The following is a 72,089-nucleotide window of genomic DNA, read 5'->3' on the forward strand; positions in this document are numbered from 1 at the left end:
TTAATTTTCGTAAGGGATAGAAACCGCGCACAACACTAACGTCATATCAGCGGCTTTCGCGCTCTTTTTTATTCAAACGTACACAAACGCTCCAGCGCTCTGTTAGTTTTAGCGAGTTAACTGGGTTCCTGCGCGGTCTGTCTGTTTACATTCATCCCGTCAGACCCCTCACTGCTGTTTGTTTTGGACCGGTTTTGGCCTCTTATTCAGCCTGTAGGATGTGACAAGTCCAGAGGTCAGTGTTGTCACGGAAACGGTGACAGCGCGCGCTGACGAGCCGGATGTCCAGCCGGTCTATGATCCGGTTCTGTCTTCCTGCTCCCGCGGACGGACGTCGAGCCCCGCGGCGCTGCTGACGGTCGGTTCCGCCGAGCCCGCGGTGATCTGGAGCGGCCTTGAGAGGGTTTCCACGGCTACCTCACGCGGAGCTTCGGTCCACTTCAGCGGAACAAAACAAACAGTGTCAGAGAGCCGTCAACCAACACAAAACCCACACACATACAACTCTTGAATAAATATAAACACACACTCTCTGAGGAGACTATAGTACTGTGGTTTCCCTAAAACATATAATTAAATACGGTTTTGGAATACTATACTACTGTAATGTAAATATGTTAAACACTCAGTACCATAACACCACAGTACTGTTTTCTATGTGTGTTTTATGATGCTGATTGTCATTCATGAATTCATATCTGTGACAAAATAAGCCATTTATGAGGGACACTGTGGGTTTCTAGTTTAGGAACAAAAGTGTTCTCAGAAGTGAGTTAAATGTGACAAAACCTTCTTTTGTGGACATCTGGGGACCGCTTCATTTCGAAAAGATTCATAAATAATGTTTTTTGTTTATTAGTTTGTTTAAGACATGGTTTAAGGAAGCCCGTTTCTGCCACTGATTTAAAAAAATATATAAAAAAGTTAATTGCAACCTTTTTTCCCTCTGAATTGCATGACATAAACTTGCAATTCTGAGACAAAGTTGCAGTTCTAAAAAATAATTAAAAAACATCCCCTTCAAAGTTGTACCTTATAACTATATTATAAAGCTTATATTTCACAATAAAAAATAAAATAAAAAGTCAGAATTATGAGATTTAAACTAGTAATAGCAAGAATAAAATCCGATTTTTTTATCTCGAAATTGACTTTTTCTTCTCAGAATTGCAATTTTCGATCTCGAAATTCTGACTTTTAACGTAATTGTAAGTCAAGTCCGAATTGTGAGATATAAACTCGCAATTCTGAAAACTTGAATATTCGGAATATTCTTTTTTCCCCTCACAATTGGACTTTATAAGAGGAAAAAGTCAGAATTGTGAGAGAATTTTTTTTTTCCAGTGGCTGAAATGGGCTTCCATAATGGATAGTGTTTGAGTTAGTTTGTAGCTGTAATTAACATAATTAGTTATGTAGATTACACGTTTGTCAGCGTGTATTTTGATTTTGTGCTAAAAAGTTCGCCTGAGGGGATCACCATAGCAACAGAGGAAATGCTCAAGCGCTTTTGGAAATATTACTGAATGGCAGATATACCAATACAAAGTGAGTTAATGGTCTAGAGACAAAACTGTTCACAGAAGTGAGTTAAATGTAACAAAAAACTATTTTGTTGACATAATTTGGAAAATCAGTCAATGAATAATGTTTAGAAAAATATGTGTAGTGATTGAGTTTATAGTCAGAACTTTTTATAATTAGTTGATGTAACCTTCTAATTTGATTACAGGTTTATCATGTATTTTTTATTTTTTTTTTACTCTAGACAATAAAAAAAAAAATTGAAAATTGCGTTCACCTGAGTTTGCCATAGCAACAGTGCGCTAGTCGCGTTTTCGTTAATAATAGTAGATAGTAGTTAAAGCAGACAAAATACTTTATTTTAGATTTATATTTTACAAATATATCACAAAATTGTGTTTATTATTTATATATTACTATAATATTATCTAAACATTTAAAAAATATTTGTTTTTGACATTATGCACAATTTCACCACAAGGGGCGCTGTTGTGGACATTGTTCCTTCTATGACCAGTTTTCACGTTCAGCTCAGATAATCTTTCTGATCAAGTTTTGGAAACCTGAATATCATCTGGTTTAATCACCCCTTGTGTTCTAAGGGTTTTTTTTACCAGACAACAAACTTTAAAAGATTGTGCCCCAAGAATCAGCTGGAAACTACTACTACTTTTTTTCTTAAAGTGTAAAACACACTCTTGACCTCATTCTGTACGGTTCGTGACAGCACAGAGCGTTTAATCCACCCCAGATTACTTGTTACCCCATTCTTCCCACAGAACAGCTGAACTGCCCCTCCGTGTTACCCACATCTGCGCAAGGGTCCCGTCTCCACAACAACCGGCGGTCTGAGAGAATGTGAGTCTGTTTCTGGTCCGCCGCTGTTTGGAGTCTGAATGCCGAAGCTGGCGTGTGACAGTCACTTAGCAACCGCTCAGGGGCCGCTATTGATATTCAGCGCGGGGGCCGCGGCTCGGGAACAATACGGTCCTTATGGGCCCCCACGACTCCTCCTGAGAATCTACTGTAGGAGGAAAATCACTTCAGAACGGCCAAGAGACAGCAGTTCAACTGTGTGTCCAGTTCTTTCACACAGACAGGTCACATAAGTACAAATCCTTTGAGTGTTTGTGTGAGTCAAACAGAGAAGCAAAAAGTATTTTATTTTAAAAGTATTTTATTTTATTGGCTGCAACCAAGTACAAAAAAGAAATACAAAAGATCCGATGCTAACAATATGTTCAGCTATATCAGGTTCATTTTCGCTATTATAATCATTACTATCTAACGTGTTAAAGTTGCAAAGTTTTTTTCACTATTTTCCCATAGTTCATAGAGTCGTTTGTCTCCGCTGAGAGTTTGTAAACGTGCACAAGTCGTTTAATTCCAGCAGCGAATCAGACAGTCTTTTGATATGTGAGACAGACTCAATAAAAAAAAAAAAATTGTTTTTTCAAAACTTATAAAGATTGATCTGAAAAGATGATTTCTGCTTTTCCAAACCATTGGTTCATTGACTATTAAAAGATGAAAATTAATTAAGTGCATAAAAATACAACATGTTTTCAAGTTTGCCGCAACGGTCCATCCAGCAATACAAAGTTTATGGATAAACAAAATATTAGTTATTAATTCCAATGAAGTACAATAAACTTCTTCGTATCTCTGTAGTGTAGAAGTGATGGATCTATAAAGAAAATAGACTTAGAGACTGAAATACAGCAACTAATCGAGGATTGTTAAGTCGCTAAATGTGATAAAGTAAAAAACTAGACCTTTTGGACGTAGATAAAGAAATGGGAAATTGCATTTCTGCGTATAACTCTCCTCATCCAGCGTTGAATCATGGCATGATAATTCTATAGCTTATAATATTTAAATTTGATCATATTTTTAATTTGATAAAATGTAGTGATAACACATTTTTGTAATCTTTAAACAAAATAAAGTCAAATAGGTTTGGAACGTTTAATGGCAACGGAATTAGAATTTTTGTGTGAACTGTCCCTTTAAGAGTGTTAGCGATGGGCGATATTTCATTCACAGTTTTTATAAACTGATACGCATTCCAACATTCCGAGATCAACATGGCGTTCCGATGATCAGCTCGGGTGGACCATCCTTCACTTTATCGAAGAAAACTGCGGGCGACGTCCCCGACACGATCTTCAGCTTCTCCTCCTGGACGGAGACAGGTGAGGACAGGGACGAGGAGACGGCTGTGGCGTTGGTGGACGAAGACATGGACGACGACGAAGGATCCGGCAGACACTCATCACAACAGCAGCAGCAGCAGTCCATGAATGCCCGTCCGAGAGAGCGACACATACAGAGCAACAGGATGGGCGTCGCTGCCGCCCTCACGAACAACAGGAACTGGCCAATCAGAGCGAGCAGTGCCTTTGTGGCCACGCCCACCTCCACGCCTGCGTAGGCCAGAACGATGTTCCAGGCGTTTTCTGGCAAACTGCAAATGCCGTAAATGGATGCCAAGGCCACCACTGTACGAGTCAGCTGACGCTCCCGCCGCTGCTTCTTCAGAGACGAGGACGCGGAGGACGATGAAGATGACATGGAGGACGGACGCGCGGCTTTGCTCTTGGCGTTCTCGCTCGTGACGTGTCGTGTGAGCAGCTGACACGCGCCGGTGAACAACAGCGGCATACAGAAGAAACATCCGAAGGTCCACCACATCCTTGCCTGATGGTACGTCAGCACCAGCGAGTACAGTGTCTCGGGAAGCGTCACAGATGGCTGCTGAATGCACGAGTCCACCGGCAGACCCGTCCGTGGAGACACTTCCTGCTGCAGCTGCCACATCAACAGCTCCGGGGCGGCCAGAACCAGAGACCCCACCCAGATCACCGACAGCTTGGCCAGGATGGACTGACAGGGCTCGATCTGCTGCGGCCGCGGCTGAACGCTGGTCACCGCGTGGAAGCGGTCGATGCTGAGCGCACACAGAGTGAACGTGGTCACGCCGAGAGACGTCACCTGAAACACACATCAACAAACACACCTCAGCAACATACAGACTGACATGAAATCACATGACCAGCAAGAAACAATGGTAATACTACATTTTTTGGACCTATAGCACCATAAAAGTTTTTTTTCTTTTGGGATATGTACCATAGTTAACATGTATGTTTTGGACATTCACCATGAAGATACCTTGTTTTTTGGACATATGCAATGGTAAAACCATTTTTTATATGTGTTTACCATGTTTTTTTGGGATTTCTACTATGCTGACATGGTTTTTAGACATTTACCATGGTGATACCACTCCTTATTGGATGTCTACTATGGCGATACCATGTTTTTGAACATGTAAAATGATAAAACCACTTTTTTTAGGACATTTACCATGATCATACCATGTTTTATCATGGTTAACAGTTCTATGGTAATATCATGTTTTTTAGACATGTACAATGATCATAACACATATCTATTCTGGTGATATATTCATGTTTTTGGACATGTACCATGATAATACCATGATTTTGGATTTTATGTTTTTTGAACATAAACAATGATGATACTCTGTTTTTTTGTACACATATCATGGTAAAACCACATTTTTTTACATATACTATGGAAGTACCATGGTATTATTTGAAATGCATTGGAAAACCAAGTACCATGGTATATGAATATGCAGTTATTCAATGCTATGGTATATGTGTTATGCCATCATTAGTCAGTAAGTGTGATATAGGCTAAATAAGGGTTAATATTCCCGAGTGGCTGTGTATATTATACAGGCTGAATTAATTTGCATCTCATCTAATGTGTTAATTTACTGCCATATAATAAAATGTTTTAGCACACATAAGTGGGTCAACAGACATGCAAACACCCTCCATAGACAATCCTACCCTTGAAACACACTCTAAACACTCATTCAAAACGCTAATGAGCCCGATTAGTGCCGCTAATTACCCGGATATCTCATTTACATGACAATCGGGAGAGCTGGTGCTGTAAAGAGGAGGCTGGAAAATGAACTCAAGAAACGACGGTTAGTTACAGTTTTATGTTTTAAGGGTGAATAAAAGAGATAATTAATGTCTGCTCATTTAAAAAAAAAAGTACTGTGGTATTGACACGTTTTTTGGGACGTCGCACCATGGTAATCTGGTTTTTGATAGAAACTTTATTATTTCAATTAACAGATGGATTTTTTTTTGTTTTTTTGTTTGTTTGTTTAGATGCCCATGTAACATTCTTTAATGACATTCTCAAAGTGTTAGCACAAAAACATCTACCCAGCTAACAAAAATATGTTTTAAGAACGTTATGCTAACGTTCCTGTTAAGTTATAAAAACATAATTTCAGAATGTTCTCCATGAGCTCATAACGTCCGGTTTTTGGAAATTTTCTAAAAAGTTGTTGGCTATCCAAACGTTAAGGAAATATGCATAGTTTCACGACTTTACAACGCTCCATGGATAAAATAAAAATAAAAAACTATCAGATATCTGATCTCACTCTGAAGCCACTCTGCCTCATATAGATTTATTTATTCTGAAAATATTTGGTTAGAAGTTGGCCTGGCATATTTAAATGTTTCTTGAATGTTCTGATAACATTCTAACATTCTAAAGTAATGTTCTCATAATGTTTGCTAAGTGATACAATTGGATTTTTCACATCTCATTACATCTGCAAGACATGTTTTAGAGTGTTTGCTCATCTGTGATACATCTACAGGATGTTTCCTATCAGATGTCACACAGACGTTTAGAAGATGTCTTAGATGTTTAAGATGTAAAACTGATATCTTAGAGATGTCTATCAGATGTTTGTACACAGCAGATGAAGAGATCTTTAACAGACCTCTTGCAGACTGGAATCCTGAAGTATGTTTTTCTTAATAATACGGGAACATGAAAAGTTCTTGGAACATATTTTGTTTTGCCTGATAAAGATCTCTTCATTTGCTGTGTACAAACATCTGATAAACATCTCTAAGATATCAGTTTTACATCATAAACATCTTCTAAATGTCTGTTTGACATCTGACAGGAAACACCTGTAGACATCACAGAAGAGCAAACATTTTAGTCTTGCAGATGTAATGCAGACAGACATATCTGTGATGTACAAGATGTGTGTATATTTTACATATATGAACAGACTGCCTGATTGGTTGCCTAATTAATTGACTGATTGGTGCTTTGATTGATCACACACCTCCACGTATGGCACTATCCTGCAGGACAGATCTCCCATCAGTCTCCTCTTGGTCAGCTCGTTGAAGATGACCACCGGCAGACAGAAGAACAGGAGCATGAAGTCCCAGAAGGCCAGGCTGGCCAGCGCGCAGTTCCACGTGCTCTTCAGGTAATAGTTGTGCGTCACGATGCACATGAGCGCCAGGTTACCCACGACGCCCGCGGAGAACGCGATGAGCGCGAGCAGCATGACGGCGTACGCGCTGTACGACTCCTCCGTGAGCGGGTGCAGCGGGTTGTGGACGCGCAGGGAGCCGTTGAACACTCGCGGCGTGGTGAAGAACGCGTCGGGGTCGGTATGCGGTCGCGGGTGTCGGTGCGCGTTCCGCTCGCGCTGCTGCTGCTTGTGTTTGGACCCGCGCGGAACTCTCGGCGCGCGCGCATCTTCATCAGCTTCAGCATCGCGATTCAGCATCCGCGCTGCGGAGGGGTTCAGCTCCAGCGACGAGGCTGATGATGATGGTGATGATGATGAAGACTCCATCAGGCTCATCTTCATCTCCGCCGCGCGTTTATCCGCCTGAAGTGAGCCGACGAACACAATCAGAGCGAATAACGCGCTCCGCATCATCGCGACGCTCTCACGGATCCGGATGATGAGCGATGTGCTGTGGATGAGCGGAGCTCCAGTCTGATCATCTCAACAAGTCCTGCTCCTCTAGATACTCCTCAAACTCCTGAAGAGCGCCAGAAGAAACCCTGCCCCCTTGTGGACGAGAAACCACACTGAGAGGTGGAGAGTTTTTGGAGATGTTTCCAGAGGCCTCACTACTGGAGCACGTGCCCCAATATAAATCTCAAGTTTATTTACTTTATTTGTCAGTATATCCATTTAAATTGATGATTGCGGAAACAACAACTGGTCTATATGCAAAGTAGTAACCTAACTCACGCTTGTAAAAGCGACGCTGTTTACAGCTCAGTAAACAAGAAGTTCATTAAGAGACTTCTGTTGTAGACACCATATTACACGTTCTTGCTCCATTTTCCAACAGAACTCATTTCAAACACAGCAACAGCACTGTTCTGTGTCTCTGAGCAACATGACGGTGATTCGTTTTCATGTTTTAAATCATTTCAGATATCATCGTTAATAAAATACAAATACAATTATTTAAGCATTTGTAATTTCAGGTTAAATGCTGATGTCCTGCATTAAACCGTGTGTAAATACTTCTAAACACCTCTTCAGATGCAGCTTCTGTGTTTTAATTTCATTTCCTTGGAAAAAACTCAAATGTCTTTTTATTCCAATTCACTGATTAAATGTAAGAATTTGACTCAAAATATAAAATCAGTTTAAAGTGATTGGATAAGATTATTTGCTATCAGTGTGAATAAAAAAATAAAACTCCTGTTCAATGATTTTAGACAGTGATTTTACTGAAGGCTACCAGGATAATGATAACTGAGTTTATTACATTCATAAGCACAAACAAACCAACACCCAAAGTGCATAGAACTAGTCATTTATTTAGAATAACAAAAAGTAATTTCAGATATTCAAGGCTTTAAATGTACAAATCAACCTTGAAACACCTGGCTTCTGGAGAGTTTAAACAGGTATTGCTCAACACAATTCATCATGTGAGTGATGTGCTTGGGGTATTCCACACTGAATATGAAATATTGCCTCCATCACATCCATTTCTGCGCTCACAATGTTGACACCCTCCATATTGATGCTGGCTCTTTTTGCATGGAGGGGGTTTGAAGCTTCATGAAAAACTGTAGTTCGAGTTGGCTTTACTGATTCCTGAAGTTCAAAAAACTTGTGAAATAACTTAGAATCTTGCATACTTCCTTCCAAACAATTAGGGATGTGACGGACCATTTTTACCACAGTGGAACGTGCAACTCACAAACAATTATGACCACAGAAACTTCAAGATGAAAATTTACCCTGTAAATTTGAACAAATAACAACATCTAAATAGTAACATTATTATTTAGCTTTTTTTTCAATTATTAATATATAAAGACTGAAATATTACTGTAATTACTTAGTCAAATAAAATATTTATATAATTTATTTTACACTTCACTTTCAAACATTAATCATTAATTAGTATGTGAGCAGAGCAGCATCCAAAATCAAAGTACTTCTGCTGAGATTCTGAAGTATGCTCACAATGGACACTTTACTACTCCATGAGAACACAGGAGAGGATTTATGAGTGGCAGTGAAGCAATGCGACTGAGGTTTTAAAAAAATTATTTAAAAAAATAAATGCAAAATGGCACAGTTCACATTATTTTAATCTCCGATCTCGTGTGCAAGTGTTTTGTTTGCATGTATGTGATTTCAGCAGCACATTTAACTGTAATTGTAATTACACTGACTGGATCTACCTTTGAATCAAATTATTTTAATGCACAACTTTTAGCCAATCAGAATCAAATATTCAGACAAACCATGGTATAAATAGATTTATTAGAGTAACCATTCAACAAACCAAGCAACTAATGGTTGTGTTAAGGAAAAAAAGAACACTTTTTGTGTTTGTGTCAATTTGCTAAAGTAGACAGTAGTGTTCCTGTAGCTCAATTGGTATAGCATTGTGGGGTTGGGGGTTCGATTCCCCAGGAACACTTGATTCACACTTCAAAAAATTTATGTCCTGAATGCACTGTAAGTCGCTTTGGATAAAAGCGTTTGCTAAATGCATACATTTTAATTTAATTTAAACTGTTCAGAACTTGAAGAGCAGTCTCTAGATTAAGGGGTAACTAAACCCCTGGTCAGAGCCTGACTCCACCCACTGGCAATATTTGAAAAATGGGCAGAGCCAAGCGGAGATGGAGGGGGCGAACCGAGGGCGGGGCTGAGCGGGTGGGGCGTGAACCTGAGACCCGCAGTGAGATTGACTAGTGACGCAAGTAGCTTCGCAACGGAGGGTTCGTTTGAAGTAGAGGACTTTTTCTCCCCCACCTTCACCTGAAGTGGAGGATGTCGAGGTGTCTGTTCATATCAATTCGAGCAACTGGCTCAAGCTGCAGTCTTAACTCCAGCACCGCGTCGCTTTTCAGCGCGAGCTGTGTGGAGAAGCCCATTTCCACTTCCATTGCGTTGGAGAAGCAATCCCGTGTTAACTGATGGCGGTCATATAAGTACGATTTAAACCATGCTAATGCACTTCCACTGATGCCAACAAAGTGTTCAAGTCTATGCAAAAGAATGTTGTGGTCAATTGTGTCAAACGCAGCACTAAGATCCAATAAAACTAATAGAGAGATACACCCACGATCAGATGATAAGAGCAGATCATTTGTAACTCTAAGGAGAGCAGTCTCAGTACTATGATACGGCTAAATCCTGACTGGAAATCCTCACATATACCATTATTCTCTAAGAAGGAATATAATTGTGAGGATACCACCTTTTCTAGTATCTTGGGCAGAAAAGGGAGATTCGAGATTGGTCTATAATTAACAAGTTCTCTGGGGTCAAGTTGTGTTTTTTTTATCAGAGGCTTAATAACAGCCAGTTTGAAGGTTTTGGGTACATATCCTAATGACAATGAGGAATTAATAATAGTCAGAAGAGGACCTATGACTTCTGGAAGCACCTCTTTTAGGAGCTTAGATGGTATAGGGTCTAACATACATGTTGTTGGTTTAGATGATTTAACAAGTTTATACAATTCTTCCTCTCCTATAGTAGAGAATGAGTGGAACTGTTCCTCAGGGGGTCTATAGTGCACTGTCTGATGTGATACTGTAGCTGACGGCTGAATGGTTGCAATTTTATCTCTAATAGTATCAATTTTAGAAGTAAAGTAGTTCATAAAGTCATTACTGCTGTGGTGTTGGGAAATGTCAACACTTGTTGAGGCTTTATTTTTCATTAATTTAGCCACTGTATTGAATAAATACCTGGGGTTATGTTTGTTTTCTTCTAAAAGAGAAGAAAAGTAATCAGATCTAGCAGTTTTTAATGCTTTTCTATAGGATATGCTACTTTCCCGCCAAGCAATACGAAATACCTCTAGTTTTGTTTTCCTCCAGCTGCGCTCCATTTTTCGGGCTGCTCTCTTTAGGGTGCGAGTATGCTCATTATACCATGGTGTCAAACTGTTTTCCTTAACCTTCCTTAAGCGTAAAGGAGCAACTGTATTTAAAGTGCTAGAAAAGAGAGAGTCCATAGTTTCTGTTACATCATCAAGTTGTTCTGAGGTTTTGGATATGCGAAGGAATTCGGATACATCAGGAAGATAACTTAAAAAGCAGTCTTTTGTGGTAGAAGTGATGGTTCTTGGATACTTGTAACAAGAAGTAGAATTTACAATTTTGGCTATATGAAGTCTACACAGAACTAAATAATGATCTGAGATATCACTTGGCTGATTAATTTCAGCACTATCAACATCAATTCCATGTGACAGTATTAAATCTAGAGTATGATTTCGACAATGAGTAGGTCCTGAAACATGTTGTCTAACACCAATAGAGTTCAGAATGTCTATAAATGCTGATCCCAATACATCTTTTTCATTATCAACATGGATATTAAAATCACCAACTATTAAAACTTTATCTGCAGCCAGAACTAACTCGGATGTAAAATCACCAAACTCTTTAATAAAGTCTGTATGGTGCCCTGGACACTGGTTTATTCTGACTCAGAGGGAGTGTCAGTCACGTTAAAAAAGTTAACAGCTTAAATAATTTGTGGATTAATGCTTATTGGAGATGCGAACCGTTTCAAACGATTCAGTTCAATTTGGTGAACTGGTTCAACCATCTGTGATAAAGCAATGCAAAATACACACACATGTATTTATTTATCTTCTGCAGGTTACATGTCCTTTATGCTACCCATTTGTAAACTCTGGTTATACTTTACTATTTTCAAAAGATAATAAAGATAGCGATTTTCTTACCTCATTTTGCCAGTATGTTTGCAGGACCTCGCAGAACACATCTGACCCTTCTTGTGTTCACAGCTTTTGTTCTCCTTTGACATGTCACAACTCAAATTCGCTCAAAATAAAAAAAATTAACAGGCAAATATTAAATAATTCGGGACCGACTGAGTGGTCCGTTATAACGAGCAGCAGCTGAGCTCCGCCTCACTCACAGAAACAGACAATCGCGAATCATTTGAGTCGTTTCGGGAGTTCATAGCGGGATCGCGAATCATTTGAGTCAGTTCGCGAGTTCGTAGCAGGATCGCGAATCATTTGAGTCAGTTCGCGAGTTCGTAGCGGGATCGCGACTCATTTGAGTCAGTTCGCGAGTTCGTAGCGGGATCGCGAATCATTTGACTCAGTTCAAGAATCATTTGAGTCAGTTCGCGAGTTCATAGCGGGATCGCGAATCATTTGAGTCAGTTCGCGAGTTCGTAGCGGGATCGCGAATCATTTGAGTCATTTCGCGAGTTCGTAGCGGGATCGCGAATCATTTGAGTCAATTCGCGAGTTCATAGCGGGATCGCGAATCATTTGAGTCAGTTCGCGAGTTCATAGCGGGATCGCGAATCATTTGAGTCAGTTCGCGAGTTCATAGCGGGATCGCGAATCAATTGAGTCAGTTCGCGAGTTCATAGCGGGATCGCGAATCATTTGAGTCGGTTCGCGAGTTCGTAGCGGGATCGCGAATCATTTGAGTCAGTTCGCGAGTTCGTAGCGGGATCGCGAATCATTTGAGTCAATTCGCGAGTTCATAGCGGGATCGCGGATCATTTGACTCAGTTCGCGAGTTCATAGCGGGATCGCGAATCAATTGAGTCAGTTCGCGAGTTCGTAGCGGGTTCGCGAATCATTTGAGTCAGTTCGCGAGTTCGTAGCGGGATCGCGAATCATTTCACTCAGTTCGCGAGTTCGTAGCGGGATCGCGAATCATTTGAGTCAATTCGCGAGTTCATAGCGGGATCGCGAATCAATTGAGTCAGTTCGCGAGTTCATAGCAGGTTCGCGAATCATTTGAGTCAGTTTGTCCAGTGTTGGGCAGTAACATGTTATTAGTAAAAAATTAATAAATTTTGACTGAAGTGCAGCCTAACCTGCAGCAGCGACGCATTGTAGGATTGGTGGATGCCATGTATATGTACAGTACAGACCAAAATTTGGAAACATTACTATTTTTTTATGTGTTTGAAAGTAGTTTCTTCTGGTCAACAAGCCTCATTTATTTGATCAAAAATACAGAAGCAATTAAATATTGTGATGTATTATTACAATTTAAAATAATTGTTTTTAAATGTATTATACTTTAAATTGTCATTTATTTCTGTGATGCAAAGCTGAATTTTTAGGATCGTTATCACATGATCCTTTAGAATTTATTCTAATATGATGATTATCAAAGCTTAATATTTTTTCAGAACATGTGATACTTTTTTTAGGATACTTTGAATAAAAAGTACAAAAAAAAAAGCTATGTTTTTAAAATATAAATATTTTGTAATAACAATATATACTACTGATCAGTAATTTGGGGTCAGTAATTTTTTCTTTTTAAATAAAATAAATACTTTTATTCAGCAAGGATGTGTTAAATTGATAAAGTGATAGTAAAGAAAATATATTATTAGAATATATATTAGAATTTTAACTTTTTTATTTGGAATAAATGCAGTTCTTTTTAACCTTTTATTCAAATATATTAGACAGCAGAACTGTTTCCAACACTCATAATAAATCAGAATATTAGAATGATTTCTAAATGATCATGTGATCGACTGATGTTACATGTGACACTGAAGTAGTGATGGGAAGTTCGGATCATTTTACCGACTCGGACTTTTGAGTCTCGTTCAGCAAAATGGACAAATCTTTTTTTCGAGTCATTTCGTTCATTTTAGCAAAATGTTATTAAAATATTAAGTGCTACCTCCCCAACACATCTAGTACTTACGCAAACGTTGATCACACTACAAACAATACAAAACTAAAATGCTATTAAGATAAAGAAAAAAATATTGATTCTTTACCTGGGTCTTCAGTCTGTGATTAGCTCACCTCACCTCTTATCTGACAAGAAGTCTTCGGGTTTAAGTCATTCCTTAATCACGTGACAGACCCATACGCAAAACCAACGCGGTCTCGAGCCGGAAAGAGAATTGATTAGTTCATCTCATGAGTCTTTCGGGTCGAGTTTGACTCGTTCCTTAATCACGTGACAGACCCATGCGCTATTTCTGACATTTCTGTCACTGTGTTTTTGTTACTGTTTGTTGAGGATCTGTGGTGTTATTATTTTATAAATAAATAAATCCTGTTATAAATACAATTTTGATTAATTTGTCTTCTTGACTGTCTATCGGGAAATAAACACTAGGCTATATAATAATATAATAATCCAAGCTTACAATAAAAAAGTATTTATAGACTAGTTCGTTCATTTTTACTCCAATTTTGAGTTTGCTGGTATAATAATTGCTTTTCCTAGGCAGACTTGACATATTGGTGTAATATATGTATAAGAAGATTGCTCAAAAAAGGACATAATGACATACATTAAAAGCAAATAACATTTTGAATTTGAATTATTAATGTTAGTTTAAAACATTAAGGTTATGATAACTTCAGCTTTAACAGTTTTAACCCAGCTCAGAGTGAGGAGTTTCAGATCCTGGTGCGCTGCCAGTGCAGGGCCATGTTTTGGGAAGACTTTGACGAGAGGTTAAGTTTGAGGCTTCTGCTACCTCTTCTAAGACCTCAGATGCTATGATGGAGATGCCAACCTTGCAGAGCCACTCTTACCCCGCACATCAGACCCTCTGGCCTGGTGGAGGAGATGTTCACCAGTATACACAAGCCTTTCTGAAGTCACAAAGACAAGACTTTGCATTGTGGCCACATCCGTGCCATCTGAAATTTTTTTTTCTAAAACTGGGCAGATTATCTCAGACAGAAGAACTCACAGACTCAGCCCATCCAAGGTCAGGGAGCTTGCTTTTTTTTTTTTTTTATAATGCAAACATGCCTTAAAGCAAGTCCTAAAAATATAGCCACAGTGTGTTATTTATTTTAAAGCTTATTTATTTTTATTTATTTAGAAAAAGACTAGCTTGTTGTGCAATATTTTTGTTTTTGTGATTTTAAAGGTAATTTGTTATTGTTATAAGGCTCCGTAGCTTTAGTATCTCTTAATTTTCATTTATTTTTTATTCAAATGGTTTAAAATTATTTTGGGAATAGTTATCCTCTTTGATATAAAGTTTTTATTTTGGCACAAAAGTGTTATTTATTTTAAAACGCATTCATTTAAAATTATTATGTAAAAAAAGCAAAGCTTGTTGTGCAATATTTAGTTTTTCTTTTTTTTATATTGTACTTTTAAAGTTCATTTGTTAAGGTTATTAGACCCTGTGGCTTTATTATCTTTTATCTTTACATTTTTATTTTAATTTATTTTGGAATAGTTGTCCTCTTTGTTACAAAGCTTTTCTGGCACAAAAACAACAATTGAAAAGTATGTACAGTGTTTTTAATGTTTATAAAGTGTCATATGTTACAAAAGTATGGTTTACACAGATAATCTGATTTAATAACTGCACAACTAAACAAAAACAAACAAACAGACAGAAAAAAAGATCAACATTTTAAGCATAACCAACTCTTTATTTCCACATTCAGTGTTATGGAAAAGTACCACCATGACAGAAATTAAAAGCAACAATTTGAAACCAGAAATGCATCACGTTACTGTAAGAGTAAATAATACTAATAATAAATAAGTACTACGCACCCATTTTGTAAGGAAAGTTGTAAATGAACTAATTACTCTAGCCAATGTTGTCACATCGCGGGACAAAAGAACGAAAAACCCGAAGAACAGAAAGATGAACTATTCAATTCTCTGCATTATTTTACTGTCTATGGTTTTAGCGTATGGGTCTGTCACGTGATTAAGGAATGACTCGACCCGAAGACTCATGAGATGAACTAATCAATTCTCTTTCCGGCTCATGCTGCATTGGGTTTAATGTATTGGGCTGTCACGTGATTGAGGAACGAGTCAAAAACCCGATAGACCCGAACTATGAACTAATCAATTCTCTTTCCGGCTCAAGACTGCATTGACTGACAGGTGAATTACTACGACTAGAACAGAACCCATGGAATAATGCGCATGCGCGACTGAACGAATCACTCCCCGAGACGACTCGTTCTTCCCGAATCACACTAAAGATTCGTTCAAAATGAACGAATCGTTCAAGAACGACACATCACGCTGGAGTAATGATGCTGAAAATTCAGCTTTTTGTCACAGGAATCAATTAGGAATCAATTATTTTTTAAAGTATATTCAAATAAATTTTTTATTCAAATAAAAAACTATTATTTTAAGTTATAATAATATTTCACAATATTACTGTTTTTTCTGTATTTTTGATCAAATAAATGCAGGATTGATGAACAGAAGAAACTTCTTTCAAAAACATGAAAAATGGTAATGTTTCCAAACTTTTGGTCTGTACTGTATGTATGTATGTATGTACCCAGCCGGCATTTCAACCTTGATTCAACGTTGAAACAACATCAGGTACCATGCTTGAATCAACGTTGAATTACCTTTCGATTTTGCAAATTGGATTCACAGTTGAAATCGTGACGCTGTTTCACCGTCTTACCTGCATCACGGGTGAATTATGGTCGTTCTGCAGACCTTGGATTAACGCTGAATGAGGTGTTGATTTTGAATAGTTACTCAACGTTGATGACACGATGTTGTTTCACCGTCATACCTGGCACCATGTATAAATACACACTTGTATGTTCAATTAGATCCTAGTTTGCATTTAGATCAACACTACATGATAAAGGCTAACAATCAAATGACTGGCAGCAATGGCTTTACAATCAACTTCAATAAACTATCAAATGCTCACAACTGTAAAACAGTAGTTTTATTTTGGAAACATACTGTATAAAACAGATGAAAATAATCCCAAACTTTATGATGCAGAATATGCACGGATGTATTGATAAAAACATGTAGTAGAACAATCCAAATAGTCCAGGAAAAGATCCGTGAGAGTGATTGTGAACTTCTTTGGGATGGCACCACAAGGAGTCGTTCACTTGCAGAGCGCAAACTTCTGGAGGACACATAAGATTTAACCAGTGAGTTTAGGCATGTTCACAACGTTTCACAATAACTTTGATATTGTCAAAAATATTTAACTGAAAACTGAATGCAAAATAAATCACACAATATTTTCACTTTACAGTTCAGTAACAGTGGAGTTGGAAACAAAGTGGACAACACTATTCATTAAACATTTATTAAATGTATTCAGATGAAAGTTTACATTTCACAAATTATTCATAAGCAGTGTTTTCAGAGCCCCCAGTTACACTGTTTTAATCAGAACACTAACATTACAGTGTAGAAAAACAAGTCAAATCAAATTAAGTACATTTTTATTAAACGAAGTACAATCAAAACCTATCACAAAAGGTCAAAGCATCTCTAGCAGAAGTGACAGTGCAATGTAGCAGATGAACAATTTCTTACCAATGTTTCAAGAATAAACTGGATCCTCGATGACTCTACAAGGTGAAAGAAGAAATGGTTTACTGAAAAGTTCTTAAAAAGCAGGATTTCATTTTATACCATTTCTTTAAACCATTGGTTCTCAAACTTTCGATACCAAATACCACTTCAGAAAATATTTGTTATTAAATATTAAGTTCCACCATAATGACCAACATTAAATTTCAGCAGCGTAGTAGACCAAACTATTCAGCTACAGCTCTACCGTTAAAAAATGAGGCAGTTTTATTCTAATAAGAATATTTATTGTTGTCGGCCACTTTACCATGGTAAATACAGTTTGAACATTAACACTACACTGTGCTTACGTACAGGTAAATAAACTTAGTTTAAATTAAAATGTGTTATAATAAAAGTTGCATAACTTTACTGTACATTAACTGTACTTAAATGTACAAAAAAGGCCTTACTCAAAGATTAAATTAAAATGTATTAACATTAATATTTAATTTAGTGATGCACCTGCGTAACCACTAGAGAGGGTCTGACACTGAGAACCACTGCTTTAAACAATCCTCATTTTTAAATTCATTTTCATTAATTCATTAAAATTGTACCGATATTTGCACTTGCATGTTTCAGAAAACACTTTGAAACTATTATTAGAATAAAAACGTATATAACACACCTAATGCATGGGATTCATATCAGGAAAATGTGGGAAAATCTCTAAAAGACAGACATTAACGCATAACTTTCCAGCAAGACAGTAGGTGAGCATCTAACTTGATCATCTGTGATAAAGCAATGCAAAATACACACACGGGTATTTATTTATCTTCTGCAGGTTACATGTCCTTTATGCTACCCATTTGTAAACTCTGGTTATACTTTACTATTTTCAAAAGATAATAAAGATAGCGATTTTCTTACCTCATTTTGCCAGTATGTTTGCAGGACCTCGCAGAACACATCTGACCCTTCTTGTGTTCACAGCTTTTGTTCTCCTTTGACATGTCACGACTCAAATTCGCTCAAAAAAAAAAAAAAAATTAACAGGCAAATATTAAATAATTCGGGACCGACTGAGTGGTCAGTTATAACGAGCAGCAGCTGAGCTCCGCCTCACTCACAGAAACACGACAATCGCGAATCATTTGAGTCGGTTCGCGAGTTCATAGCGGGATCGCGAATCATTTGAGTCGGTTCGAGAGTTCATAGCGGGATCGCGAATCATTTGAGTCAGTTCGCGAGTTCATAGCGGGATCGCGAATCATTTGAGTCGGTTCGAGAGTTCATAGCGGGATCGCGAATCATATTTGACTCAGTTCGGGAGTTCATACCAATAGAGTCTGGCTGCAGACATGATGCACTCTCAGCCGCGCATGCGCACTTAACACACATGCACTGTCAGCCGCACGCATGCGCTTTGAGGACATGCACGCTCAGGCACACGCATTCAAAAGTAAATAAAAAGTTTTTCACGAGGTGAAATCCTATTTTAAAAAGGTGGAGATTAATTTTTTTTAAGAGTACCATTAAGTCTGGTGGCTAAGTCACGGCTCGGATTTATATAAAATTTAGACTTTGTTGAACAACTACACTAAAAATGTCCGATTGCTTTGCATATGTAACGTTACCTACATAGATGGTCCGCATATTGGCAAGATACATTATTAATGGAAATACATTATTAAAAACTTATTCCGACCTGAAATGAATTGCAATTACATAGTAATTAAACTGAAATCAAAAAGGGAAAAAAATGCCTATTTATATTTCTTAATTGTAGGAATGACAAATTTTATGTCATTGTAAAACTTTATATTGAATTATTAAATTACTGATTAACAAGCACCTGTTTATATTCCTTCATTGTAAAATGAAACATGTATATAACATTTAATAATGAATTATTAAATCATCAATTAACAAGTCTCTTAGTCACAGCCAATGATAATATTCTTTCCAAAACTGACACACCATAAAATAAGACACACACAGCAGTTGGTGATTGTTGACTTTAATAAATAATAAAACATAAAAACATGGTGTTGCATGTGGGTTTTTCACATTTACTGTAGTTGAATAATTTTACTACGTAAAATAAATGAAATGTTACGGACTATACAAATATAAAACGGTCTTTCAATTTTGTGTTCGACAAAAAATTTGCAGATGCATTTTGTCCACCACATTCTCTAAAAATGCATGCATGTCTTGCATAAATTCAAAAACAAATGTCAGTGGCTCTACAAGATCGTCCTTGCTGGACTCGTCACAGAACAATGGTTCCAAGGCCTCAGCAGCTTCATCCTCCATGCACAGTATACCAGGAAGCTGAACTGATCCGAGAAGATCCCTAGAGTTCTCTATGCACCACTGACTGGCAGTTTTAAGATCCGTCATGACACGCACCTAAGAAACGGCATTGCAAAAGAGGATAAATAAAAATATGCTGAACAATAATGGCTGTAACCCCTCTAACAATACCTACTTTTCGTGGAGACTGAACCACCTGCTTCTTTGATGCAAATTCAGGGGTGAAAAGATCAGTTTCATCTACCTGAAAAACACAAATTCTGAGTTTGAGCCATTACCTTTAGTACTACCTTTTTAAGGTAACTGGTAATTTTCCTGAGGGGCTGCTAAAAGATAACATATGTTACCTGTACGTGGAAAGGCTCTTCCTGTTATTGGTAAAAATACAGCACAGGTTTACCTGGTTTGTCATGATAACATGCCATTTTAACCTTATGATGATTCCCAAGTATTAGCTTTTACCCGAGAGATTTCTTCAAACCTCCTTTTTCGCAACCTAAATACAGGCTGCTGCTCACCTCTCAGGAAGGCTTTGGACTCCTCAGCATAGTGGGCAAACAATTTTCCATGTCTGGAAAATAGTGATTGAATATTACATAATTACTTTCTCATGAAAGCTTTAAATATTCAAATCCAAAAAAGAACTTACTATTCCAGTCTGAAGTTCTCCATTAACATGACGTACCACCATTTCCTCAGCTCTGCCATGTCCAGCTCCTCAAAACATAAAAAATGTAATGCTCTTTGGAAGTTACATTGTCTCAAAGTTACTGAAAACTATTCTAATACTTACAATTGTGTAGTCAAATGGGGCATCCAGCACTATGTACAATGCAGACTTTAAATGAAAAACAAGTCAGTATTTCGACAAAAACAATATAAATTAACCAAAAAAAAACATAATACAGATCTTACCATCAACATAAATATACCACAGTCGTTTCCATATGGTTGTCCTGGAAAACCCTTAATTATATTGAAAGGCGGGAATAAGCACAATTTCATAGATGGATAGATTACAGATAGATAGAAGGAAAGATTAGATAGACAGCCAACCAGTAAATCAAGGCCTGTTTTTTCAGTCCATTTTCCCGGTATAATCCTACATGCAATTTCCCTATCAAGAATGCAAAAGGACAAATACATGAATAACTGCAGTGACAAAATCTAAAGGTTGTTCAAGCGTATATATGCGCAAGGTTATTGGATATGAATAGATAATCAGAATAGTCTTAATATTCTCTCTCTCTATCACATACAAGCATACATACAGTACATGCATGAATGCATACATAAGTTTTGGTGTAAAAATAACCTTTCTGCATACAACATCTACAGCGGTGCGTCTCATATGGGGGGCCTGTTTAGATAGACAGGGCATCCATAATCTTTGAGAACGGTGTTATTTTGTTTCTCTGCCTTGGTAAGTCACCAACACAAAGTGATAAATCCAGAATTAAACAGAGACCCCCAGTATGAGAAACCTGCTCTAGAAATGCTCGCAAAAGAAACAAACTTTCAAGCTCCAGCAAACAAACAATGGAACTCTCATTTACAATCAACTTGCAGAAGAAAGACTGGTCAAAAGAAACGGACCAGCTCTAAACAGCAGAACCAACATCTAAAGCAGGGGAGAACAAACTCAATTCCTAGATGGCCACTGCCCTGCAGTGTTTTGCTTCAACCATAATTAAACAAATCACGTCCTTCAGGCTTATTTAAAAACTACATTGTTTGTGTGTTGGAGAAGGGTTGGAACTAAGATCTGCAGGGCTGAAGTCCTCCAGGAACTGAGTTGACAGTTCTCAGACCATAAGCAGAAGCTTACAAAATGACACACCAGAGATTACAAATAGAATTCTGTAACACCCAAGTCAGTCAGATGAATTTGGAAGGAGATGGTGCTGAGTGAATTATGACAATTGTTTTTTTGTTTTTGTTTTCGGTCATCTGTACCTTTTAAATAAATAAAGAGGGGTGCTGATGCAAAAGGTCTGAGAAACCTGCTTTATTATAGAAATAAAAACAGCTATGCAATACAAAAATATGAATAATAATAATAAAAGAACAGAGAAAGGTCATAAGAACGTGACCATCTAAAAACAACAGAACCGGTATTAAATTATTTTATCTAAAGACCTCAACAGCGATTTGTATGTCTGGGCACCGAATCCATGTGGTGTCTCAGCACATTTAGAATCTAGAGAGAGAATCACTCTCTGTGCTGGTTTCAAAACCTACAGAAATTATTTTTCAAATCACATTTTTTTACTGAAATGAACTATTAACATACTGCATTTACATTATAACTATGCTTTCATAAAATAATCAAAATGCTATAAGATGTTACTTTCTAAATCATAAGATTTTTTATTACGTACACACAGCTGGTAGTGTCCTGGTGTCCATATTGGAATCACCACCGCTTCTTTTAAGTGAGCATCATCCTAGAGCAGTAATGAAAGATTGTAAATCAAAACGTATGATTTGTGAGCATAACTAGTAATGGGAAAGTGCATACTTACAGGCAGACTTAACATTGGATCACAGCTCATTGGGGGTAGCCATGTTGGTACGGTATACAGGTCAACAATATGAATGTCCTTTCCCTGCAAAATATTGTGTAGAATCATCAGAAAAAATCTGCCTAATCATAATTTGAAAGTTAGGGACACCTTTGATAGATTAGAAAGTACCTTTGACTCTGCAATTCTGTCAGTCAGTTGAAAACAACCATTTCCAATCTAGAGAAACACATATTATATGTAAGAGATAATGCATAACTACTTGCAATTTAAATGCACAATGCGGAGGCAAAGAGCCACCTGACAAAGCATTAAAATTATTTGATGCACAGCTAGCCATGCAACACCTGCAAGCTTAATCAGAATAAAGCATTCAGACAGACGATGTAATTACATTTAGGAAACACTTGTATCAAAACATAATTTACATTTTATCAAATCTAAAACAACCAATATCTTATGGTAGACTCCATGTCTCTGTTTAAGCCCAAGGTCCAAAAATCAGCACGGGTCAGCCATGCCTTTGCTGTTCGAACAATCAGCTCATTCCCAGGCCTCTCGATGTCCAGTACGTAGTTGAGCTATTAAAATTGCAATATTTGAAAACCCAAGGTTAACCATACATTTATGCAGAACTGTTGTATTGTTGATCTTCTGAAACTGACCAGTTCTTTCTGAGCTGAATGGTATCTTAAAGACCATGAAGTTCTGCAGGCAGCAATGTTTTTGCAATTTGTGACTTCTTCGCATTGAGGTCCAAACACTTCTGCATATTTTAAGACAAACTAATTTAGCAAGAACTAGAAGGGGAAAAAAATAAAAATAAATAAATCTCACCAATGTTCTCAACTAAATGTTGTTTCAATGCTGACACAGGCTCAGGTCCTAAGCCCAAGCCAGAAGAAATTTGCTTGTCTGTGGAATGTGGGGCTGAGAAAGACAGAAGATGGAGAAAAAAAATAAAATTTAGATCTGCAAATTTATTAACAATAGCAGTGAATAGAACTAACAGATATACAAAATGGATACTGACTCAAAATTGCTTGTCCAAAGTCAGACAGGACAACATTTCCAATGCTGTGAGGTATATGACCACGCTGTAGCTGTCCCTGCAACAGCTTCTGGTTTGCTGATGCATTTTTGTGATGGATAATGTTTTGCATAACGAAAATGTGTGTCGAGGGAGCCATATTATTGAGAAAGTAGTTGTTTTTTCTCAAGTCTGCAAAAAATTGCTCAGCAATTTGGCTGTTCAGCCAACCCTGTAGTTCTGGCACCAGACTGATTTTTCTGAGAACATCCTGTGGGTCTCTTGTGTTGGATTCATGCAATTTGTCATATAAAACATAGTGTTCCGATGATCCAGTGATTGGATGTCCTTCCGAATTTAGATTAGTCTTCTCAATCAACCAAGGAAGAGATACATTGAGTTTTCCCTGTTTCGCTTTGTTAATATTCTCAGGTGTTGAGACTGCCAGCCTTCCTTCAAACGGTTGAAATGGAAGAGACGAAGGTACACGTAAATTGGCATGTGTGGCCAAGCCTCGAGCAAAGTCATATATAGTCACGTTAGGCATGTGTTGCCATGACAAAAGTAGGTCCACAAAATCCCTTGGACTCTCTGCCCTCAAATTAAATGTTAAACTGTAGACCACACCATGTGGGCAAAGGACAATGGACCACCCACCTGAAAAACACAAAAAATGTAAGAGAACAAGTGAAAACTTTTAACATACTAAACCAGTCTCTCTCACCTGATGCCCCCAGATTTTCCGAAAGATTTTGTTGTACGACTGCCTGTTTTGCATCTCTGATCTTAATCTCAATATCAGATCCATGCGAGATCCCTTGGAGTCCACATTACAGGCCTTACACAGCTTTCTGACAACGCCAACCTATTATGTAAATGGTTCATGATCAAACAAATTCTATTGGCTTAAATGGAAATTAAAAAAGTTCTTCAATATTTTAACCTTCTGTTTCATCAACTCATCCACAAGACGATCCTCGGACACACTGAGAACCTGTGCTTCAGGCGACGTAACTTTTGAGGAGACAACTTTCTCATACTCCGTGTTGAGTACTGTGTTACCAATCCTTGTATTTTTTCCAATCCATGGAGCCCACTGTTCATAACTCGGCTCCACAACAAATGGATTTTTTGTTCGGCCTGAGGGGAAACGATTAGGACTGTGCATAAAAAGTAAGCTTTTTTAACGCCATGAACAAAGAAACAACATTGTCAAAAGAAACTGTTGTTTTCCGATTTCAAATAAAATTGTAAGCTTGGCGAACAATTATGGGCAATTTTCTTATTCAATAGAGTTTCCTTATTCAAAGAGACAGGAGTTGCGGTTGCATGCCGAGAGGTGTTTCAAAGATGGTCGCAGAGTGGAATCACATGCCTTAAAGGGTTAGTTCACCCAAATATTAAAATTATGTCATTAATGACTCACCCTCGTGTCGTTCCAAACCCGTAAGACCTCCGTTCATCTTCTGAACACAGTTTAAGATATTTTAGATTTAGTCCGAGAGCTCTCAGTCCCTCCATTGAACTGAGGAGACCGTTGCTTCAGATGGTTTCTCTGATGCAAATAACTCTTTATTTGTCTGAAACAAGTGCCATTTGGCAATGTTTTTGTGAGGGCAGGACATCCGGGGCTTTGCACACGGGCAGTGCCAAGTTCTGGCAGTTGAATTATAAGTAACCATAACTCTCCCAAGACGACTGAAGTGATGGATCATGGGCTCATGTACAGACAGAGTAATCTGCTTTTGAGAGTCACCCAATGCAACGAACACCGAAAATGGAACATGTGTTGTCTGTGCTACTTTCTGTCTCTTCAGACAGACTGCCTTCTTGGCTTCTCCGAAGAATTTGAGCTTAATCATCTCATCAAGAACACTAGAATCCAAGAGCTCCTCAAACACTGCATCACAACAATAGTCCAGTGAACGGAGGTGTTCACATAGACTAAAAGTGTGTCCACTCCTGTAAGCAAGCTGCTGGTATTGCCAGCACTCTTGTAACACACACCTAACTTGATGATGTTTGCCCAAAGTCTCATTTGAACATGCACAGGTACAGAAAAACCATGGCCACTCCTCTGAACAGCTGACACTCCATTTGATCAGTCAACACACACACTAGACAGATGTGATTGCATTCTTATATCTTTTGAGTGGTCAGTGTGTTTCCTTTGAATGTGCATGTTCAAGTTCTTCTTCAGCATAATCACTGAAAAGTGTGGGCAACTAGTCCTTTTTTGATTATTAGAGGCAGTAAATGAAGACTGAGAAGGTGAGTATTTGCACTGAGTCGGTGCATTGGTGGATTTACACAGAGCCGATGCAGATCCTGGAACAGGTGAGGACGTGCACTGAGTCGGTGTCGGTGTGGATTTACACAGAGCCGATGCAGATCCTGGAACAGGTGAGGACGTGCACGGAGTCGGTGCAGGTGTGGATTTACACAGAGCCGATGCAGATCCTGGAACAGGTGAGGACGTGCACGGAGTCGGTGCCGGTGTGGATTTACACAGAGCCGATGCAGATCCTGGAACAGGTGAGGACGTACACGGAGTCGGTGCCGGTGTGGATTTACACAGAGCCGATGCAGATCCTGGAACAGGTGAGGACGTGCACGGAGTCGGTGTCGGTGTGGATTTACACAGAGCCGATTCAGATCCTGGATCAGGTGAGGACGTGCACGGAGTCGGTGTCGGTGTGGATTTACACAGAGCTGATGCAGATCCTGGATCAGGTGAGGACGTGCACGGAGTCGGTGTCGGTGTGGATTTACACAGAGCCGATTCAGATCCTGGATCAGGTGAGGACGTGCACGGAGTCGGTGTCGGTGTGGATTTACACAGAGCCGATGCAGATCCTGGAACAGGTGAGGACGTGCACGAAGCCAGAGCGGGTGCAGTTAGGTAGGATTGTGGAGATAGTATACTAACTGAAGACTTTGGAACCACTGGGCATGAAGGAGGTTGAGATTGTACATATGATGGCAAGCACTTCTGCAGGTGAGTCTCCATTGCATTTCTCCTAAGAACAGTTTTACTGCAAGTAGGGCAATGGAAATGGGCCTCTGTTCTGCAGGCCAAATGGCATCTGCATAATCTTTTATCTAGAATTTATAAACAATAAAAAATACAATTTAAACAGAACAGTTAGATCCGACAAAGATTAAATAGCCCAAACTTCTGTTAGTATATGAGACATATTTCATACTTTACTCTCATACATGCTATCAATCTTTCTCTCATTCGCAAGTATACTAGATCACACATTATCAAAGCTAATTTCACACATGCTCTATCAAACTCTCGCACACACTACCAAACTTATTCAGTCCGTGCATTATGTACAAATTTTATACTGAAAGTCCTTTCATTTTCTCAAAAAAAAAAAGAAAAAAAAGAATTCAGTTTCATTTTGTGTTTAGAAGTAAAATGAATACATACATTGAATATAAAAAACATAACGAAAAACACAATGATCAGATGATACACGGACTGAATGAGTTTGGTAGTGTGCATGTGAAAGCTTTGATTCTGTTTGAGAGACATTAATCATAGTGGTGCATGAAAGAGTGTTTGATAGTGTGTACAAGAGTAAGTTTGAAATGTTTTGAATGGTCTTCTCATACATATAGAACCTTTTTGAAGTGCTTCAAAAAGACAAATTGTAATAATTTTAAAATACACTAATCTTACCTTGGAATATGATCGCATTTTTTAAATGGACTTCCCAGTGAGCCTGGACTCTCTTTTTAATCATTGGCTTCAGTGTAGGGCACAAGGGGCAATGATACAATATGCAACAAGATGTGCACTTTGGTATCAGGTGCTTTACACCTGCCAAGACTACTGACTGATGCATCTGTAAGCATAAATTTACGAGACATAAGTTAAAATAATTCTGATGTGTATAATTTTCCTTTTGTCAATTCGTCAAAGAGTCGTATTCTATATGTCACTCATTTTAAAGAACCATCGGTAACAACATTAAAATTACTTGTTATTTTAAAGATTCCATTTTCATAATAAATAATGTAACGGAACACCTCACCCAAAGTCAGTAAAACACTTTTTCCCCCAACAAATTGAATTTAGATAGTAGCGGGATCGCGAATCATATTTGACTCCGTTCGGGAGTTCATATCGGGATCGCAAATCATTTGAGTCAGTTCGCGAGTTCATAGCGGGATCGCGAATCATTTGAGTCAGTTCGCGAGTTCATAGCGGGATCGCGAATCATTTGAGTCAGTTCGCGAGTTCATAGCGGGATCGCGAATCATTTGAGTCAGTTCGCGAGTTCATAGCGGGATCGCGAATCATTTGAGTCAGTTTGTCTAGTGTTGGGCAGTAACGTGTTATTAGTAAAATTAATTAATTTTGACTGAAGTGCAGCCTAACCTGCAGCAGCGACGCATTGTAGGATTGGTGGATGCCATATAAATGTATATGTACAGTACAGACCAAAAGTTTGGAAACATTACTATTTTTTAATGTGTTTGAAAGAAGTTTCTTCTGGTCATCAAGCCTCATTTATTTGATCAAAAATACAGAAAAAAAATGTAATATTGTGATATATTATTACAATTTAAAATAATTGTTTTTAAATTTATTATACTTTAAATTGTCATTTATTTCTGTGATGCAAAGCTGAATTTTTAGGATCGTTATCACATGATCCTTTAGAATTTATTCTAATATGATGATTGATTATCAAAGCTTAATATTTTTTCAGAACATGTGATACTTTTTGTAGGATACTTTTGAATAAAAAGTAAAAAAAAAAAAGCTATGTTTTTAAAATATAAATATTTTGTAATAACAATATATGCTACTGATCAGTAATTTGGGGTCAGTAATTTTTTCTTTTTAAATAAAATCAATACTTTTATTCAGCAAGGATGTGTTAAATTGATAAAGTGATAGTAAAGAAAATATATTATTAGAATATATATTAGAATTTTAACTTTTTTATTTTGAATAAAGTTCAGTTCTTTTTAACCTTTTATTCAAATATATTAGACAGCAGAACTGTTTCCAACACTCATAATAAATCAGAATATTAGAATGATTTCTAAATGATCATGTGATCGACTGATGTTACATGTGACACTGAAGTAGTGATGGGAAGTTCGGATCATTTTACCGACTCTGACTTTTGAGTCTCGTTCAGCAAAATGAACGAATCTTTTTTCGAGTCATTTCGTTCATTTTAGCAAAATGTTATTAAAATATTAAGTGCTACCTCCCCAACACATCTAGTACTTACGCAAACGTTGATCACACTACAAACAATACAAAACTAAAATGCTATAAGATAAAGAAAAAAATATTCATTCTTTACCTGGGTCTTCAGTCTGTGATTAGCTCACCTCACCTCTTATCTGACAAGAAGTCTTCGGGTTTAAGTCATTCCTTAATCACGTGACAGACCCATACGCAAAACCAACGCGGTCTCGAGCCGGAAAGAGAATTGATTAGTTCATCTCATGAGTCTTTCGGGTCGAGTTTGACTCGTTCCTTAATCACGTGACAGACCCATGCGCTATTTCTGACATTTCTGTCACTGTGTTTTTGTTACTGTTTGTTGAGGATCTGTGGTTTGTTATCATTTTATAAATAAAACCCTGTTATAAATAAAATTTTGATTTAATTTGTCTTCTTGACTGTCTATCGGTAAATAAACACTAGGCTATATAATAATATAATAATCCAAGCTTACAATAAAAAAGTATTTATAGACTAGTTCGTTCATTTTTACTCCAATTTTGAGTTTGCTGGTATAATAATTGCTTTTGTCGTGTCTTAGGGCTGATGATGAATTTCTTCAGTCAAATAAATAAGGCTAAGGAGACGGGGTTCCAGGTGTCAGAATCTAGACTTTATTGCTCAAAACAACAAAGCCGAGATGACGGCCGCCGCATCTGAATCTTCTGTCGGTCCATGCACTCATTTTATTCCTCTATCTCTATACCTTATTTGGTAGTTCCGGTTTTTAATTGGCATTGCCCGCCAAGTTTGCCACCCCTTATCGCTTAATGATGGAATTCGGCCAAATCAACAATTAAACAATCTCTCCCTATTGGTTGGCTATGGTCACGTGAGACATCCCTCCAAGTCTGTTTACCACTGATGTCAACACTTGGAAATCACCCAAAGTTCTCAGGGTTATTTTAGTTCACAGGTGCATTACAGAGGTCAGTTTAGTTCACAGATACAACTTAGTGGAATATTACCAGGATCTGCCAGTGGGAGGTCTTTTATGTCCAATCCTGTTCAACACTACTAGTACTGCCCTATGGGAGGGCTTTTATACACCTGACCCTTTTCCTGACAACCAGTATTTGGGAATAACTCAGCATATTGATCAGTATATTGCTTTCTGTCATAGTTATCCATAATATTATAAGATAATACCATATTAAGTAAATAACATAGAATAACATTTGTATTGAGTAATACCAAAGAATAACACAATAGTTTCAGAAAACACTTTGAAACTATTATTAGAAATAAAAAAATATATAACACACCTAATGCATGGGATTCATATCAGGAAAATGTGGAAAAATCTCTAAAAGACAGACATTAACGCATAACTTTCCAGCAAGACAGTAGGTGAGCATCTAACTTGATCATCTGTGATAAAGCAATGCAAAATACACACACGGGTATTTCTTTATCTTCTGCAGGTTATGTCCTTTATGCTACCCATTTGTAAACTCTGGTTATACTTTACTATTTTCAAAAGATAATAAAGATAGCGATTTTCTCACCTCATTTTGCCAGTATGTTTGCAGGACCTCGCAGAACACATCTGATCCTTCTTGTGTTCACAGCTTTTGTTCTCCTTTGACATGTCACGACTCAAATTCGCTCAAAAAAAAAAATGAACAGGCAAATATTAAATAATTCGGGACCGACTGAGTGGTCAGTTATAACGAGCAGCAGCTGAGCTCCGCCTCACTCACAGAAACACGACAATCGCGAATCATTTGAGTCGGTTCGGGAGTTCGCGGGATCGCGAATCATTTGAGTCAGTTCGGGAGTTCATAGCGGGATCGCGAATCATTTGAGTCGGTTCGCGAGTTCGTAGCGGGATCGCGAATCATTTGACTCGGTTCGCGAGTTCATAGCGGGATCGCGAATCATTTGAGTCGGTTCGAGAGTTCATAGCGGGATCGCGAATCATTTCACTCAGTTCGGGAGTTCATAGCGGGATCGCGAATCATTTGAGTCGGTTCGAGAGTTCATAGTGGGATCGCGAATCATTTGAGTCGGTTCGAGAGTTCATAGCGGGATCGCGAATCATATTTGACTCAGTTCGGGAGTTCATAGCGGGATCGCGAATCATTTGAGTCGGTTCGAGAGTTCATAGCGGGATGGCGAATCATATTTGACTCAGTTCGCGAGTTCATAGCGGGATCGCGAATCATTTGAGTCGGTTCGAGAGTTCATAGTGGGATCGCGAATCATTTGAGTCGGTTCGAGAGTTCATAGCGGGATCGCGAATCATATTTGACTCAGTTCGGGAGTTCATAGCGGGATCGCGAATCATTTGAGTCGGTTCGAGAGTTCATAGCGGGATGGCGAATCATATTTGACTCAGTTCGCGAGTTCATAGCGGGATCGCGAATCATTTGGGTCGGTTCGAGAGTTCATAGCGGGATCGCGAATCATATTTGACTCAGTTCGCAAGTTCATAGCGGGATCGCGAATCATTTGAGTCGGTTCGAGAGTTCATAGCGGGATCGCGAATCATGTGAGTCAGTTTGTCCAGTGTTGGGCAGTAATGTGTTATTAGTAAAAAAATTATTAATTTTGACTGAAGTGCAGCCTAACTTGCAGCAGCGAGGCGTTGTAGGATTGGTGGATGCCATATTTTTGTATATAGTACAGACCAAAAGTTTGGAAACATTACTATTTTTTAATGTGTTTGAAAGAAGTTTATTCTGGTCATCAAGCCTCATTTATTTGATCAAAAATACAGAAAAAATTTAATATTGTGAGGTATTATTACAATTTTAAATAATTTTTTTACATTTATTATACTTTAAATTGTTATTTATTTCTGTGATGCAAAGCTGAATTTTTAGGATCATTATCACACGATCCTTTAGAATTTATTGTAATATGATGATTGATTATCAAAGCTTAATATTTCAGAACATGTGATACTTTTTTTTTAGGATACTTTGAATAAAAAGTACAAAAAAAAGCTATGTTTTTAAAATATAAATATTTTGTAATAACAATATATACTACTGATCAGTAATTTGGGGTCAGTAATTTTTTCTTTTTAAATAAAATCAATACTTTTATTCAGCAAGGATGTGTTAAATTGATAAAGTGATAGTAAAGAAAATATATTATTAGAATATATATTAGAATTTTAACTTTTTATTTTGAATAAATGCAGTTCTTTTTAACCTTTTATTCAAATATATTAGACAGCAGAACTGTTTCCAACACTCATAATAAATCAGAATATTAGAATGATTTCTAAATGATCATGTGATAGACTGATGTTACATGTGACACTGAAGGCTGGAGTAATGATGCTGAAAATTCAGCTTTGCGTCACAGGAATAAATTATTTTTTAAAGTATATTCAAATAAAAAACTATTATTTTAAGTTATAATAATATTTCACAATATTACTGTTTTTTCTGTATTTTTGATCAAATAAATGCAGGATTGATGAACAGAAGAAACTTCTTTCAAAAACATTAAAAATGGTAATGTTTCCAAACTTTTGGTCTGTACTGTATGTATGTATGTATGTACCCAGCCGGCATTTCAACCTTGATTCAACGTTGAAACAACATCAGGTACCATGCTTGAATCAACGTTGAATTACCTCTCGATTTTGCAAATTGGATCAAAATTGAAATTGCGACGCTGTTTCACCGTCTTACCTGCATCACGGGTGAATTATGGTCGTTCTGCAGACCTTGGATTAACGCTGAATGAGGTGTTGATTTTGAAAAGTTACTCAACGTTGATGACACGATGTTGTTTCACCGTCGTACCTGGCACCATGTATAAATACACACTTGTATGTTCAATTAGATCCTAGTTTGCATTTAGATCAACAGTACATGATAAAGGCTAACAATCAAATGACTGGCAGCAATGGCTTTACAATCAACTTCAATAAACTATCACATGCTCAAAACTGTAAAACAGCAGTTTTATTTTGGAAACATACTGTATAAAACAGATGAAAATAATCCCAAACTTTATGATGCAGAATATGCATGGATGTATTGTTAAAAACATGTAGTAGAACAATCCAAATACAATAATATTTAAAGGTTTTTGTAAAATAATTTGGCATATAAATGGATAATTTCTGCGGCACTTGCAACAGAAACCCTTGTACCTTTATGACTGAAACCAGTTGATCTTTTATTTTGGAGGAAAACTCCAGTTTCTGTCAAAAAACATGTTTTAGTAATGTGTCTCATGACGAGAGATGTGTACATTTGTGCAGTGAAAATGTGTTGCACAGTTTGAGAAGGGAACCTTCAACCAGGACCGCTGTAAGGGAAGGGAAGAATTAGGACAATTCCAAGGGCCCAGCGTGAGAGAGGGCATGGGGAATGCAGAATGAGATTTCTACCAAAGGAGACTCTAAAATGTTAGAACCAACAGCCTCGTGCGTATAGTGTGGTCGTGCTTCGGGTGATCCTTGAAAGAGTCCCAGCGCTAGGTCCATTCTGACGCCGTCCCCTCCACTCTCTCCCACTTGTGTACTTTCTGTACCGTCCCGTAGAAACATTTACATTTAATCATTTAACAGACTTTGATATTGTCAAATATATTTAACTGAAAACTGAATGCAAAATAAATCACACAATATTTTCACTTTACAGTTCAGTAACAGTGGAGTTGGAAACAAAGTGGACAACACTATTCATTAAACATTTATTAAATGTATTCAGATGAAAGTTTACAATTCACAAATTATTCATAAGCAGTGTTTTCAGAGCAACCAATATTGTGATGTATTATTACCCAGACAGCACACATACGTTATGCCGATGTCGAGCCGACCTACAAAATTCCATCGGGACGATATCGCTCAGGGAGCGTTTGCTAATAGGCAAGATGTCTCGGCGACATCGGCCTCTGATCGGAAATGCTCTCCGGCCGATGCTGGGACGATACATCCCGCTTTATAATAAAACAATACACACCACTCTCAAGAACAGATGCAACTTTATTAATATTTTCATTTATTTCATATTACATGTACAAATACAATAACATTTACCAGATCAAAAGTGGATAATTCGGGATTATTTGTAGTCTTTTGAACATTAACCATGATTTTACTACAGCTTTTGCAGTAAACCCATAGTAAAAACAAAAAGAACCATTACTACAGTACTTGCATGGTTAAATGTTGTATGAGTATAGCACCTTTTGACAATACTTATTTCAAAGTAGGTTTACAGGAAATGCATGTTTCAAGGTTACAGTTTAAAAAGCCAGAGATGACTGAGACTCACTGGGAAGACCATCTAGTTCATAATAAAAAGTCATGTGTTCAGTGCTGTCAGCATCGCATGCTAACTTTATGCCAAGAACTTTTTAAAAAGAGTTACATAAACACAAAATAAAACCAGGCAAACAATACTAATTAAGCAATTAAAATGTTTTAAATTGCATGATAAAAGTGCAAAAATATTTTCTGATAAAATCTTACTAAACAAGCCTCTAGTTTTGTATTCAGTGAACATTAACATTATCTTTCAACATTTTTAAAGTGATGCTTACAAATAAAAGGGGACATGTAGGTCCACATAACTCAGAGAGTAAATATTGTTCATTTACAGATATAAGAGACGTTACAATAAAGCAGTTTGAAAATCATCAAATTTACCCTTATAGGCAAAATAAGGATAAGATCTTGTGTGTTCATGTACAGTTGTCGTCGTCTGTAGTCTTTGTGAGCGTTGGCGTCATCTGAAGTCTTCAAAAGTGAGTTTGGATTCAGTCTGGAGCTGCTGTAATCTCTAGAAACCTTGGGATTGACATCCTGAGATAGAGACAGGAAATAAAAAGGAGAAAGTTTAGAATAGCTGCTGCTGTTCATATTATTTCAGACAAAATATTATTTATTTAATCACATATAACTGGAGTGCATGGTTATTAGAGGTGTTGTGTGAATACTAAACTATGTATTTTAATTTAATTTAAACAACAACAAAAAAAGTGTGTCCGATCCCCAAATATTATTTGGAAGGCTATTTTCAAAGTAAAATACCAATAGGTTTTGCTTCCTTTAGTGGACTTTGATAAATTCTTGGTATTAGAATTTAGTGACCTCACTACAGGCCATGGACCATAGATACTGCTGCCTCAATTTGAGCTTATTTTGCTATATATATATATCTGATTTAATCACAAGTAGGTTTAATAAACACACATCCACTTCCAATTCACCAATCAATAAACAAAAATCGACACACTGCCACTAATGCTCTCAAAAATCAGTTTATTGATGAAGTGTTTCACGTGATCCCTGTAAATGTAATATTTGTGGAACAGGCATCTCTTTAGAATGGAATACACATTTCAGTAGGTGGAACATTATATTTGTAATTTATACTACCGTTAAAAGTTTGGGGTCAGTACGATTTTTTTTTTTACTTCTTGGAGAAAAATCTCTTCTGCTCACCAAGGCTGCCTTTATTTGATCAAAAGCAAGTAAAACAACTGTAATATTGTGAAATATTACAATTTAACACAACAGTTTTCTACGTGAATATATTGTGAAATGTAATTTATTTCTGTGATCTAAGCTAATTTTTAGGTAACACTTTAGAATAAGGTTCCATTAGTTAATGTTAGTTAACTACTTTCGTTAACATGAACTAAGCAAGAACAATCCTTCTACAGCATTTATAAGTCTTAGTTCATGTTAATTTCAACATTTACTAATGCATTATTTAACTCAAAAGTTGTGCTTGTTAACATTAGTTAATGCACTGTGAATTACCATGAACTAACAATGAATAACTGTATTTTCATTAACTAACATTAACGAAGGTGAATAAATACAGTAATAAATGTATTATTCATTGTTTGTTCATGTTAATTAATACATTAACTAACATTAACTAATGGAACCTTATTCTAAAGTGTTACCAATTTTTATTACTCCAGTCTTCAGTGTCACATGATCCTTCAGAAATCATTCTGATTTGCTGCTCAATAAACATTTTTAATTATTATCACTGTCTTATCAATTATCAAAAGTTAAAACAGACATTTCTGTTTCAAACACTGTACTGTTTTAAAACTTTATTCATCAGAGAATCCTGAAAAAGTGAAGGAACACAGCTGTTTTCAACACTGATAATAGTCAGAAATGTTTCTTCAGAAGCAAATCAGAATATAAGAATGATTTCTGAAGATCATGTGACACTGAAGACAGGAGTAATGATGCTCAAAATACAGCTTTACCATCACAGGAATGAATTACTTCTCTAAATATATTCAAATAGAAAACTTATTTTAAATTGTAGTGAACTGTATTCATTTCATATATTAAACTGTGGTTGCCATAAAAGACTTTCAAAAACACAAAAAAACATACCTTCCCAAACTTATGAAACAGTTGTGCATGTTCAAGATTGTCCTTACTGGTCCTGCAGTTTATAGCATCTTGGAGATATTGTCTGACAGCAGCGGTGGGCCGTCAGGGTGAGCAGGGCTCTGCTGGCCCTATAAAAAACAAAACTGTGTGAAAAAAGCTTTTAAAGACTATTTAGTTATCATTTACATTTGTGTAATGTTCACAAATTGCTTGTGATTAGTTTAGTTGAGGTGACCTGGAATATCCTACATTACAAAAAGTCTATGGCCAGCACTACAGCTTGTGCTCCCCTTTTGATGAAAGAAGTCACATCTGATTTGTTACAAGCATTAGTGACAGAATCATCAGCCAATCAAATTTTGACATTCAATGACAGCACACCCTCTGTGTCTAGAGACGTGCCCAGTGCTACCCCCAGCGTTAGACTGCCCTTTTAGTCAGGGATTTCCAAAGTACGAAAGTGAAATTCAATGAAAAGAAAATACAGCCTACAGACCTGGTTGCCAATCTACTAAAATGCTTTTTTTAAGGTGCTATTTTGCAGAAAAAAAGAGAATAACTGAGAAAGGAAGACCTACACCTAAACTGAAGGCCAGCAACATTTGTATGCACCATTTCAAAGATTGCAACTACGAGTGCTATGAGTGGCTAACAGTTAACACCAAGCACAAGTTATTTTGTTGGCCGTGATTACTTTTTAATCTGAGTCAAGGGACATGAAAAGAGTTCTTTATTATTTGATGAGTATTGTATCATGCACATTGTTATAACAGAGGTCGACCGATTCATTGGTTTTGCTGGTTAATCGGCACCGATAGTTGATTTGCAGAACTATCGGTTATCTGCAAAATCCATGGAGATATTTTTCCGTGTTGCGTTTGTTTTGCCATGTGACACTGTGCGCTGCACAGAGTGGGAAACTTCAAACGCGAGTTTAAATGCAGCCGCTCACATAGTTTTCTATTAAATAACATTATATTAATCTCAAATCATTGTAAATTTACATAATGACTTCACCCTAGGCTATAAATTATGTATTGTGCATTTTACAGCAAAACGTTGGTCTTTCTGTGGCTCTAATACAGTCTGTATGCTTCATATAGAAAGCTGTAATAAGATTGCGTGTTTTCTTTACGTTTGCTCTTTTTTTTTTTTAACACTGAACTTTAAACACATATGCCACATAGTTCATTCCTGAAGCAAACGTATGTCCGTTTGGTGATTAAATAAACAGTTTTAGACCGCTGCTTGAATTGAATGTGACGCATCCGGTGTGTGTGATAACTGTCACTTCTCAAAGACGCTGCACATGATTAGATAATCATGCACTGTTCTAAAATAGCAGCAAATAAAATGTGACTTGTCTGGTGTGTAGGGTTGGGTATCGTTTGAATTTTATTTTAATAAGATACTTTAATAAGATAAAAAATCCAATATAAAAAAATTAAGTCAAACATTTAGATGTCAAACATGTTTCTGTCTTTTTACAAAGCATTCTGTTGCAGCTGAATAACACGAGTAAAAATCAGCAGCTTACAAAACACTGCAAGAGGAATTTTGCCTGTGCTTAAAAAAAAAAATACCATAGCAAAAACAATTAATTAATAAAAATATTAAAGTGTTAAAGACAAGTAACCAGTCAATAGTAAGACATGAACAAACAAATCAATTAGCAATATCCTAAATACAACTAAACAAAATTTCAGGTACAGAAACTGTAATTAAAAGTTTAAAAACACTGCATAGTTTTCTTTTTATAAATAAAATAAAGATTAATCAATTAAAGTTATTAAATATATTCAGTCGAGATCAGTGAATGATTTTCTTTTGTTCTTTGATTAACATTAATGACAGACAGCGCGTTTATTAGGCTGTTGTCTCTTTAAACCAAAATACTGTACGTGTGTGTTTTCTTTCTCATCTGTTTACATTCATGTAAGACAAAAACGTTTGTGTTTATGATGATATACTGATGTAGTTTTCTGTATATTGGTCGACAAATATGAAAGAAGTCAGTTTCGGCTCGGAACAACCTTTTCTACAGTTGAAATACATGGAATGGTCCGAGAATGGACACAAACCCGGGAACCCACAGCGCGACCGCAGACCGCTGCTCTTGTTCAGTATCCATTTTGTTCAGTATTCATTTTAAAAACTATTGGTTTATAAATCGGTATCGGCCAGTGTGGTCCAAACTAGCTATCAGTATTGGTAAAATCCACTATCGGTCGATCTCTAGTTGATAATACTGTGGTGCTGTGTGGATGTCCAGACAAAAAAAAAGACCAAATCAATACCGGTGGCTACTGGTGATACATTGAGGTCTAATGAAGCGAAATGATCGGTATTTAGGAGAAAATGAACACTACTTACAACAGTATTACCTTTAATCCGTAGCCTGGGCAACCAGCTGTCAGCACGTTCACAACTGTCTATAGAAACTGTCTATAGAACGTGACTTCTCTGTCGCATGACAACAGATGCACGGGCGAGATACTGGAGCTGATGACGCTGTTTCCGGCGCAGCATCGTGATGTCTATCAGCCATCGGCGATGGACGGTGGCATCGTCAATCAGGCCAACCCTAACCAGGATGACATAATTAAACAATTGTACACAACTGTTGTACACAGTTTTTATAATTTATTAGCTAAACAAATGCACAGCTTCCACCAATAAAAAAAATAGTTCAAGCAAGAGTACAGCACCAACTACTGTTACCCGGATGAGCCTGTGTTATTACATTTTACAGGTTTTTATCCAGGGACAACATGCATCGGAATGTCGCAACTGACCAATCAGAATCAAGTACCCACAGAGCCATGTAATAAAAGTAATTAGCTAATGGTAAACTAATCATTTACAAAACATGACTATGTGTTCATAGATGATTAATAAGTGATGTTAATATTTTTATCTATGTTCTGTAGATTAAGTTATAAATAACTTACAAAGCTTTCTGCACCCACAATCTAAAGTGTAAACTACTCATCAGTTGTAAATGTAAACTTTCCGGTTACAGGTTGGTTGATTTTGTGTGTGTGTGTGTATATACATATACATATACATACACACACACACACACACACACACACAACTGGAAACCACAAAGTTTGTAAAACATTTACAACTGATGAGTAGTTTACACTTTATAGATTAGGGGGTGCAGAAAGCTTTGTAAATGATTTATACTGTTTATTGAGATAATAGTACAATGTTGACATTTCAATGATTTATAAGTGATTCATAATATATTAAATAGTAACTATTAAAAATTAAGGATCTGTTTAATTTTTTTCGTGATTTGTTTTTTAAGATTGCTTATGAAAGATGTGTAAATCATATCATATTACTTAATCATTAGTGAATGTATAGTCATGTCACTTGTAAATTATTTATAACTTAATCTACAGAACATAGATAAAAATATTAACATTTATTTCTATGAACACAGTCATGTTTTGTAAATAATTAGTTAATCATAATCTTATTACTTGTAAATGACTTTTAAAATGAATTTACAAAAAGTACACAAATTATTAGTATATCACTTATTAGGCGCTTATGAATGTTTTGTAAATGATTAGTTCATCATTAACTACTCACTTAAAAGTGACTTACAACTGAACTTTATTATAAATTGTTACCAAAAAGTCACCCACACCTGGGAAGACCTGAGGGAAAGTAAATTAACAGCAAATTTTCCCTTTAACCCACACTAATCTAGCCTACTGCTGAAGTTGTTGATCAGCCCCGTCATTGTTGTTGAGAGCCTGTGTGGGGCATAATATGTGCATTAAGGGGCGGTCACACTGCACTTTTCGTTCCACTGACTTCCATTCATACGCATGCGAATGCGTCAGACCGGAAACCCAGGCTCATGCGAAAATTTTCGCTGCATTCGAAAGTTCAAGTTTGGTGAACTTTGACCTGCGAATTCGCATCACGTGAAGTCGTGGGACCAGTAGATGAATGATACGTCACTGCGTGACCTCTCTGTACAGAAATTAAAAAATTAAGTGCTAATTTTAGCCGTAGCGCAGCATCCTATTTTATATAATACATATTTAAAAGATAATTAAAAAAGAAGCTGCATGGTTCGCAGTGTCAATGGAAACAGGAACAGATGGCACATTTGAATGAGGACACGTTCTATATTTTTTTGTTTAGTGTATTTATTTATAGAGAGAGAGAGAGACAGAGTGCAATATAATAAGACGCTTTCGACGCCATCGCCAAAGACACAGTAAAAGCACAGATTAACCCATGTTGTGATAAGGGGAAACCGTTATATCTTGCTCCTGCCCATATTCGCAGCGGCGTCCGAAATAATTTTGCACGTTCAAAGGCTAGTGTGACCGCACCTTTACACATACGGCTGCGTTAGCTGTAACAGAGATGTGTAAGATGTGTACAGGTATCTAACAGTTGTTTACTGAAGGCCCTGACTGAAACCCCACTGTACTCACTGTCTGACAGCAGGTTCACTCAGACTCTGATCGTCATCACTGAAGAGTCTAGGAACAAAACAAGCAATCTGACACAGAGTCAACAATATTTACTCTGCAGTTCCAGGTTCATTAGAAGGAAACAAGCTAGAGTAGAGGTGAAATGGGGATAAAAGACAGAATAATATATAACAATTATAATAATATGTAATATACATATTCTACTACTAAAAATATAATCTTAAAATAACACAATCTATATTTTTAGTTTTAGGTTGAGTGTGACTTACGTTATGATGTCAGGGACTTCTTAAAATTGGTGAAATGTATTCTGAAAAGGCATATTCATGTTTTTCATGAGCTTCTTCAGGTCACCTGTATTTCTAAGTCAGAATCTCCCTTCATAAATGTTGAAATCTTGGAGCTTCACTTCTGTTCTGTAGAGTTTCTTTCTGTCCTCCTGAAATCATAGAACAATTTGTATTAATATCTGTTTATCATGAAATATCGAAACTAATGTGAACTTGATTTCAGCCGATTACACTCTCACTGTAAGTGACGTCATCGATTCAGTAAATCAGCCTTTTCCAATAACATACTGAAAAATCACCAGCAAAACTTTCAAAGTGCCATCAAAATATCTCATACACACACGAAGATTTGATTTAAAGCCCAGAGTTTCATCAACAAGAGCTCAATCTATATAGTTAGCCTACCCGAAAACTGCTAAGATGCTAACGGACTTTTTCGAAGAAACTAAACCGTTTCTATAAAATAAATTTAATTGAAACATGTCAATAACAAGCAAGAAACGTGTCAGGAACATTTGTATGTAATATTTGTGTGATTTTAGCGACTAAACTTACCCAAAACAGTGTAAACTGCAGCGAGAGACGGAGATTACTGCTTGCCAGTAACGGTTTTTGTGTTGATGCCCCGTTTCCATGGCAACTCTGCTCCCCGCTCGCGCAGAACTCACCGCACACACAGCATTTACACAAACAAACATCTCGAGTTAAAACATTACATTTATAATGTACATTCTCATTCAATAATAAATTAAAAAATCATTTTGTAGTTCAGAAGCAACAGCAACAATAGCTCACCATATTATTTCACCGGATTATTTCTGAAAGCCTGTAAAAGAGTGAAAAACACGGTGAAAAAGCAGTCAGGACTTCTCTTTAATAACCCGCTTTTACATTTTCCCTCCGAGAAACTTCTGAAAACGCATTAAGGCGTAAACATTAATGTTAAAAAAAATCGCTACCGTGACCGTTGGCTCAAAAAGTTAACGGTAACATTATTTGAAAATGAGCCAGACTCTTCAGCTGCCCATAGACTGTATAAAACACACCGTGTGCCTTACTAGTACTTTTTCAGTGTCACAGAATTAACAAAGTAGTATTTTTTGTCTAATTGAGCTGAAGTGAAATCGTAACGTTACCTCAGAGCCACAGATGTCGCTGGGATTATCCTCTTCTCTCTCTCTGGGTGGCTAAAAGAGACGAATACTGGGCACGCGCACACAGAGAAGCGCGGCATCGGCCCGCGGTCGTGAACCAACTCAGGGCCGACGATTGATGAGCTGGAGAACAGAGCACTGACCAAATTATATCGGCCTCCGCCAGGCCGATGTTTTATAGATGTTTTAGGTATAGAGGCCGACGTTTCGATATTGGGCCGACGTCGGCCAGACGTACATGTGCTGTCTGGGTACAATTTAAAATAATTGTTTTTAAATGTATTATACTTTAAATTGTCATTTATTTCTGTGATGCAAAGTTGAATTTTTAGGATCATTATCACATGATCCTTTAGAATTTATTCTAATATGATGATTGATTATCAAAGCTTAATATTTTTTCAGAACATGTGATACTTTTTTTAGGATACTTTGAATAAAAAGTAAAAAAAAAAAAGCTGTGTTTTTAAAATATAAATATTTTGTAATAACAATATATACTACTGATCAGTAATTTGGGGTCAGTCATTAATATAGAATATTAGAATGATTTCTAAATGATCATGTGATAGACTGGATGATATATGTGACACTGAAGGCTGGAGTAATGATGCTTCTAGATGTCATTCCAGCAGCTGGACACAGTCCAGGAAAAGATCCGTGAGAGTGATTGTGAACTTCTTTGGGATGGCACCACAAGGAGTTGTTCACTTGCAGAGCGCAAACTTCTGGAGGACACATAAGATTTAACCAGTGAGTTTAGGCATGTTCACAACGTTTCACAATAACTTTGATATTGTCAAATATATTTAACTGAAAACTGAATGCAAAATAAATCACACAATATTTTCACTTTACAGTTCAGTAACAGTGGAGTTGGAAACAAAGTGGACAACACTATTCATTAAACATTTATTAAATGTATTCAGATGAAAGTTTACAATTCACAAATTATTCATAAGCAGTGTTTTCAGAGCCCCCAGTTACACTGTTTTAATCAGAACACTAACATTACAGTGTAGAAAAACAAGTCAAATCAAATGAAGTACATTTTTATTAAACGAAGTACAATCAAAACCTATCACAAAAGGTCAAAGCATCTCTAGCAGAAGTGACAGTGCAATGTAGCAGATGAACAATTTCTTACCAATGTTTCAAGAATAAACTGGATCCTCGATGACTCGATGATGACTCGATGATAATATTTAAATATTAATGTTAATACATTTTAATTTAAACTAAGTTTTCTTTTACCTGTAGGTAAGCACAGTGTAGTGTTAATGTTCAAACTGTATTTACTATGGTAAAGTGGCTGACAACAATAAATATTCTTATTAGAATAAAACTGCCTCATTTTTTAACGGTAGAGCTGTAGCTGAATAGTTTGGCCTACTACGCTGCTGAAATTTAATGTTGGTCATTATGGTGAAACTTAATATTTAATAACAAATATTTTCTGAAGTGGTACTTGGTATAGAAAGTTTGAGAACCAATGGTTTAAAGAAATGGTATAAAATGAAATCCTGCTTTTTAAGAACTTTTCAGTAAACCATTTCTTCTTTCCCCTTGTAGAGTCATCGAGGATCCAGTTTATTCTTGAAACATGGGTAAGAAATTGTTCATCTGCTACATTGCACTGTCACTTCTGCTAGAGATGCTTTGACCTTTTGTGATAGGTTTTGATTGTACTTCGTTTAATAAAAATGTACTTCATTTGATTTGACTTGTTTTTCTACACTGTAATGTTAGTGTTCTGATTAAAACAGTGTAACTGGGGGCTCTGAAAACACTGCTTATGAATAATTTGTTAATATTGTAAATTTTCATCTGAATACATTTAATAAATGTTTAATGAATAGTGTTGTCCACTTTGTTTCCAACTCCACTGTTACTGAACTGTAAAGTGAAAATATTGTGTGATTTATTTTGCATTCAGTTTTCAGTTAAATATATTTGACAATATCAAAGTCTGTTAACTGATTAAATGTAAATGTTTCTACAGGACGGTACAGAAAGTACACAAGTGGGAGAGAGTGGAGGGGACGGCGTCAGAATGGACCTAGCGCTGGGACTCTTTCAAGGATCACCCGAAGCACGACCACACTATACGCACGAGGCTGTTGGTTCTAACATTTTAGAGTCTCCTTTGGTAGAAATCTCATTCTGCATTCCCCATGCCCTCTCTCACGCTGGGCCCTTGGAATTGTCCTAATTCTTCCCTTCCCTTACAGCGGTCCTGGTTGAAGGTTCCCTTCTCAAACTGTGCAACACATTTTCACTGCACAAATGTACACATCTCTCGTCATGAGACACATTACTAAAACATGTTTTTGACAGAAACTGTAGGTTTCCACCAAAATAAAAGATCCACTGGTTTCAGTCATAAAGGTACAAGGGTTTGTCTTGTAAGTGCTGAAAAAAATATGCATTTTTGTGCCGAATTATTTTACAAAAACCTTTAAATATTATTGTATTTGGATTGTTCTACTACCTGTTTTTAGCATTACCTCCATGCATATTCTGCATCATAAAGTTTGGGATTATTTTCATCTGTTTTATACAGTATGTTTCCAAAATAAAACTACTGTTTTACAGTTGTGAGCATTTGATAGTTTATTGAAGTTGTTTGTAAAGCCATTGCTGCCAGTCATTAGATTTTTAGCCTTGCCTGTACCATGTTGATCTAAATGCCAACTAGGATCTAGGTGTATTTATATACGAGGTACGACGGGGAAACAACGTCGTGTTATCAACGCTGATTAACTTTTCAAAATCAACACCTCATTCAGCTTTCATCCCAGGGCTGCAGCACGACCCTAATTCACCCATAAGGTAAGACGGTGAAACAGCGTCGCGATTTCAACGGTGAATCCACGTCGTGATTTCAACGTTGATCCAATTTGCAAAATCGAAAGGTTTTTCAGCGTTGATTCAACCATGGTACCTGACGTTGTTTCAACGTTGAATCAACGTTGAAATGCCGGCTGGGGAGCATCTAACTTGATCATCTGTGATAAAGCAATGCAAAATACACACACGGGTATTTATTTATCTTCTGCAGGTTACATGTCCTTTATGCTACCCATTTGTAAACTCTGGTTATACTTTACTATTTTCAAAAGATAATAAAGATAGCGATTTTCTTACCTCATTTTGCCAGTATGTTTGCAGGACCTCGCAGAACACATCTGACCCTTCTTGTGTTCACAGCTTTTGTTCTCCTTTGACATGTCACGACTCAAATTCGCTCAAAATAAAAACAAACAGGCAAATATTAAATAATTCGGGACCGACTGAGTGGTCAGTTATAACGAGCAGCAGCTGAGCTCCGCCTCACTCACAGAAACACGACAATCGCGAATCATTTGAGTCGGTTCGGGAGTTCGCGGGATCGCGAATCATTTGAGTCAGTTCGCGAGTTCATAGCAGGATCGCGAATCATTTGACTCAGTTCGCGAGTTCATAGCGGGATCGCGAATCATTTGAGTCAGTTCGCGAGTTCATAGCGCGATCGCGAATCATTTGAGTCAGTTCGCGAGTTCATAACGGGATCGCGAATCATTTGAGTCAGTTCGCGAGTTCATAGCGGGATCGCGAATCATTTGAGTCAGTTCGCGTGTTCATAGCGGGATCGCGAATCATTTGAGTCAGTTCGCGAGTTCATAGCGGGATCGCGAATCATTTGAGTCAGTTCGCGAGTTCATAGCGGGATCGCGAATCATTTGAGTCAGTTCGCGAGTTCATAGCGGGATCGCGAATCATTTGAGTCAGTTCGCGAGTTCATAGCGGGATCGCGAATCATTTAAGTCAGTTCGCGAGTTCATAGCGGGTTCGTGAATCATTTGAGTCAGTTCGCGAGTTCATAGCGGGATCGCGATTCATTTGAGTCAGTTCGCGAGTTCATAGCGGGATCGCGAATCATTTGAGTCAGTTTGTCTACCCTTACGAAAATTAACCATGGTTTTACTACAAATAAAACCAAAAAACCATGGTTACTGTAGTTAAACCATGGTAACCACAAATTAACCATGGTTTTGCTATATTAACCATAGTTTAACCATGGTATTTGTAGTAAATCTGTGGTTTTACAAATGGCAGTCAACACGCCAAAAAACCATGGGTTACTACAGTTTTATTATAATAAAACCATGGTTATTTTTTCGTAAGGGTAGTGTTGGGCAGTAACGTGTTATTAGTAAAAATAATTAATTTTGACTGAAGTGCAGCCTAACCTGCAGCAGCGACGCATTGTAGGATTGGTGGATGCCATGTATATGTACAGTACAGACCAAAAGTTTGGAAACATGACTATTTTTAATGTGTTTGAAAGAAGTTTCTTCTGGTCATCAAGCCTCATTTATTTGATCAAAAATACAGAAAATACATTTATTTCTGTGATGCAAAGCTGAATTTTTAGGATCGTTATCACATGATCCTTTAGAATTTATTCTAATATGATGATTAATTATCAAAGCTTAATATTTTTTCAGAACATGTGATACTTTTTTTTTAGGATACTTTGAATAAAAAGTACAAAAAAAAGCTGTGTTTTTAAAATATAAATATTTTGTAATAACAATATATGCTACTGATCAGTAATTTGGGGTCAGTAATTTTTTCTTTTTAAATAAAATCAATACTTTTATTCAGCAAGGATGTGTTAAATTGATAAAGTGATAGTAAAGAAAATATTAGAATATATATTAGAATTTTAACTTTTTTATTTTGAATAAATGCAGTTCTTTTTAACCTTTTATTCAAATATATTAGACAGCAGAACTGTTTGCAACACTCATAATAAATCAGAATATTAGAATGATTTCTAAATGATCATGTGATCGACTGATGTTACATGTGACACTGAAGGCTGGAGTAATGATGCTGAAAATTCAGCTTTGCGTCACAGGAATAAATTAGTTTTTAAAGTATATTCAAATAAAAAAACTATTATTTTAAGTTATAATAATATTTCACAATATTACTGTTTTTTTCTGTATTTTTGATCAAATAAATGCAGGATTGATGAACAGAAGAAACTTCTTTCAAAAACATAAAAAATGGTAATGTTTCCAAACTTTTGGTCTGTACTGTATGTATGTATGTATGTACCCAGCCGGCATTTCAACCTTGATTCAACGTTGAAACAACATCAGGTACCATGCTTGAATCAACGTTGAATTACCTCTCGATTTTGCAAATTGGATCAAAATTGAAATCGTGACGCTGTTTCACCGTCTTACCTGCATCACGGGTGAATTATGGTCGTTCTGCAGACCTTGGATTAACGCTGAATGAGGTGTTGATTTTGAAAAGTTACTCAACGTTGATGACACGATGTTGTTTCACCGTCGTACCTGGCACCATGTATAAATACACACTTGTATGTTCAATTAGATCCTAGTTTGCATTTAGATCAACAGTACATGATAAAGGCTAACAATCAAATGACTGGCAGCAATGGCTTTACAATCAACTTCAATAAACTATCACATGCTCAAAACTGTAAAACAGCAGTTTTATTTTGGAAACATACTGTATAAAACAGATGAAAATAATCCCAAACTTTATGATGCAGAATATGCATGGATGTATTGATAAAAACATGTAGTAGAACAATCCAAATACAATAATATTTAAAGGTTTTTGAACAATAATTTGGCATATAAATGGATAATTTCTGCGGCACTTGCAAGAGAAACCCTTGTACCTTTATGACTGAAACCAGTTGATCTTTTATTTTGGAGGAAAACTCCAAGTTCTGTCAAAAAACATGTTTTAGTAATGTGTCTCATGACGAGAGATGTGTACATTTGTGCAGTGAAAATGTGTTGCACAGTTTGAGAAGGGAACCTTCAACCAGGACCGCTGTAAGGGAAGGGAAGAATTAGGACAATTCCAAGGGCCCAGCGTGAGAGAGGGCATGGGGAATGCAGAATGAGATTTCTACCAAAGGAGACTCTAAAATGTTAGAACCAACAGCCTCGTGCGTATAGTGTGGTCGTGCTTCGGGTGATCCTTGAAAGAGTCCCAGCGCTAGGTCCATTCTGACGCCGTCCCCTCCACTCTCTCCCACTTGTGTACTTTCTGTACCGTCCTGTAGAAACATTTACATTTAATCATTTAACAGACTTTGATATTGTCAAATATATTTAACTGAAAACTGAATGCAAAATAAATCACACAATATTTTCACTTTACAGTTCAGTAACAGTGGAGTTGGAAACAAAGTGGACAACACTATTCATTAAACATTCATTAAATGTATTCAGATGAAAGTTTACAATTCACAAATTATTCATAAGCAGTGTTTTCAGAGCCCCCAGTTACACTGTTTTAATCAGAACACTAACATTACAGTGTAGAAAAACAAGTCAAATCAAATGAAGTACATTTTTATTAAACGAAGTACAATCAAAACCTATCACAAAAGGTCAAAGCATCTGTGACGGAAACGAACTACAAAGCCCAAAATGCAATGCATCAAGTGGAAGGAGTCAGTCAGCTGGAGGAAATGGAGTAATCAAATCCATTTAAAACAGGTGATCGTGAGTGTTGAGTGTTTGTCTGCTGAATCGATGGTCAGAAGTTTGAACTGCCTGGAGATAGATGTTTAAAATCTGCAAAATAGGAAGAAACCAATGAGAGATGACTGTCTTAAGTAAGCTTCGTTTGCTGCGCTATGGAGGAGTGCCTGGGTTCTACAATTCCTGCAAGCTGCTCCTTTCCTCGTGGTGTCTGGGCCGTATGAAAGCTGAATTAGCAGACAGTAGGTGCTGTGAAGTAAAGCCGCTGACAATGAAACTACAAGCTTGAAGTCTACGGTGTTCCAGAAGTTTCTCTGGCTGCACAGAGGACGAGTGTTCAGATGTTTGGTATGCCATTCGTTTAGGAGCTGTGTTTGAACTACGCCGGATTGGAACGCTGTAACTTTGAGTGAGTTTGTGCTGTTTCGGCTGGACTGCAAATCCCCTGATTGTGCATTGGACTCCAGGTAGGCCTTGAAAAGTTCATTATCTCCAATAAGTTAATTAATCATCAATGACTCTGGAAAAAGATGGGTCTACTGGACATCTAACTCTCTCTCTCTCACACACACACAAACACACATCAATCATTTCCACTTTAAACTCTTCATTTAAGAACACACTCATTCAAAAGAGTCATCAGAACTGTTGAGAGAACCTTCTGTAGATGAATGAATGTGATCTGAGTTGATGGGTTATGTTTGGTTCACTCATGCACTTGATGCACTGAAGTAATGTTATTGTGTGAAGATTTATTGATGTTGTCTTGAGTCATTGACCCGGGAATTATTCTCACTCATTTGAAAGACAAACGATCCCTTGATGCTGTCCTATATGGTGAATTAATTCATGAGATGGTTTTATTTATTAATGATATTTATTTATCTTCTGCAGGTTACATGTCCTTTATGCTACCCATTTGTAAACTCTGGTTATACTTTACTATTTTCAAAAGATAATAAAGATAAGCGATTTTCTTACCTCATTTTGCCAGTATGTTTGCAGGACCTCGCAGAACACATCTGACCCTTCTTGTGTTCACAGCTTTTGTTCTCCTTTGACATGTCACGACTCAAATTCACTCAAAATAAAAAAAAATTATCAGGCAAATATTAAATAATTCGGGACCGACTAGTGGTCAGTTACACGACAATCGCGAATCATTTGACACCGTTCGGGAGTTCATAGCGGGATTCGTGAATCATTTGACAGTTCGGGAGTTCAGATCGGGTTCGTGAATCAATTCAGTTCGGGAGTTCAGAGCGGGATTCGCGAATCAATTAATTTCGGGAGTTCAGAGCGGGATTCGCGAATCATTTGACAGTTCGGGAGTTCAGAGCGGGATTCGCGAATCAATTCAGTTCGGGAGTTCAGAGCGGGATTCGCGAATCAATTCATTTCGGGAGTTCAGAGCGGGCTTCGCGAATCATTTGACAGTTCGGGAGTTCAGAGCGGGATTCGCGAATCATTTGACAGTTCGGGAGTTCAGAGCGGGATTCGCGAATCATTTGACAGTTCGGGAGTTCAGAGCGGGATTTGCGAATCATTTGACACAGTTTGGGAGTTCAGAGCGGGATTTTTTTTTATTTATTTTTTTTATTAAACAATACAAACATACAGTACACTTAAAATAATAAAGACAAAAAACAAAAACAACAATACACACAGATTTGTTTGTTATGCCAGGGTAACAACAAGAAAAACGAGGTAATAAAACTACATCTTAAGAGGACACAAAGGACGAATATAAAGAGACTGTTTTCATAGCTTTCAAATTAACAGAACTTCGGATAGTTTCCACATACTTGTCTAAGTCCAATTTGAATAAAGAAAAAAGAGGTTTAGAGCCAGTAAACTTTTATGAATGTGAAATTTAGCTAACAGGAAACATAAATTATGTAATATTTTCCGGTATTCTCTTTTGAGTAGTCAAACAATCCAAAGAAAGCATCATGAAAGCAAAAAGAGAAGTCACTTACAGTTCGGGAGTTCAGAGCGGAATTCGCGAATCATTTGACACATTTCGGGAGTTCAGTGCGGGATTCGCGAATCAATTCAGTTCGGGAGTTCAGAGTGGAATTCGCGAATCATTTGACACATTTCGGGAGTTCAGAGCGGGATTCGCGAATCATTTGACAGTTCGGGAGTTCAGAGCGGAATTCGCAAATCATTTGACACAGTTCGGGAGTTTGTAGCTGGTTTGTGAATCATTTGAGTAAGTTCGGGAGTTCGTAGTCATAGATATCAGATAGATAGATGCTCTATCGAAGCTACGGCACGAACGAGCCGTGGAGCCGCCATCTTGGATCGGTCGCCAGCTCCACTCAGTGTAACTTGTTTGCCAGGTGCCATGAGCTGTTAGCGCATTAAATTAATCATATCTCACTGAATACCTCACTGATTTTGACGCAGGTTTTTTTGCTGGTCATTCATGCAGTTATGATACAGCACACATGGTTCAGTGTATTTTAATATTCATAATAGGCTTTACAGTTACATATTATATTCTGATATAAGATATGTGACCAGACGCCCAAATTCTAAATATGTGAGGTAGGATATTTATAAATCACACACTATAAATCTGATAAAGAAGCAGAAACAGTTGCAGTAAAATAAGATATTATAATAAGTTGAAGAAACTATTTATTATAATTTGTGAGACATACACTCTCTCTGGTTCTGTCTCTCTCGCTCTCTCTCTTACACACTCACACACACACACACACTCTTCTCCCTCCCTCTCTCTCTCTCCATCTCTCTCAATTCAATTCAGAAAGCTTTATTGGCATGACAAAAAAATACATTTTGTATTGCCAAAGCATCAAAAAACAACATAGAAATTGATTTTGAACATTAAGTAAACCAAAATTATAATAATAGTTAAAATAAAACATAATAATATAAGATTAATAAAGTAAAAAAAAAAAGGATTATAATGCCGAAATCATGTACATACAACACACAAAAACTAAAATAATCTAACACTGAACTTGGAATTTAACATTATATACATGTGTGTAGGTCTGATGTGTGTGTGTGTGTGTGTGTGTGTGTGTGTGTGTGTGTGTTAGGCTGTGAGTGTGTGTGTGTGTCTGTGTGTGTGTGTTAGGCTGTGAGTGTGTGTGTGTTCATTGGGTGTTTGCTGCTCTGCTCGTCCCTCAGGATGTGGAGAGATGTTACAAATCTTGCTGCTAAATTGGAGCATTTGGCTTCTTCGCCAAGGAAGAATCTTAGTTTTTGGGTTGGATTACAGGTGTTAAATTGGGGAAATATCTTATTCATTTTGGGGTAATATTGGTCTCTGATGTGTTGGTATTTGGGGCATTCTGTGAGGAAGTGCAGCTCGGTCTCCGGCACTCCCAGAATGCAGTGCGAGCAGAGTCTGTGCTCCCGGGAGAGCCAGGTCTGTCTGCGCCGGCCCGTCTCGATGGCCAGGCTGTGCTCGCTGAGTCTGTACATCGTCAGGGTTTTCCTGAGCTTCACATCATTCACTGTGCTCAGGTAGCTCGCAACACTGTACTCTCGATTTAGTGCCGAATAACATTCCAGTTTGTGTTGGTTTTGAGTGGTGTTTGTCCAATGGGTGATGTACTTGTCTTGTTCTGTGTTGATGATGTGTGTGTGTGTGTGTGTGTGTGTGTGTGTGTTTGTGCTGAGGCGAGCTGATCTCTGCAGGAGAGAGCTCAGTCAGTCTCAGCACCAGCTGGCACAGGGGACTCCTCGTTACGCTCAGCTCTTGCTGTTTGAGGGCTTTATAATGGTACGTGTTGGGGTCACTTATTTTCAGGTGTTTCCAGAATTTGATGGCTCGTTTTTGGATGTTGAGGAGGAGAGGGTATTGGCCCAATTCTGCCCTACATCCGTTGTTTGGTGTTTTTCTTTGGACTTTGAGTATTCTTTTACAGAAATCTAATTGTAGAGTTTCAATCGGATGTTTTTCCCAATTTAAAAAATCACATTTTATAGAAGGACCCCACACTTCACTGCCATATAAAACAATTGGTTCAATTATTGATTTGAAAAGTTTGAGCCAAATTTGGATTGGGATGTCAATTTTGATTGATTGGTTTTATGGCATAGAAAGCCCTCTGAGCTTTCTCTTTGAGTTCATTCACAGCCAAAGTAAAGTTACCAGTTGGAGTTATTTTCAGGCCGAGGTAGGTGTATGCTTTTGTGCTCTCAATGGTTCTGTGTGAGAGTGTGAATGTGTGTGTTGGTCCCTGAGATCTGGAGCGTTTCTGGAACATCATGACTCTAGTCTTCTGGAGGTTGACGGTCAGGGCCCAGGACTGACAGTAATCCTCCAGCAGGTCCAGGCCGTCCTGAAGCCCCTCTTTAGTGGGCGACAGGAGGACCAGGTCGTCTGCGTAGAGTAGACACTTGATCTCCGTGTCGTGGAGAGTGAGACCTTGAAAGGGAGCATGTTCTAACATATTGGCCAATTGGTTGATGTAAATGTTGAAGAGGGTGGGGCTTAAACTGCATCCCTGTCTCACTCCGCGCCCCTGGGGGAAAAATTCGGTTCTTTGGTTTGCAATTTTGACAGCGCATTGGCTGGCTGTGTACATCGATTTGATCAAATCATAGAATTTCCCCCCTACTCCACTGTCGATAAGCTTTAGGTATAATCCTTCGTGCCAGATTGAATCGAATGCTTTCTTGAAATCAACGAAACAAGCAAAAATGTGTTCTTTGTTTTGATGTACATATTTGTCAATTAGTGTTTGTAATGTAAAAATGTGATCGGAAGTGCGACATTTTGGAAGAAAGCCAATTTGGGATTTACTCAAGGCATTGTGCTTCATAAGGAAGTGTAAAAGTCTGGCGTTTAAGATGCTGCAGAGAACCTTCCCCAGGTTACTGTTCACACAGATGCCTCGGTAGTTGTTGGGGTCTAGTTTGTCTCCGCTCTTGTGGATGGGGCTGATGAGGCCCTTGTTCCAGATCTCAGGGAAGAACCCTACACACAGAACATCATTGAACAGTTTGAGCATGGCCAGTCTGAAGCTTTGGTCTGTGTGTTTCAGCATCTCGTTCAGGATGCTGTCTACACCACAGGCTTTCTTGGACTCAAGGACTCCTAATTTTTCTTCCAATTCTTTCATTGTTATGGGGAAATCTAAAGGGTTTTGGTTTGTTTTAATTGATCTTTCCAAATTGTCTAGTTTATTAATTATTTCATTTTGATTAGAATTTTTAATTTCAGTTGGGGTGTATAATTCCTGGAAGTGGTTTTTCCACTTCTCCCCATCTTGGATTGCCAGAACTTCTTGATTTGGTTTGTATAGCAATTTCCATTTATCCCAAAATTTGTGAGTTTATAGATTTTTCAATTTCTTCAAACTGGCTTTGCAAAAACTGTGCTTTTTTCCGCCGGAGTGTGGCTTTATACTGTTTCAGTGCCTCACAGTAAAGAAGTCGGAGGTCCGGATTATCTGGTTGTCTGTGTTTTTGATTTGATAAGTTTCTGAGGTTTTTTCTCAGAGCCTTACAGTCCAAATCAAACCATTTGTTAGTATCTAAATATTTTTTCTTTGGTTTAACGATTGCCAAATGACTTTTTTGTGCTGTTTTGTAGAATATGTTGTTTAGGTCTTGTACTTCCTGATTGATGCCGAATTGGTTTTTAGGGTATTCCTGTATTTGGAATGAATGTATGAGGGATTGTATTTCTGAAGATTCGACGGCAGTGCTGTAATTACTGGCACTGGTTTCTGTCCATTTGAAAGACATTATTTTGCTCATTTGATATGGGGTCCTAATTGGTTGGGGTGATGTGTCAGAGTGCTTTATATAGAGGATGATTTGGCTGTGGTCTGAGAAAGGTTTCAGGGGTTTGACTGTGAATGCCCTCAGAGAGGAAAGGTCTAGATCTGTGATGGTGTAGTCTACAGTGCTGTTCCCCAGAGCTGAGCTGTAGGTGTATCGGCCGAGCGAGTCTCCTCGCAGTCTCCCGTTGACGATGTACAGAGCCAGTCCTCCGCAGAGCTGCAGCAGCTGCCGTCCGTGAGCGTTCACCGTTTCATCACCGTTTTGTCTGCTGGGGTGAGAAGGGTATAAGTGGTTAAGCTTAACCCTAACTCTCTCTCTCTCACACACACACACTCTCTCTCTCTCTCTCTCTCTCTCTCTCTCTCTCTCTCTCTCTCTCTCTCTCTCTCTCTCTCTCACACACACACACTCTTCTCCCTCCCTCTCTCTCTCTCTCTCTCTCTCTCTCTCTCTCACACACACACACACACTCTTCTCCCTCCCTCCCTCTCTCCCTCTCTCCCTCTCTCCCTCTCTCTCTCTCTCTCTCTCTCTCTCTCTCTCAGACTGATGGTTGTCAATGCCAAACTGTCTCTCCTCAGTGTGTTCCCCAGGAAGGAAAGCATCCTCCTCCCGCACAATGTGTGTGACTGACACCTGAGGAGCTTGTATCGCTGAAGCTTGGCGGATCACCCTCTCTGCAGCTCTCAGCACCTTATTATAATAATAATAATAATAATACATATAATACATATTTATATAGCGCTTTACACCGTACTCAAATACACTTTACAGAACAGAGAAAATATGAACAAAGCAACCTTTCTATACATTACTTCCTGAAATCACGTGCGCAAACACAAATAACAGTCATTATGTCCTGTCCAACAATGTATTAACTTCAGATTGGATTGTGTTGGTAATAGGCACTTAACTTTTAGCGTTAGTTAACGTTTTCGTGCGTCTAACAAGTGCTTTTTCAAACTTCTGTCTGATCTGAATAGTAAGTTATGTGAGAAACACATAAGGAGATACAGTCTGACTAACGTTAGCTATGATTTCAGTACAGTATCAAAGATCCTTGCTCTTTCTCAGTTCTCTGGATTTGCAGGGGTGTGAGTGGAGGTCCGGCGCTTAGCCCAGAAAAATCCATGTGTGACTTTATTTGAATAAATCAGAAATATTTACCTTGTTTCTATTTAAAGTGTATCCCTTGTATCCTGACACATCTGCTGATGTTGTGTCTCTATCTCACTTTATTTTGTCTCCTCCTCAGTTTTCTTTTCTTTTCCAATCAAGCCTGACCGGCTACACTCGTCCTGGTAGAACAGGGAGAAGAAGCAAACATGAAGCAGTGCACTGACACACTCTTACTCTACAAACAGAAACCGGTCAAAGGACTTTATTCTGCGTTCCAGTAAACAGATGGAAGTTCTTCAGTCGAGCAGATGAAGCTTCCCCTCTCCTGAAGTCTGTGCTTCATTCCTCTGCTGTGGCTGCCTCATCATGTTTTGTTCTAGAACTTTGCTGTTGCCTGCTTTCCTCTTTTCTCAATAGTTTTTCTTCTCATCATAACAGCTCTCCTTGCCTCTCTCCACTCCTTTCTCTTCTTTCTTCTCTCCACAGCTGTCATCTTCTCATTTAATCTAATGTCTTCATTTGTTTTTAATGTCCTCTCTTTCTCTTCTCCGTACATCTTGTCCACTCATTTCTGCATGCATGCTGTTTCCAGCACATCATCATCATCATCATCATCATCATCAAGCCTCTTCTGTTTCCGTCTAAACCTGCAGAAGGTTCTGGAGTGTGATGTGTCTTTGTTTCTGAAAATAACGGTGTAGCACTCGGAGCTGTGCGTTGTTCTTTAAGAGAGTCGTAGACTGCTGTTTGGTATTGAACTGCTTGTCCCGGGTCTACGGTTTCCCTCTGCAGACTATGCTTGTGCAACACACAGAAGATGCAAGATTTGATCTGATTTCAATGTTTGCTCTATTGCATCCGTGATGGATTGTGCATCAAAACCAACCAAAGGAAATGTTCCTTGATTCTGCGCTGGGACGTAACGTACATACTGCCAGTTGTTCAGAGCGCCTGTCCCTCGCCTCATCTGCCGTCAGAACATACATCTCTGAATTTCTCATTTCTTTTATGATGCTTTCTGTGAGCTCTTCTGAAATACATGCAATCATTTCCTTCTGTGATGAGTGAGAGCGGTAGGTAGCATGGGATGGAGCATTGTACTGCTTCAGAAATGGCTCAAACTGTGTGAGAAGTTTCATGAACTCAAGGAAGTTTCCCTGATTTTGACTCTGGCTCTGTTCATCATGTCTGTTCACCGAATGCAATCCCCTGCTTCCCCAGAAATGACACGATGGAGGTATTCACGTCTCGGTTATTTCTCTACACTGGCTCTATGAAGCTGTTCTGTTATATCTCCATGTGTTTCAGTTGTTGTGGAGCTCTTCCAGCATCTCATGGAAGTCTTATGAAGGCTCTCTGAATGATTCTAAAGCCCTTTTCCAGTTGGAGAAACCTGCACTTGTTAATGTGTCTTTGCTGTTTGGGATATGATGCTTGCCAAAGAGACGAGAAGAAAAGCCGAATGCAGAATTTCTGGACACAGAATACTCAAGCCACTGAAATGCATCGAGTCAATTCTTATTAAAAGCTCTCTGCTGTGTTCCAGATTGGGTAAAGGGATCCTGCTGAAGCTTCAGGTGTTTTGGGCTGTCTGCAGTGTTCCTAGATCACCCCTTTCACCTTCTAAAGCCTCTTCTTTCCTTGCCGTCTCATCTAAGACGTGGTAAAATAGCAAGCTCAGCTCTATTATAGTTTTAATAGTCTTCACTTAACCGCAGGATTTCTGTGAGAATAAAGAATCTATAATAACAAAAAACTTCACCCATTCTTGTTGCACTTTTACATTTTATATACACACACACACACATAATACACACACAAACACTTAAAGCCAAGTATAATTATAAACGCAGGGCTTTATACACTAATATTTTTGAAGGAGCACTTACAAATTGCATAAATAATCTTTGGAGGCTAATGTATCAAATATAAAATGTGGAATACAGAAATATGAAATGATGAAAATGATTAGAGCTGTACTTTGCCACTAGGTGGCGGCATGTCACAGCTTTAATGAGTGACTCGGTGAGTCATTTAACCAATGGATTCGTTTGAGACAGATGATTCATTCAGAAAAAAAGTCAACAACCATTTTTATGAATGGGTCAGTGAATCATTTACTCAAGCAAATTTATTCAGTTTACACCGCTGTGTGTTGCAGCAGAGCACAACAACATGCTTTGTTTGGAACCATTTCCTTTCCTTTGTCTTTTATAATGTTTGAATTGTTGCCCTGACACGAAAGTCTGCCACAGACCTTGCTTAGCAAACATTATAACCGCTCGGTGTGTGTGTGTGTGTGTGTGTGTGTGTGTCCTAAAGACTGTGCTGCAAACCGTTAACTGTTAGATGTTCAATTTAACCTTAATCAGACACAGTTTAAAACCGAAAAAGAAATATAATACTATGATTAAAAGTTACAGATACCTGAAGCTGTTGTATGTCGTCCTTCAAGTGTTGGCTGGGGGGGGGGGTTACTTCCTGTTTTTTTTTTTTTTTTTTTTTTTTTCTTTGAAGAACTTTGAAGTATCCATTTTAATTTTCAAATAAATTGATCTAGTAAAATACTACACACCAACAAACCGCCTGGCTCCAAAAGATCTCACTTCATTGGCTGGATCGTACAGACTCTCATCGATGGTTGGCCAGTTTACCTGTCAGTCACAAGCACTAGACTCAGTGGGCGGTTTTCGACGGGTGTGAAATTGACAGACACTGTAGACGTGAGAGTCCAAAGATATTTATTTATTTAAATTCTAATATAAATGACTTTATTGGGCATGAAAACTCATTGATGGCATGGAGGTAATTAAAACATTCGGGGCTCCAGCCCCCTTACCCACCCCTAACACCACCCCTGGATGTATAGAGATCGCTGATGTGTCGTCATCATGATGTATTCCCAGTGGTGAACGCAAAGCATTTTGGGAATCCGCGGCACAAACATTAGGCGCCAGACTTCTTTGCATGGAGGGAAGAACACAATGTTCAAGATCACGTCTACCTGCTGCGTTATAAACCGCAATAGTCATTCTCACGATAGAAGTGGCATAAAGCTTAAAGGAACACTCCAACTTTTTGGGACTTTAGCTTATTCAGAGTATCCCCCAGAGTTAGATAAGTCCATACATACCTTTTTCATTTCTGTGCGTTCTGTAAGTGTTATTTGACGCACCCACCGCTAGCCTAGCTTAGCACAAACACTGGATGTAAATGGATAATGGTAGCATGGTAATCCCAATAAGTGACAAAATAATGCAAACATTTTCCTATTTACATGTTGTGATCTGTATAGTCACAGCGTGTACAAATAACAAGACTATATGAGAAAGAGACCATTATTATTCGTATAAATACTGGTAACTATATTCTCACTAGGCGTAGGAGCACAGCTAACGTTACTTGGGCGGAGTGATTGAAACACGGTGTTATTATTCCTGTTTTAAACCCAGCCAAGAACAAACATAATGCTGAAAATGATAGACCTATAGCATTAACGTCAAATTCATGTAAATTAATGAAACGTATGATTGTGTGTAGATTAAACTATATATTAGAAAGGAAAGAGATTATTTCACCATATCAGAGTGGATTCTGTGCAGGACGAAATACATTAGATGCTGTTATTAATTTAGAAACAGACATAAGAAAAGCTCAAGTTAATAAAGAGGTGGTGGTAGTAGAAAAATGAAATCAAAAGTTTTGGTTGGACAGCAACTAGAGATGCTACGATTTTATGTATTACAGAAATCTCAGTTAGTCCCTCTGTTGTAATGCCGAATATTCCTCCTTGGATGCTTCCTATGCCTCAAGTAGATTTTCATCTTCAATATATGGTTAAGAATGAGAAAACAATATCTAGAGTTTGTTGTTCAACAATATCTAGATCAAAATTACTCTTCAATGCTCCATATCTTCACAGATGGCCCTAAAGATGCTATATCAGGAAATTCATCTGCAGCTGTATATATCCAAAGATTACAAGTCAAAATTCAGAAAAGGATAACTCATTTTGTATCGGTCTTTACAACAGAGCTAATAGCAATTGTATTAGCTATTCAATGGGTGGAGGAAGTTAAGGCTACTAGGGTAGTCATCTGTACTGATTCCTTTTCAGCTTTAAATAGTTTAATAAGTGAACAATCAACATCAAGGAAGGATTTCATCTATGAAGTACTTATAAATCTCTTAGGATTCAGGAAATGGGTATAGACCTGAGGTTCCTATGGGTACCGGCACATGTAGGAGTACTAGGGAACGAGATCGTTGATAATCTGGCCAAACAAGCATTGAAATTTATGAACATTGAGCTACAAATTCCACTGAGCAAAGCAGAAATAAAAGAATTAAAGAACACATGAATAACAAGTGGCAGGAAATGTAGGACAATGATTTAAAAGGGAGATATACAATATTCAAAAACAAGTTGGCAAAGGGAGAATATGTTTTAACAATAGAAAAGAAGACATAATAATTACTCGACTTTGATTTGACATTCTGGTTTAAATCATTCATTATTCACAATAGGGAAACATCAGTCAGGATTATGTACAACAGTAAAGCAGAGAATATTGAGCATGTACTTCTACATTGTGCATTATATTCCAAAGAAAGAGAAGAGTTATTTAAGAAACTGAGAAACATGGGAATAATTAATTTTACTATATCAAATCTGTTCAGTTGTGCCTCAGGGCAGACAAGTACTATGAGAGAAATTCTTAGATATCTGAAGATGACAAGATTGGAAAGCAGAATATAAGTTTCATATTAATACTTCCGGTTGGTTTATTTCTCTAATTATTATTATTTAGTTATGTATTTATTTATATTTAATTTTTTTTCTCTTTTTTTACTTCCTTCCTGTTAATGCTTTATACTCCAGTCCAGTTGGTGGCGGTAATACACCACAAGTTGGCTTGTCAACCGCCATTAAATCATACAAGAAGAAGAAGGGTGTGCATATATATATATATATATATATATATATATATATAATGTGTGTGTATGTATATGTATATGTGGTTGAATACAAATATTTGGACATTATTTATAAAACTTACCCACGCACGCGTGCTCACAAGATCTCCTTTAGCAGCGAGCTTGTTAGCTAGACCGTTATCATCAGCTAACAATATTGACTTATTTTCAGTTCGGTTATGAATAAACATTAATGTCTGTTGATCTACTCGTCTATTTAATCCAAACAATATATGTATAACGTTACTGTTGATAAACAATATAAAAACAGACGTCACATAGGACATGGATGGTAGCATTTTAATAAAACTGTTAACATTACGGCAGCGGGGAATTTGAACAAGCATGAGTTATTGTATTTAATCTGTGTTATTTCAAGTTTACTTTATTTATTTATTTTACCTAAAATTGATGTGTCTGCATCGTCTGCACTCGAGCATTTCAGTGGGCTTAAATAGATCACTCTTTACAACGGATTTAGTTCCCAAACAACTGACAATTTTGACCTAAATCAGGGTTTCTGCAGGGTTTAATCAGTCAAATTTAAGACTTTTTAAGACCTTTTTTATGACTATTAGGATTTGAATTTATGACCTACATGAATTACGATACATAACTTTTTAATATAATCTAAATAATTCCTTTCAAAAGTCTTTTATTATTATTGACTTTCATTGAAAGTAACAAGTTTTATTATTTAAAGAGTTATTCTATTATTTCTTAAGATTAAGAAACTGAAGCCTTCGCCTTCTTTTTCTTGAGGATCAAGAACACAGAAACACTTAACAATTGTAACATTGTAATTTAACAATTATTTTATGGCATTACTTTCCAAAATAACAAGTGTTATTGGTGTTTGGTCACAGTATTAAACACCCACAGGACGTAGCTGGGGTCAGCAGGGACCCGGTGAAGGGTGTACCAGTGGGCCCTGTCTTAAATTGTTTAATTTGTATGTTCGTTCATTTTTATTTATTTGTGCTATTTACACAATGTTTAAGTTTTTTTCAAGTTTGTAGGTGTCCAGGTACAGAAACTGAATAATTAAATGTAAAATAGCACTGGATAGTCTTCAATGTAAAAATAAAATATACAATCAAACCAAAATTTATTCAGACACCGTCAACATTTCTCACATTATTACAGTTTATTTGCCCTTTCTTCTAAAATGGTTATAAAATATGACAAGAACTAGGAGTTAAACTCTGTCAGAACAAATTCGTCTTGATAATGTCATAACTTTGATAGAAATATACGTGATGGATTACAATCAACCAAAACTACAGACAACTCTTATTATGACAATATTTAAACAACTATCAATACTTTGTTGACCATTTACCAAGCAATGCTTCATTTTGTTCAGTGGTGTGAAAAGGTTGCATTAGCAATTCAGAAAAAAAGAAAAAACAAATACGCAAGGCATGGTGCTTTATAAGGTGCTGAATAATTTTTGGTCCCAATTTCATATAGATAGATGGATTAAACATTTATATCTAAATAAACGAGTTTGCGTGGGTTTCTGTGAAAGTCCTTCTGACAAGTCTGTATGCTGCCGCATGGACCTTGTAGTTCTGGAGCGCTGTGATACCAGTGTGATTCCACCCAGATTCCTCATACAGAACTACAACAGGAGAAACAAATGAATGCCGTTGCTGCTGCGAGCGCATTTTGATGGAAGAACAAATTAATGTACCAGCATATCAATTTAAGGTGTGGCTAAATGTTTTTTATGACCTTGTATGGAAAATCCGGACGTTTTTATGACTTATTATTATTTTTATACTTAAATACTTATTGTTAAATTTATGACTTTTTATGGACCCGCGGAAACCCTGTAAATATATTAGGCTGCAATCGGATCATTCTAATTCATAAACTTATCGTTTGGTGCGATTTGCGATCCGATTTAAAAGTTTATTTTGGAAAGACTCGGTTCGTTCATGATGAATCAGACACCGCTTCTATGTGTCGGAGCACGTGATATATTATAGGGAGTAACGATATGTTTTATGAAATGTAGTGAAGTTAAAAGTACAATTTTATGCTTTGGAATGTAGTGAATTTAAAAGTAAAAGTTACTCAAAATAAAACTACTCCAGTAAAGTACAGATACTTGAAAAATGTAGTACAGTAACGAAGTAAAGCTACTCCGTTACTGTCCACCACTGTTGATCATGTATGTATGTATGTTCAACGTTGAATTACTTTTCGATTTTGATAATTGGATCAATGTTGAAATCACAACGTTGATTCAGTGTTGAAATCACGATGGTGTTTCACCGTCGTACCTGGCACCATGTATAAATACACACTTGTATGTTCAATTAGATCCTAGTTTGCATTTAGATCAACAGTACATGATAAAGGCTAACAATCAAATGACTGGCAGCAATGGCTTTACAATCAACTTCAATAAACTATCAAATGCTCAAAACTGTAAAACAGTAGTTTTATTTTGGAAACATACTGTATAAAACAGATGAAAATAATCCCAAACTTTATGATGCAGAATATGCATGGATGTATTGTTAAAAACATGTAGTAGAACAATCCAAATCCAATAATATTTAAAGGTTTTTGTACAATAATTTGGCATATAAATGGATAATTTCTGTGGCACTTGCAAGAGAAACCCTTGTACCTTTATGACTGAAACCAGTTGATCTTTTATTTTGGAGGAAAACTCCAGTTTCTGTCAAAAAACATGTTTTAGTAATGTGTCTCATGACGAGAGATGTGTACATTTGTGCAGTGAAAATGTGTTGCACAGTTTGAGAAGGGAACCTTCAACCAGGACCGCTGTAAGGGAAGGGAAGAATTAGGACAATTCCAAGGGCCCAGCGTGAGAGAGGGCATGGGGAATGCAGAATGAGATTTCTACCAAAGGAGACTCTAAAATGTTAGAACCAACAGCCTCGTGCGTATAGTGTGGTCGTGCTTCGGGTGATCCTTGAAAGAGTCCCAGTGCTAGGTCCATTCTGACGCCGTCCCCTCCACTCTCTCCCACTTGTGTACTTTCTGTACCGTCCTGTATCAAATCAAATGAAGTACATTTTTATTAAACGAAGTACAATCAAAACCTATCACAAAAGGTCAAAGCATCTCGAGCAGAAGTGACAGTGCAATGTAGCAGATGAACAATTTCTTACCAATGTTTCAAGAATAAACTGGATCCTCGATGACTCTACAAGGGGAAAGAAGAAATGGTTTACTGAAAAGTTCTTAAAAAGCAGGATTTCATTTTATACCATTTCTTTAAACCATTGGTTCTCAAACTTTCTATACCAAATACCACTTCAGAAAATATTTGTTATTAAATATTAAGTTCCACCATAATGACCAACATTAAATTTCAGCAGCGTAGTAGGCCAAACTATTCAGCTACAGCTCTACCGTTAAAAAATGAGGCAGTTTTATTCTAATAAGAATATTTATTGTTGTATATATTTATTTCTAATATTTATTTAATTTAGTGATTCACCTGCGTAACCACTAGAGAGGGTCTGACACTGAGAACCACTGCTTTAAACAATCCTCATTTTTAAATTCATTTTCATTAATTCATTAAAATTGTACCGACATTTGCACTTACATGTTTCAGAAAACACTTTGAAAATAATATTAGAATAAAAACATATATAACACACCTAATGCATGGGATTCATATCAGGAAAATGTGGGAAAATCTCTAAAAGACAGACATTAACGCATAACTTTCCAGCAAGACAGTAGGTGAGCATCTAACTTGATCATCTGTGATAAAGCAATGCAAAATACACACACGGGTATTTATTTATCTTCTGCAGGTTACATGTCCTTTATGCTACCCATTTGTAAACTCTGGTTATACTTTACTATTTTCAAAAGATAATAAAGATAGCTATTTCCTTACCTCATTTTTCCAGTATGTTTGCAGGACCTCACAGAACACATCTGACCCTTCTGCGAATCATTTGACTCAGTTCGCGAGTTCATAGCGGGATCGCGAATCATTTGACTCAGTTCGCGAGTTCGTAGCGGGATCGCGAATCAATTGAGTCAGTTCGCGAGTTCATAGCGGGATCGCGAATCATTTGAGTCATTTCGCGAGTTCGTAGCGGGATCGCGAATCAATTGAGTCAGTTCGCGAGTTCATAGCGGGATCGCGAATCATTTGACTCAGTTCGCGAGTTCATAGCAGGTTCGCGAATCATTTGAGTCAGTTTGTCCAGTGTTGGGCAGTAACGTGTTATTAGTAAAAAAATTAATTAATTTTGACTGAAGTGCAGCCTAACCTGCAGCAGCGACGCATTGTAGGATTGGTGGATGCCATGTATGTACAGTACAGACATTACTATTTTTTAATGTGTTTGAAAGAAGTTTCTTCTGGTCATCAAGCCTCATTTATTTGATCAAAAATACAGAAACAATTTAATATTGTGATGTATTATTACAATTTAAAATAATTGTTTTTAAATTTATTATACTTTAAATTGTCATTTATTTCTGTGATGCAAAGCTGAATTTTTAGGATCGTCACATGATCCTTTAGAATTTATTCTAATATGATGATTGATTATTAAAGCTTAATATTTTTTCAGAACATGTGATACTTTTTGTAGGATACTTTGAATAAAAAGTAAAAAAAAAAAAAGCTATGTTTTTAAAATATAAATATTTTGTAATAACAATATATACTACTGATCAGTAATTTGGGGTCAGTAATATTTTCTTTTTAAATAAAATCAATACTTTTATTCAGCAAGGATGTGTTAAATTGATAAAGTGATAGTAAAGAAAATATATTATTAGAATATATATTAGAATTTTAACTTTTTTATTTGGAATAAATGCAGTTCTTTTTAACCTTTTATTCAAATATATTAGACAGCAGAACTGTTTCCAACACTCATAATAAATCAGAATATTAGAATGATTTCTAAATGATCATGTGATCGACTGATGTTACATGTGACACTGAAGTAGTGATGGGAAGTTCGGATCATTTTACCGACTCGGACTTTTGAGTCTCGTTCAGCAAAATGAACGAATCTTTTTTCGAGTCATTTCGTTCATTTTAGCAAAATGTTATTAAAATATTAAGTGCTACCTCCCCAACACATCTAGTACTTACGCAAACGTTGATCACACTACAAACAATACAAAACTAAAATGCTATAAGCAGTGTTGGGCAAGTTACTTTTAAAAAGTAATTAGTTACAGTTACTAGTTACTTCTTCCAAAAAGTAACTAAATTAGTAACTCAGTTACAAATTTTAAAAGTAACTAGTTACTTAAGAAAGTAACTATTGCGTTACTTTCAAGTAAAATTTAATTTTAAATGCTCAAATGTGACCCCACCTCTACCCCTCTTTAAAGGAACTTAAAATACATGTGCATGTTCAATTATTTATGATGAATATTATAATGAAATGGACACTTAATACAATACATTATTAACAGAAACATGAAACATTGTACACACATCTAAAAAAAAAAGTTGCTGTGGGACAAAGTGAGACTAGCCTCCAATCAAATGGCATGTATGTAGATATTATGTTTATATAGTGGATCAATGCAAATAACACGATAGATTTTTGGGAACTTTTGGTATTTCCTTTTATTGTTTCTTTAATTTCTTGAAGGAAAAAGTAATGTATACTTCCATTTAGAGAAGGCTACTTTTGGATTATTTGGGCTCGTCGCCATACCGGTCTCTCGTTGACTGACTGGCTTGTGTTGTTCGTTGTGTGTCCTGTCCTGTCCGACTATGCGTTATGATGGGTTGTTCGCAATTCATGAGCGTTAGTGATGATGGGTCGTTCGCGAATGAGCGTTAGTGATGATGGATCAACTCGTTCGAGAATGAGCTTTTGATGAGTCGTTTGCGATTCGCGAATGAGCCGACTCTAAGAGCCGGCTCTTTTAGTTGAACTTCGGGAGCTGGCTCGCATATCTGAAGAGCCAACTCTATTTTTTCAAATTAAGCCTATAGAAATTAAATAATTATAATAAAAATTGAAATATTATAGTCAAAGTCATTTAAAGAGCCGTTTGTGAGACAAAGAGCCGGCTCTTTTCAGTGAGCTGAGTCAAAAGAGCCGAATTCCCATCACTACTATGCGTGCTTTCGAACACCCGCCCAACTCTACCTCTGATTGGCTTACAATGAAATTTTACTCTACCTCAGCCAATCGTCAGCATTTATGCGCTTGTCTCGTGCTCTGCCCACTAACCAAGGAAGAACAGTAAAAAAAAGTATTTGCCTCTCGCTCAGAGATCTAGTTGGTCTGATGAAAAAAAAAAAAAACAGCTTCATCATCAGTTATAGTAACGCGCCGCATTTTTTGGCAGTAACGGTAACGGCGTTATTAAGATGAGAAGAGTAATCAATTAGATTACTCGTTACTGGAAAAAGTAATGCCGTTAGTAACGCCGTTATTTATAACGCCATTATTCCCATCACTGGCTATAAGATAAAGAAAACAATATTGATTCTTTACCTGGGTCTTCAGTCTGTGATTAGCTCACCTCACCTCTTATCTGACAAGAAGTCTTCGGGTTTAAGTCATTCCTTAATCACGTGACAGCCCCATACGCAAAACCAACGCGGTCTCGAGCCGGAAAGAGAATTGATTAGTTCATCTCATGAGTCTTTCGGGTCGAGTTTGACTCGTTCCTTAATCACGTGACAGACCCATGCGCTATTTCTGACATTTCTGTCACTGTGTTTTTGTTACTGTTTGTTGAGGATCTGTGGTTTGTTATTATTTTATAAATAAATAAAACCCTGTTATAAATAAATTTTTTATTAATTTGTCTTCTTGACTGTCTATCGGTAAATAAACACTAGGCTATATAATAATATAATAATCCAAGCTTACAATAAAAAAGTATTTATAGACTAGTTCGTTCATTTTTACTCCAATTTTGAGTTTGCTGGTATAATAATTGCTTTTCCTAGGCAGACTTGACATATTGGTGTAATATATGTATGAGAAGATTGCTCAAAAAAGGACATAATGACATACATTAAAAGCAAATAACATTTTGAATTTGAATTATTAATGTTAGTTTAAAACATTAAGGTTATGATAACTTCAGCTTTAACAGTTTTAACCCAGCTCAGAGTGAGGAGTTTCAGATCCTGGTGCGCTGCCAGTGCAGGGCCATGTTTTGGGAAGACTTTGACGAGAGGTTAAGTTTGAGCCTTCTGCTACCTCTTCTGAGACCTCAGATGCTATGATGGAGATGCCAACCTTGCAGAGCCACTCTTACCCCGCACATCAGACCCTCTGGCCTGGTGGAGGAGATGTTCACCAGTATACACAAGCCTTTCTGAAGTCACAAAGACAAGACTTTGTATTGTGGCCACATCCGTGCCATCTGAATTTTTTTTTCTAAAACTGGGCAGATTATCTCAGACAGAAGAACTCACAGACTCAGCCCATCCAAGGTCAGGGAGCTTGCTTTTTTTTTTTTTTTATAATGCAAACATGCCTTAAAGCAAGTCCTAAAAATATAGCCACAGTGTGTTATTTATTTTAAAGCTTATTTATTTTTATTTATTTAGAAAAAGACTAGCTTGTTGTGCAATATTTTTGTTTTTGTGATTTTAAAGGTAATTTGTTATTGTTATAAGGCTCCGTAGCTTTAGTATCTCTTAAAAAAAAATTAACAGGCAAATATTAAATAATTCGGGACCGACTGAGTGGTCCGTTATAACGAGCAGCAGCTGAGCTCCGCCTCACTCACAGAAACACGACAATCGCGAATCATTTGAGTCGGTTCGGGAGTTCAGAGCGGGATTCGCGAATCATTTGACAGTTCGGGAGTTCAGAGCGGGATTCGCGAATCAATTCATTTCGGGAGTTCAGAGCGGGATTCGCGAATCAATTCATTTCAGGAGTTCAGAGCGGGATTCGCGAATCAATTCATTTCAGGAGTTCAGAGCGGGATTCGCGAATCATTTGACACATTTCGGGAGTTCAGAGCGGGATTGAGAGGTTGGTCGGAAGTTGGCGGTCCATGCAGTCGCATCTCACTGAGCTCCTCGAGAAGTCCCGATGTTATAGTTAACAAAAAAAGAAAAATCCACTATTAGCTGCCATTTGTCCAATTCTCAGCACGAAAATGAAGAAAAACAACAGCGGAAAGTCTCCGGCGCAAAAAAATCTCGCATTTGAAAGCTGTGTGAAGATGAATGAACACGGCTATGCAGATATGGCTAACGTTAGCAAGAACAAACGAGGGCCGACAACCCCAACGGAAACCCCCGAAAAAACCCACCTGGAGAAGAAAACGAAAGGTATGTCTCAAGAAGAAGCAAACACCGAGACCATACTGAATGCTATCAACTCTCTCGGTCAACGTGTAGACGACCGCATGGAAGAATTTAGTACGCAGTTGCAACAGCACAGCTCCATGCTAGCTTCTATTGCTAAATCTGTGCAGTTCAACGCAGAAGAGCTAAAAGAGTGTAAAACGAAAATAAAACACCTGGAAAAGAAAGTGGAGACACTGACTAAAGAAAATGAAGACATGAGGGGTCGGGTATTGAACAATGACAGATACAAAAGACGGTGGTGCCTGCGCATCAAAGGGAAAAAAGAAACGGCCAATGAAAACATAAGAGCGGAGGTGGTGGAGCTTCTTCGTAGGATTGCACCGGACCTGGCGGTAAAGATGGATGAAGCGGTCGACGTTGTCCACAGAGTGGGAAGATTGATTGACAACCGGCAACGACAAATAATCCTTTTATTTGTGAGACGAGCAGTGAGAGAAGACATATGGAGGCGAACAAAAACTTCTCCAATCTGCAAAGAAGAGGGGATTCGCTTTACTGAAGATCTGACTCAAGAGGATTGGCGTTCCAGACAGGCTCTCTAGCCCAAAATCGACCAGGCTAGAAAGGAAGGAAAGGCTGCAGGCTTCAGGGGCCCGTTTGGATTCATCAAGGCAAGCGTATTATGGAGGACACTTAAGTTAGGGGCTGAGACTAAAGCTTAAATGAATACGTAGTGGACAGATCAGGTGATGGGACTTCTACCTCAACGTTTTTATTCCACCTCCCTACTTTTTTTTTTTTCCTTCACAAAAAGTTCATTTGTTCATGTGTTCTGTATTTCAGTTAAATACTGACTTTTCTTTTATTTCCTTTAATACAAGGGGACTTAAAGACTCTGTTAAGCGAAAAGCTATCGTTTTGTTTTGCAAAGGGCAACAAGCACATTGCACCTTTCTTCAAGAGACTCACTCTGATATATCTGATGTTAAGTTTTGGTCCCAACAATGGGGAGATAAAATTCTCTTCAGTCATGGGACAAATCGGTCGGCTGGAGTTGCCATATGTTTCAATAGATGCCCTGGTAAGATTCTGGGTGAAAAAGCAGACAAGGAGGGACATTTGGTAACCTGTGTTTTGGAAATTGATACTAATCTCGTTATTCTAATTAACATATATGGTTATAACAACGATAACAAAAATAAAAATTTGTTACATCAGATATCAGAAGTAATCATAGAACTAAAAGCAAAATTCCCCACAGATCATATTATTGTTGGAGGGGATTTCAGTTTAGCTCCTGATGAGTGGATGGATAGATGGCCTTCCAAGTTATTGAGAGAACATAGAAACACAATTTTGGAAGCTCTTGCTAATAATAACCAATTGATAGACATCTGGAGAAGTTTACATAGTGGGGTGAAACAGTTTACCTGCATAAACCTAATGGTCAAAACAAATCACGATTTGATTATTGGTTGATATCAAACTCAATATCAGATAATGTCACAGAAACAGAAACTGCTAACTGTCCTTTAAGTGATCATTGTATTATTAACCTGAAAATTGGAAACCGTAATAAAAATAACAAACCGAAAGATTATTGGAAATTTAACTCTGTTACTAAAAAACTGAGTTTTGTCGTTCCATGAAAAAAAGTATTTTTGATATAAAAAATGATAATACATTAGACACATCTATACTAAAATGGGAATTTCTGAAATGTAGTATTAGAAAGCATTCAATAACGTTTGGTAAAAAAGTGAAAAAAGAAAAGAAAGCACAAGAAGCAACAGTGGTTAAAGAACTCATGACACTTTATAGTAAATCAGATTGGAGTGAAGAGGACAAAGAAAAAATAAATAATTTGCAAACCAAATTGGATAGAATGTATATAGATAAAGCTGAAGGTGCATATATTAGATCCAGGGCCCGGTGGATTGAAGAAGGAGAAAAGAATACTGCATACTTCTGCAAATTAGAAAAACGCAGACAAGAATATAATTCGATTTGTAGTCTAACAGTTGATGGAGAGGAATGTACAGAACCCAAACACATTGAAAAAGAAGTTTTCAGTTTTTATAGGAATCTTTATAAATCTTCCTACTCCGATCAAGATGCCTCATCTTTTTTTGATAAAATTAACAACTTGATTCCTATTATTGATGAAAATATTAAAGAAGTTTGTGATGAGGAACTAAAAATGGTAGAGTTTGACTATGCTATAAAAAAATGGCGTCTGATCGTTCGCCAGGAGCAGACGGTATTACAACTAACTTCTATAAACACTTTTGGGAAGATTTAAAGCACCTATTGTTTCAGGCTATAAATGAATGTATTAATCAAAAAGAACTGATGGAAACAATGAAACAAGGAATAATAAAACTGATTCCAAAACCTGGAAAAGATAAGAAAATATTAAATAATTTAAGACCTATTACACTGTTGAATACAGACTACAAGATTCTAACAACAGTTTTGGCAGAAAGATTAAAGACGGGTATCTAAATTAATCAGCCCAACACAATCTGGTTTTCTTAAAGGAAGATCCATCCATAATAACATCCGCCTGGTCCTGGATCTTATGGATTATAATTATTAAATTTATAATATTTAATATGTAAATATTTAATATGTAAATTTAAGGAAGTACATTTTAAAACTATAAATAATATATATCCCTCTAATGAATTTTTAAAGAAAAGATTCAATTTTGAGGTAGCCAATTGTCATATCTGCAACATTAATGTTGAAATTAATGAAAATTGCATAACATTTAATAATACTTCAGATATGCTGAGTCCCTATTATATTGTTTGTCTTATTTTATTTAGGTGGTTTTAGCTTATTTTTTATTGTTTTTGTTTTTCAATATAGTTTGTTCTCCCTTGTCATGTGAACAGTATAGAAAATGTTTTCTCAGATGATTTGCTGGAGGTGTGATTCTTAGTTTATGATACAATAAGATTTATATTGTACATTTTGAGGATTGTAATATTCTTTATTTTTTCTTCTTTTTGTGAGATATTTGCATTGTTTATTGTGATAAGAAAAAAAACTAAAAAAAAAGAAAAAAACTAAAAAAAAAAAAAAAAAGTTCAGAGCGGGATTCGCGAATCATTTGACAGTTCGGGAGTTCAGAGCGGGATTCGCGAATCAATTCATTTCGGGAGTTCAGAGCGGGATTCGCGAATCAATTCAGTTCGGGAGTTCAGAGCGGGCTTCGCGAATCAATTCATTTCGGGAGTTCAGAGCGGGATTCGCGAATCAATTCAGTTCGGGAGTTCAGAGCGGGATTCGCGAATCAATTCAGTTCGGGAGTTCAGAGCGGGCTTCGCGAATCATTTGACACATTTCGGGAGTTCAGAGCGGGATTCGCGAATCAATTCAGTTCGGGAGTTCAGAGCGGGATTCGCGAATCAATTCAGTTCGGGAGTTCAGAGCGGGATTCGCGAATCATTTGACACAGTTCGGGAGTTCAGAGCGGGATTCGCGAATCATTTGACAGTTCGGGAGTTCAGAGCGGGATTCGCGAATCAATTGACAGTTCGGGAGTTCAGAGCGGGATTCGCGAATCCTTTGACATAGTTCGGGAGTTTGTAGCGGGTTTGTGAATCATTTGAGTAAGTTCGGGCGTTCGTAGTCATAGATATCAGATAGATAGATGCTCTATCGAAGGCACGAACGAGCCGTGGAGCCGCCATCTTGGATCGGTCGCCAGCTCCACTCAGTGTAACTTGTTTGCCAGGTGCCGTGAGTTGTTAGCGCATTAAATTAATCATATCTCACTGAATACCTCACTGATTTTGACGCAGGTTTTTT

The 72,089-nt window shown here is 37.3% G+C and overlaps 1 protein-coding gene and 2 long non-coding RNA genes across 9 annotated transcripts; all 3 read right to left on the reverse strand.

Annotated features, from left to right (window-relative positions):
- Nucleotides 1-3,222: 3,222 nt before the first annotated feature.
- Nucleotides 3,223-7,829, reverse strand: LOC113096618 (prosaposin receptor GPR37L1-like). The gene is made up of 2 exons (XM_026261989.1): nucleotides 6,728-7,829; nucleotides 3,223-4,518 (listed from the first exon to the last, which is right to left on the reverse strand). Exons 1-2 carry the CDS (start codon nucleotides 7,337-7,339, stop codon nucleotides 3,607-3,609), a joined length of 1,524 nt encoding a protein of 507 aa, XP_026117774.1. The 5' UTR covers nucleotides 7,340-7,829; the 3' UTR covers nucleotides 3,223-3,606.
- A 12,391-nt stretch (nucleotides 7,830-20,220) lies between these two features.
- Nucleotides 20,221-22,270, reverse strand: LOC113096628 (uncharacterized). 3 transcript variants are annotated; one of them, XR_003288549.1, is made up of 7 exons: nucleotides 22,233-22,270; nucleotides 22,062-22,145; nucleotides 21,918-21,983; nucleotides 20,593-20,653; nucleotides 20,452-20,502; nucleotides 20,330-20,374; nucleotides 20,221-20,250 (listed from the first exon to the last, which is right to left on the reverse strand). It is a non-coding gene; the product is annotated as an uncharacterized LOC113096628 (long non-coding RNA). The 3 variants fall into 3 exon arrangements; XR_003288548.1 differs by having other exon boundaries at nucleotides 20,452-20,653; XR_003288550.1 differs by lacking the exons at nucleotides 20,221-20,250; nucleotides 20,330-20,374; nucleotides 20,452-20,502; nucleotides 20,593-20,653 and adding an exon at nucleotides 21,683-21,773.
- An 11,711-nt stretch (nucleotides 22,271-33,981) lies between these two features.
- LOC113096625 (uncharacterized) lies at nucleotides 33,982-41,067 on the reverse strand. 5 transcript variants are annotated; one of them, XR_003288545.1, is made up of 6 exons: nucleotides 41,008-41,067; nucleotides 40,517-40,601; nucleotides 40,163-40,288; nucleotides 38,078-38,277; nucleotides 35,694-35,821; nucleotides 33,982-34,130 (listed from the first exon to the last, which is right to left on the reverse strand). It is a non-coding gene; the product is annotated as an uncharacterized LOC113096625 (long non-coding RNA). The 5 variants fall into 5 exon arrangements; XR_003288546.1 differs by having other exon boundaries at nucleotides 38,067-38,277; XR_003288543.1 differs by having other exon boundaries at nucleotides 33,998-34,130; nucleotides 35,741-35,821.
- Between the last annotated feature and the right edge of the window lie 31,022 nt (nucleotides 41,068-72,089).

Source organism: Carassius auratus, unplaced genomic scaffold (assembly GCF_003368295.1).
Source record: "Carassius auratus strain Wakin unplaced genomic scaffold, ASM336829v1 scaf_tig00216006, whole genome shotgun sequence".
NCBI lineage: Eukaryota > Metazoa > Chordata > Actinopteri > Cypriniformes > Cyprinidae > Carassius > Carassius auratus.

Bases quoted from the DNA above. Each gene is read 5' to 3' on its own strand.
- LOC113096618 (XM_026261989.1), bottom strand. From the start codon at position 7,339: ATGATGCGGAGCGCGTTATTCGCTCTGATTGTGTTCGTCGGCTCACTT. The intron at 4,519-6,727 runs GTGTGTGATCAA...TGTGTGTTTCAG, and splicing joins GGATAGTGCCATACGTGGAG to GTGACGTCTCTCGGCGTGAC.